Here is a 72,089-nt window from a genome sequence, read left to right on the forward strand (position 1 = left end):
CATCAAACAAACTCCGGACTTTCGTCCGGCAGTCCGGTGTTCGTGTGAGTTATTGTGAACTTACGTCAGTGATGAAGTCAGCTTGTTGACGTACTTATTTTAAGCCCAACCATGATGTTCTTCCTAAAGTGAAGCAAGTGTTTTTGAATTTACAAAGTTAACCGCGTGTTTACTGAGACCCGTGTACCCAGTGCCGAGTTGAGATTAGAACGTGTTTTTAAAAGTCCAAGGTTAACTGTGGATGCCGATCCATACCAGTATACGCTATTGGTCCGATAACGTACTCGTAATCGCACTACGCTGCGCTTGTGTCAGGAAAACAGAATGTTCAAATGTCAGTTTAGTTAGTTTGTTACAGTTGGACAGTGAGGAACATCTGGTGAAAAATGAAACATGTTTTCAAAGTAATTGTTAGCAATGTAATGGTACTATCAAGTACTCACATGGGTACTCTGTATCGACAAGTAGCCAAATGTAATACTACTGCATCCCTACATGTAACCCAATGTCTCCTAGTTCTTCATGAGACTGCTGTGTCATGAAAAATGAAATAGCACACAAAAGGAAGGTGGCGGAGAAAAACTACCTCACCGCTAAAATATATCTTTAGGAGCGGGCGTTCGTACGTGAGCGACAAAACGATAAGGAAAATCCACATCGCTCAGTAGTTTGTATCTTTGCCAGCCGAACCACAGAACGAGTGAGAGACGGATCTCAGTATACAGAAATATCTTTAATTTCATAAAAAGATTTACAAATATTTTACAAATGACACACATTGAGGAAAGGCAACAGATTTCGGCACACCCGTTGATATAGAAACAACACAAAGTTATTTTTTAAAAATACATCTCTATGAAGTCTGTAGGATCACGTTTCCCTTTTGTTTGGGCTTGATTTGTCTCTTATGTACAGTCACTGTCTCTATTTACATTGTGCTTGTTTTTTGTGGCAAACAAGGTTGTAAGTATAGCTGGGTAAAACACACACACACACACACACACACACACACACACACACACACACACACACACACACACACACACACACACACGAACACACACACACACACACACACACACACACACACACTCCTTTGGATTCCTTGCTGGTTGCGGATGGAGTCCACAGCATCGTTAGTGTTAAGGCCACATCTCCGCTGACACTTTGGCTCAAAGTCAAAGACACTTTTGGACACAGAAGTGTCTCACGGTAAAGTGCACATGAAATGTCTTTGGTTCAACAGTTATCGCCATGTTTGTCTCTCGTTAAGAGAGTGACCTTTCTGCTCAGAGAGAATATAAAAAAGAAACAAAAAACATCTTTCTCTGTGCATCTTTGGAAGCTTCCAGTTAACTTTGGCTTTCTTTTTTTTTGGCTCTTTAGCTTTTCAGCTGATTAAGGCAAGTTGTTGCGCGTTTAAAAGCGGTGAAGCCCAAAAGCGCCACCCACAGTCTCTTGTGATTCATTTTTTTCCTGGGGTAGAGTAAGATATGACGCTGTCCCGGGACGTCCAGGAGCTCAACTCCTGACTCCAGAATAAGTGCCTTTGTTGGGGAATTAAAACTAAAAAAGGTCCGGTCCCCCCTTCTCACTTCTCGTCGCTCACTGAGCAGTCCGCGGCGGAGACGTCCTGTATCTGGGAGATTTTCACCTCCTCCCCGGGGATCCCCACCTCCATGGGGATCTTCAGCTCTGCGGGGATCTTCTCCGCCGAGGAGCTGCGGCTGGACAGCTTGTCCATCTCGTCCTCCAGCTCTGAGATGCGCTCGGCGACGCAGTGGGCGGTGAGCCGGGCCTCGGGGTCGTGGTCCCAGCACTCCGTGATGGTGGCGCAGATCACCGCCACGCCCTGTCGAAGAGAGGAGGAGAGAGTGGAGGAGGTGAGATTTACCAAGTGTTTGGGTGAACATCAAGTTACACAAAACCACCTATAGTACTACTACACCAGAGCATGTTTCCTTCCTGCTAATGGAACATTTGCTGCATGACATAAAATCATGTAAGAAAAAACACACATTAGCAGCAGACTGTATGCAGTGTTGATGGTTCATATTCTACAAAGGAAGGTCCCAAGGTGACGACAGTATCCGTCAATAATAATGTTGATGAATGTGCTTTCGTCCATGTAAAAAATAAATACTATGAAAAGGGTAATTCCTAGATAAGTGATCAATAATGGTTGGTATTCCCGCTCCGGTTATTGTCTGTGTTAGTCTGACCTGATGTCTGATCCAGGTGTCGGGGATCTCGGGTCGTCCTCTGTCCCTCAGCACGCTGTCCTTCATGCTCTCCACACAGGGGTGCTCTCGCACCTTGGAGCCGTACGCTGGCTCGTAGTCCTTCACCTCTGTGGACACAACAAACAAGCAAATATCAGATTTTGAGGTGAAAACAGAAATGTAAAAAGAGGAAGACAGAGGGAGAGAAACAGGTGAATAGGAAGTGTAATAAAGAAATAAATAGTTTCATGATGTCTCCGTGGGAGGGAAAAAGATCTTTTTCTGAAAACGTCAATTCAGCTACCGCGAACAAGCAATTAGTCTAAAACCTCAGACTGTAGAGAGCTCCGACGTAACAATCCCTAGTTTCTGTTTAGATTATTTCATGTCGAGGAACAAGCAGAGGCAAAAAGAAAAAAAATAGAGAGAGAAAGGGAGATCATGACGTCGAAAACTATGAAAAATTCAAAACAAAGTTCCGGGATTGGGTCCAGACATCATGAAACCGAGCTCACAACAGCTGCAGTCTGTGTTCAGCCCCCCGAGGAGAAGGGCTCTCTGGATCCTCACCGTTGCCGTGAAACGAGACACTAGCTGCTGCACGGTCGTCCATGAAAACGATATGTAAATATCTAACAAACAGTGTAAGGGTCATGTTCTGTGTACTCTTCTCTTGTTCTTACAGGTCATACTTTTTATGTCCTGTATTTCACAAGCTGTCAAAAACAAGCTCAACGCTCGCTCAACGCTCACTCGCGGATAGCTCAACGCTCGCTCAAGTTGTCGTTTGAGACTTCAGAGGCGGGGATGAAATGGACAGCGTTATTATGAATCCTACTTAGGCGGCAACCTCCGGTTCTGAAGAGCAAAGCCATAAGGAAGTGTCTTAAAACTTGCATTCTCTCGAATGGCCATCAGGGGGCGACTCCTCTGGTTGCAAGAACCCGATTCTATGGAAGTCTATGAGAAAATGACTCTACTTCTCTCTTGATTTATTCCCTCAGTAAACATTGTAAACATAAGTTTATGGTCTCAATCTCTAATTTCAAGTCTTCTACAGCATGATGTTCATTTAGTAAATTATGGTCCATTTAGAGTCAAATAGACCATAAAGCAGAGTATGCTTTAGGGCGGGGCTACCTTGTGATTGACAGGTTGCTACCGCTACCAGAGCTGTATACGGCGTCTCTGCGTCACTAGTCGCAAAAAGCCATGTTGGCGATGGCCAAAATGTCGAATTCGAGGCTTCAAAACGGCAGTCTACAAACCGATGTGTGATGTCACGACGACTACGTACACTAATTACACACAGTCTACGTGTAGCTTTAGCTTAGCATATCATGTACGCTTGTATTTAAGACCCCGTATGAAATTCTTTCAAAATGAGGCGTTTTTTATCAAACAACTCACAGAGAAAACGTTTAAGCTTAATTAGCCAGCTAGCTAAAGCTGATCAAAGCTGCTAGCGTCAAAGTCCTTTCAGCAAAATCAACAGTCTGCTACATGAGTAGCATTTTTTTGCTACCTCTGTCTGAAATCAAGGACTCATTGAATGTAAAGCTAGATAGACGTAGCTCAGTTGCGGCTGCTAAATTCCCCTTTGTGGTGAGATTACTATCTTCTGGCTGGCCATAATCTGACTCAGCAGCTGCAAATCAATTTTGAATAACACGTGTTGTCCATGCTAATTAGCAGAATGGTATGATGGAATTCAGGAAAAGCCGCAACAGTTTCATTTAAGTGGTCTCTGCCGCTGTGTCCTCAAATACAGGAAGCGGAAAGGTTGGAGTGGAACCCCCGGACAGGAAGTTGGAGGTCTGGGATTGGGACTGTGTGCAGAGAAGCTGACTCTACAGGTCCACACTTCCTGTTTTTGACATGTGGAACTTCCCCAACCGTTTTTAGCATTTTAGAAGCGGACCCAGCCGGGCCGGGCCAGGCCGGGCCTCGTTCCCCTGGAGCTTATTTATGCCAGCTTCTCTGCTGTTTAGATCTCCTGCTGCGGAGCTGGTATAAATACCACACATTTTCCTGGACTGGATGCAGCTGAAAAACACAGAACAGCGCAGAGCGAGCTGACCTAAAAATGAGAAAGCTGGAAACAGAAATAAAAAGAGGTGGAGTGTTTCTAAACATCAAGACCGTAGCGAAAAAGGGTCCAATTTCATGCTCTGATGGTCAATTAGCCTCTTAAAGCCTGCACTTGTCCTCGTATTTCTGAGCGGCATCTGGGACACAGAGACGTGGACAGACACGGAGACTCGGTCCATACGAGAGAAGTGCCGCCTGCTTCCCTTCAGCAGCTCTGGACATTTAAAAAGCTATGAGAAGAATTCCCGTCTTTGGTTTGAGATTTCTAAAGAGACTGCAACCAGAGCCTCAGTCTCACTGTCCCCCCTTTCACTGTCTAGGGGCCCTCGGTTTAAAGGCCGGGTATATCCAATCTGAGGGCGCGGAAGGCGGTTTACGACAGTTTCCTTTGCAGATTATCTGTCTGAGACCTTTTGTGGCCTGGAGGTTAGCAGGAACCTCTGTGGCTGGAAACGCTGTCTGGGATTTGCTATCTTGAAATAAAACACAGCTCCGAAGTTTTGGCGCTCAAGAGACCCAAAACTCTCAACGGGCGTCTCAACATGAGTCTGATCCCACACCGATGGCGGGCGAACGACATCGTGGGAAGCAGAAGTGAACCTGCGTTTAGCTAATGAACCACACCCTCTGGTCAAAAGTCTTTTCTCCGTCCAAACCAAGCATTGGCCAATGTCCAGAGATAGTCTCTAGTAACAGGTTAATCTAGTTCTAACTGTGTCCAGTCCTGAAAATGACTGGTTAGAGAAGTGTCGAAGGACTCTGCTACTTCTATTCTCTTCTACATAATATACCTGAAATTTGGGTGATGAGCACTCAGTTATCGTTCGTTCTCGGTGGTGTGAAGCACAATGCCGGAGCCACAAGGCAGTTAGCCTAGCTTAGCATAAAGACTGGAAGTGGTGGAGAAAGCTTAGCTCGCTACAAAGCTGAAAAATACGCCCACCGACACGTCAGCTGTTATCAAATTATGTAACAAATACTATTTATGGTTTCAAGGTGCAGTCCTGGTTCCCTCCAGCAGTACAGCCTGGGTCGGAGGCGGAGCCGGATCTGAGTCCGTGGACGGCGGACCGGTTGCTGAAGTCTGAGCTGAAGGAGTTTCTGGTGAACCTGCATGATTTCGTCAGATTTTGCTCAGAATCAGTGACAAGCATCAACAATGACTACATAGAAATAGCCAACCTTCACACTGATGGTCTCGTCTACTTATGCAGGTCATATAGAGGCATCTGTATGAAATCTACACCATTTCATAACCAGTTAGAAGTTCCTCATAGTAACTTTAATAGGACCGCCAGCTATTTCCTCCTGCCTGCAGCCTTTATACAACGCTAAGTACCTCCTGGCTTCACACACAGAAAAGTGAACGGGATCAAATATCCCCCCCCCACGGCAAAAAAATGAATTTCTCAAAACATCAAAGTCTTCTTTGTCCTCTGAAACGTCCTCTGTCCATCAGGGTCGCCCCGATCACCCCCTTTCACCGGTCTTCTGCCAAAAAGGCCGCCTCCCTTCATGCACCACAAGCCTTTTTTTTCCGCTTGGCATGGCGCAAAACTCTTTGCCGCGCTCCGTTACCCCTCGTAACCCTGCGCCCTCCCACTGCCACGCCCTGCAGGCTAATTCAGGACACCTAAATGAAATGTTACACAGAGACACACAGAGAATGTGCTATAACCAACAACAACAACAATGCCGGTTCAGCGGTAGTATTTCTATCCACCATTCTGTCCCCTGTTGTCGGGGTGGAGGCAGAGGACGGACACACACACACACACACACACACACACACACACAGACACAAACACACACACAGATTGAGACATAAACGGGGCAAGATGAGGGCGTTTGTGCGGCACACCCCTCTCTCTCGTCCTCTGCTTCTACGTTTCTGCGTCTGAAATAAACACACACATACACACACACACACACACACGCAGACAAACACACGCTTGTTGGAATGTGACTGTCTGGTTCTAAATGTCTCAGACTGTCTAGAAAAAAAGCCCAACTAGGCGGAGGGAAGGAGGTGGACCGGAGAGAGTCCCTCTCTACTCCCAGGAGAGCAGACGGGAGGAAACACAAACGTGTTCTTTTTTTCGTGTGTACTTCAACACCAAACCTCAGGACTTCTTGTCTTGTCCAAACGGTTGTTTGAGGGTCAAGACTTGGTTTCAGATTTGAAAGATAGGTTGGGATTGGTTCCCCCTCTCCATACAAGGAGAAAGTGTAAAGTTCGTCCATACACTGATGACACATCGATTACATTACTTTCTCTGTTGTTTTTCCTTGTTTTTTTATAGCAATAAAACTAATTTAGTTCATTTATCAGCGCCCACGTTCATCAAATAAAAACTTGAGATTTGAGATTGGAGGAGTCTGCTCCGTACAGCAGTGAGAGGGAACCACGGTTTATTTCTTTTTCTGATGTGTTTTTTAGCTGAAACGGGCTACACTGCAGACTGCAGAGAGTTTAACCCTGTGACCACCACCAGCTCTCACCGCCACGATGACAACGCCAAGAAACCTGCAGGAACCTTTCAGTTTCTTGAACAGTAGTCCTGCAATTTAAATTACCAGGTGCTTCTTAGTTGAAACGCAGATAAAAGGTGTGATTCACTAGAACTTTTGTACGGAGCTGCGGCACGAGCCGGCCGATAGTGAGGCTGCCGAAACGAGCCCCGCAGACACACAGCCATCCATCGTTAAAGGCCCAGTGCTTACAGAGACTGAGCATCAGCCAATGTCTGTTCTTGTAAAAGGTCCGGTGTAGTCTCCAACACTTGCGTTGTCACAAGTTTATTCAGTGTTGGGGAAATGTCCTCACCGTAGCATCCCCATGCCACGCTGACTGAAACAATCCCTTCCATCATTTAACCTTCTGGAAACCCAAGCCGTTTCAGGGTGTTGTTTTTGCTCCCTTCATGTTTTATTCTCTGTGGCCTTGTTTTTCACTGCAATATACTGTATATCTGCACCTCTATGGAAACAGCACAATCACGGCTAGAAGTAGAGAGAACTCAAAGATGTCTTTACTGCAGTGGAACACAGTTATAACGCCATAAATCATAACAAACAGAGAAAAGTTAAATATCTTTGGTAATTTATTTTACAAAAAAGAGAAAACAATGGGATCTATATATCCAACATTGTTACCAATATTGGGAAAAATAAATTGAGGCTCCACGTGCTAGTTCCTAGGCTGAGGAGCGCAGAATTTATTGTTTTTGACAGGATTTGGTTCGTGCAAACGGTTTATTTTTGGCCAATTTTTAGATTAGACATGTAGAATGAAGTGATTTTGATACAATATCACAATTTTATGCTTAAATATGTTGTTTTTTTTCTGAGGCGATAAGTTCTATTTTTACAGTTTCTTGCTACGATAAACTGTGATTTAACGGCGATTTATATAAAAAAAGAAAGCATGCCTTTCAACCCCACCAGCTAATTTGGGGTTCAGAGGGTGAGCACGCACACACACACACACACACACACACACACACACACACACGCACACACACACACACACACACACACACACACACACAGCCAGCTGAAACAGGTACAGTATCCACTCCCGCCCTCTCCCCCTGATTTCCTGCCCAAAGAAGGGCAACAGCGGAGTTCAGATCGTCTCCCTCACATATCAGACATTCCTAAGATTCCCGCTGCAGACCTGGAGCTGAGGTCGAGGGGCAGTCCGACAGACTTGACCGTAAACCCCCCCCCCCCCCCCGCAAAAAACAGGAAAGAGTAGCCTCAATCTCCTGTCTGCTCTATGTAGGTCACGTTGTATATATGTATATTTAAGGACTCTCAGATTACAGTATGCACAATCATCATATTGCACAATCGTGTGCAATATGATGATAATTCATCCACTTCCTCTTAAGAAATGGATGAAAGTGCGTCTCTAAATTTGTGGCACAGAACAAAAGTTTTTCTTGCAGACAGTCTGGTGTCATTAGAAGTCTAAGGACATGATCTTGTGTAAGAAAAGTTGCATAACTAATGCGACCTGTATATATTTCTATGTCTTGCATACAGACCTGTCTATAGTCCATTCCAGCCATGCAGATTGGATGCCTATATTACTCATGCTTATAGTTTATCGTGTTCGTCGTAACTAAAACATTAGCAAGATTTTCCCTTCAAGATTCCTCAAAAGGTTTTTCTTTTTTTCTTGTCGGAGCAATGGACATGCCAAATAGATTCCTCTGGTGGTGTAAAATACTGACTGATGTCTCACACTCCAACCACAGACTGTATATAAGAAGTGGACTAAGTCACAGTGACGTCGGCTTGTGGACTATGGACCTTGTGGACATTTTGGATGTCACTACCTTGGCTTTTTGCAACCAGAAGTGACACAAGTGGGTGGAGCTAGATACAATCGAACGGCTTACTAAATGAACATCATGCTGTATTGAAGAAGACCAGTTGTGTACAGCGATAAACATTTCCTTTAGACGTTTCCTGCAAGGCGTGAAGGGGAGTTAATTATCAACAGAAGCACGTGCTGCCTCCACTGCTACATGCCAGGACCGCTGACATTGCTACCGGCCAATCGGATCGCCCGCTGAACTTGTTGTGATGACCCCGAAACGTATGACGCCAGTTGTTCCTGTTGAGTTATCTCAGTGGTTGACACTTCACCTCAGTAGCATCTGTTTTCGTCTCTAAGTGTGTGCTTGTGTGTTACATGACATCATACTTCCCACAGCCTGAAACATGTCATTAATGAGTATGTGTGTGTGTGTGTGTGTGTGCGTGCACTGACCTCCGACGGCTTCACACCTGGACGTCATCTCCCAAAGCACAAGGGCCATGGAGTAGATGTCGGTCTGTTTGAAGGACTCGATGTTCTCCAGGTTGAGTCGGGCCTCCAGCACCTCCGGAGCCATGTAACGCGCCGTGCCCACCTGCGGCACAGAGACACCAGCAGGGGTTAACACGCTGGTACAGACTCATGTCGCGCCGGTGAAAAATTTGTAAAACTTGCAAGACATTGGCTGTCTGGAAACCCTTGTTTCATCACCTCGAAAAAAAACATGGACTTTCTAGTAAACGGACCCAACGTGCGCCTCTCCCACCACTACTGAGATATGATCTCCTTCATGTTGCCGGTGTCGTGTCGAATACGCTCAATATGTTGACCCCCTCACTGTAATAGTGATACTTGTTACCCAGAGAGGTTGTAAGTATGTTTCTAAATAAAAACCTGTGGAGCTAACACGGCAGAGTACGCTAGCACATCATTAACTAGCGTTAGCATTTCTATGCTACGCTAGCTACTGAAGGTATACTGAGGTATACTGAAGGTGTACACATGCTGCTTTTGCCTTTTCATTTTTGGAACAGTAAATAAAGAGCCACCTCTGTGTTCTTTTATTTCATCGTGATGACGTGAAACACTGTGATCTGTAGCTTTAGCTTCTATCTGTTTAATCTGTTTTAACAGCTGAATCAGTTTGACATCCCGGATATATCCTTCAAACACATATTGTAGACCCTTCTGTCTTTTCCTTTCTGAAATTGCTTTTTCATTTTTGAAAAATAATTAAGATATTTATTCAGGGAGTGCAGTTAGTGACAGCGTGGGCTCCTTCGTAGCTCGGACAGCTTGGCAAAGTAGCGCAAGGAACAAAGTACAATATTCTGATAATCACCTTGTCATATTAATTATTACTACTGCAATACAAGTTGGATTTAGCGCCGTCAACCTGTCAGCACAGGTTGCTGATGTAGGCAGGAACATGTCATAAAAACTAATTGGATCAGACGGTTTGCATGAAATCAAAACGGTATAGAGTCGTACACCAAGCCTGTAGGAGCGTGATGTTTACTCTTGTGTGGCTGGTGGCTTAGTGACAGTAAACCTGACTCACCAACTGTCTTCATTCACGATTGGATGAGATACAAGACCCATTTTTGATGTGCGTCATCTGAGGACACGCATCAGTGACTGCAGTCAGTACAGTTGGCTTTACAACGTCAAAAATGACACTATGAACGTTTCTGTTGCGGTTTCTGAGTTCGTTTTAAAATCTTGATGGGATTTCTACACAACCAGAGGAAGGAAAAAGTCATTGTTTTGCAAGTGACAAGTAAGTCTCAAGTCTTTGCTATTAAGTCCCAAGTCAAGTTCAATAAGATCCAAGTCGAGATGAACAAATCCCAAGTCAAGTCCCAATTTAAGACCAACAAAATCTAATTTAAGAACTAAGTCAAGTCCAAACTCAAATCCAATAAATTTCAAATCCAGTCCCAAGTGAAAACCAACAAGTCACGCCCCTCCAGCTAGTGGCTTTTGTTCCACCCCTCTAAAGCAGTGATTCTCAACTGGTGGGTCACGACCCACAGAGGGTCGCGGGCCATTGCCTGGCAAAAAAACTAATAAAAAATCCTGTGCTTTTATTTTGAAGGTGATTTTTTATGCAGCGGAGTGCCGTCTATTCACACTCCTTAACGATATTTGGCGTTAATGCCTTGTAATGCTCATATCAGCAGAGGATAAACTGAAAGCTATACCTCTGTCAAATGACACTAAGTAGACAAATTGAAGACATGTTGGATGACATCAAACAACAGACCACAGCTCGAATTAAGGCAAGTGGTTATTTTGCATTACAAATGGACAGTGGTGTATAGTAACGAAGTAGAAATACTTCGTTACTGTACTTAAGTCGTTTTTTTGGATATCTGTACTTTACTTTACTATTTATATTTCTGTTGACTTTTACTTTTACTTCACTACATTTTGCAAAGAAAACTGATACTTTTACTTCGTTACTCGCTACAAAATTAAATCTATCTTTAGAAACAAAATGAATCATGAGACCAACGTCTAGGACTGTGGTGGAACAGAGACTGCAAGCAAGCAGGTTTGGCGAATCAGTGGTCCTAGCTTGCAAGTTAAATCATTGGTTAATCACGTTAATGCGCAATTGCAAACAAGTGCCCTCAAAGCCGCGGTGTTTTGATTCCCAGGATGCTACATGCTATAGCTAGCGAGCGACAACACGAGTAGAATTCCACACAGGACGGGTGGGACGAGGAGAGGTGGATGGGTCAAACAAACACTGGTGTTTCCTCCAGGAGGCCGCAGTTTGTGCCGTGCGTGAAACGAGAAGCCAATGTTGATTTATTTGTGACGTGACTTCCGTACTTAAGCAACGCCACTTCCGTAGATATTTTAACGCAAACCACGATCTTTTCCTAAACCTAACTAAGTAGTTTCATCGCCTAAACCTTCGTTGTTTCCTGTGAAGATGGAAGTTTATTTTGAAAAGACAGTATGCATGTAACAAGCGAAAACAGACTCATGTTGCTGGACTTTTGCAGGAAAAACGCACGAAAAATGAGGAGTAATATTTCGTAAGATATCAATAAAACGGGGATGAATTAATATCATTGTATAAAGAGAGTGACATGAGAAGATCAATCTCATGTCTGTAAGTTAAATCAGCTATAATCACTCTTTTAAAGTGATTAGTGACTCGTCTAAAGCATTTAAAAAAGGAATAACTTCAATAGAATCATTCTATACAATGTAGCTTCTTTACATTCTAATAGAATGTAGCTTCTTTACATAGAATGTAAAGAAGCTACATTGTATTAGAATTGTCTTTTGAAGATGAACAGGACATTTTTCAGGTTCAAGTAATAACTGGGTTGTTACTTTCGGTGCTGCTTTAGTATTGATCATGTTTTGATATTTGAGTCATTTTGTGGATGATCAGATGGAGTTATGATGGTAGCAGTCGCCTAATTGCAGATTCAGCTTGAGCAAAACCTTTATCTATTGTGTTCAAATCAGGCCCATAGGAGTTTACAAGGCAGGTGTCCTTTCTCAAAACACTGACCTGATGCATCAAGTGGATATTTGTTGCTGAACACAATATTATGCATTTGCCCTCTACATCCTCTAGTCGGAATGAGCATACTTATAAACGCACTGTTACAACTCCTTCATAGTGTCATATTGCTTTTCGGAGAATTATGATGATAAGTTCATAGTAGATGCAAAAGTATACTTATGTACAATATATTATGTTGAACATTGTTGCTCCTGGATGGATCACAGCCAACCCAATTATGTTCAACACAGCTCCATGTCCTTGGTCATGGTGCCACAGCACTTAAAAGAATCAACTTCATAATTCATAATTCTGACCCTTTGCTTTTTTATTAACAGCATTTACTTGTACTTTTACTTTCAATACTTAAGTACATTTAATATCAGAAAATTACTTTTGATACTTAAGTACAATAAATATCAGATACTTTAAGACTTTTACTCAAGTAGTATTCTAATAGGTGACTTTTACTTTTACTGGAGTCATTTTCCAGTAAGGTATCTTTACTTTTACTCAAGTATGGCTTTTGGGTACTTTATACACCACTGCAAATGGACGAATCTACAGACATAACAAACAAAGCAGTTTGACTCATTTAGGTGAAACGTGTGGGACGGGGACTTACAGGAACAATTTCTCTGCACAAGAGAGCTCCCTACACTACGACTGCAGAGGACATTTTCAGCTCAGGTTCAAACTGCACCATCTTTACATTAAATACATTTCAGAAGTTGAACATTTTCCTCGTTTGGGTCGCGGCTTGTCATTAATGGGTGATGGGATGGTGGGTCCCGCAGCCAGACCAGTTGAGAACCACTGCTCTAAAAGTTTAAAAAAAAATTTTTTTATATGAGAAGTATTACCCTGAGCCTTCCACTCAGCACTTACTGTATTCATACTAGTTTGTTGCACTTATTGTATTCCGCTTTGGATAAAAGCGTCTGCTAAATGACTGTAATGTAATGTAATGTAATATGCAATATGCAAATATTTCACATACACGATACCTGAGCACCTCAAGAAAATGCTGTAAAGAAATTGTGGTGACAGCAATTACAATTCACAATATGTCAACCCATTGGCATTTTGATGGTTGAAAAGGAAGGATAACTTTATTAATCCCCATGGTGGAAATTCATTTTTGTTTTTATTCGGGCTGAATGAAATGATTGGACGGGCTTATTACAGTCCTGCGACCGCCACAGATGTCTTCCTTTGTAAGAGCATTTGATTCATTGATTGCTGTCGGCCTTCAGAAAATTTCTACAAATATAACAAAAAAGGTTTATGAAATACCTTACCCACTCTAGCTTTAAGTTTAGTACATTCGTGGTTAAAGTTACAAAGTCGAACAAGCTCGCTGGCAGGATATGTTTGCAAAATAATAGGCGCATGCTGAACCCATTGTTTTTAGACAAAGCATTGTGCGGTTGCCCAATTTTCTTCGCAGGTTTTTCCGATCTGGACCACATGAACACACACAGAGGTTATAATTACAACCTACCAGCTGGGAATTTTTCCAGTTGTGAATGGAACACCATGTGACAGCCACAGATCATCATTTGAACATTTGAATGGATAAAACGACATCACGGAGAGCACAGGAACAAATGTAAAGAACCTGGTGGTCATGGCCAGGTTCAAATGTAAAGAACCTGGCCATGACCACCAGGTTCTTTACATTTGTTCCTGTGTTTGCATGTGCTGTAGGGTTGTACCAAATGTCAATTACTTTACTTTCTAAGCTTCCTTTGAGGTTTTCGAATGAAGCATGTCATATTTTATGACGTCATCATGACCAAACATCTGGCCGGTGGCTAGCAGTTAACGGTGCTAACGGCGCTAACGGTGCAAACAACGGCGCTAACAGTGCCGACAGAGCTAACAGTGTTTACTTGATGGGGAACCGGAGGGTGGGCGCTACGCTTCCGCTACGCTTCCGCTACGCTTCCGCTACGCTTCCGCTACGCTGCCTCTCTCCTCTTTTTATGGTCCATTTGGGTCACAAGTGCTGGTTTAATAAGTTTGTCAACTCTCTCTCACCTGTCCCTGCTGCATTTCCAGCCAGTGAGTCATATACAAGCACAGGACAAAGTCCCACTGACAGGCTGAGAAAGAGATGGAGCTGCCCTGAGAAGCTTGCGTGTCACAACAAAGCCTCTACCTCTTCGTTCATCCCTCAATTGCCTGACTGTCTCTGTCAGATGTCTTCTGTCAGCAAACAAGGTGTGTCTTATCAAAACACCCAGAGGGACTTACAGTAAAGAGGGGAAATCAAAACAAACAGAGCCAGCTCATATCTCACCAAAAAACACACAAAGCTAATTGAATGCAAACAGAGAGAGGTGCCAAAACAGCAGATCATACACTTCCTCTTTAAACCCACAGATGTAGCAACATGCTGTATGCAACGCCTTACAGAAGTACTTTAGTTTTCAACCACTGTCAGTCAAGACAGACAGCGGCCCGTCCCAGGTTACAACTTCAGAAGTGTTGCATACTTGCAAACTCATAAGAGGTGAAAAAGGTGACAAGCATTGGCCAAGACTCGACACGTCACATCAAAGATGTTTTATTGCAAAGATCACGACATCAACTTTTCTCCTCGTCTCACTCCAATCTGAGAAATGCTAAAAGAAACTCTACGGATCTGGACGATTCACGCGGATGACATATTTTGATTCAAAACGGCGAATTTTGGCGAAAAGCGACAAGTTTGCAGGTATGTGTTGATGTCATATTAGGTGGAGGGAAGTAACCAAGTACACAACTTTGCTCTTGTATTTCCATTTCCCGCTGCTTTATACTTCTACTCCACTACATTTTGGGAATTAGGGAATTATTGTACTTATTTACTACATTTAGGACAATTTGAATTACTAGTCACTTTTCAGATTATGAAAAACACATACATCCATGTTTACTGAGGTAATAAATAAATAAATAAAGTGAGAAGTAGAGTCATTTTCTCATAGACTTCTTTTTGCAACCAGAGGAGTCGCCCCCTGATGGTCATTAGGAAGAATGCAAGGTTTTCGGTTGGGTACATCCAACATGCTCTTGCTGGTGTTACCTATCGAAGTTTAAGTAGCGGAGTTGAGTACTTCTTCCACCACTGGTCATACTTGTATATGATGACTATAGACAAGTTGCAGTTGACTCTTCAGATCGTTTGGAGGACTGCAGGTAAGTCCAGTACCTTACTCAAATGTGCTCTTTGAACTAAGTCACAAAATAAAGAAGAAAAGTGATTCAAAGAGACTTTTTCTCTGACCTGCCCACTGTTGGCAAGGTCATCCACAGTCAGAGTGCTGTCCAAGCGGAGTCCCAGCCCAAAGTCACACAGGCACAACGTCAGGTCGTTCTTCACCAGGATGTTGGAGCTCTTCAGGTCTCGATGGACTATGGGCACCTTTAGGGTACGATAGAAGGATGGGGGACAAAAGTAGTTATTAAATAAATAAAAACACAATACATTATATACAAAGACATTTCACATTAACACTGCTGGCATTTATTACACTTTAGGGGATAGCCAGTAAGAATTTAGACTTTTTGTATAATTTGCTCATCATTAGGACTTATAATAAAGACTGGGCAGATGTGTTGTTTGCTGTTCCTATTTTGACAGTGTGTCGGTTATTATGATTAGTGAAGATTTTTTTCGCTCTGTCCGACCTTAGGGCGTCCACAGAGGAGGCGGTCACTGTGCAGGTGGGCGACGCCCTGGGCCAGACACATGCCCAGCACCTGCAGCTCCTCCCAGCTGATCACGTGACGCGTCAGATGCTCCTGGAGGGCAGAGGGATTTAGAACAGGTTAAGATTGTAACTTATGAATGAAAAAAGCTTTACTTCACTACATTTATCTGACAGCTTTAGTTATTAGTTACTTTACAAATTATGATTTTTGCACACAGAAAATATGACAATGTAAAAAAAAAGCTGAGATGAGAACATGTAAAACATTTTATGGGTCCAGCTGCTGCTTGGTCTTTTAGTAATGTTAACAATTGTAATGTATTCGTAATAATGATGACGTTTGGACAAAACAAACATGGTGAAGGTGTCACTTTGAGTAATTGTGACGGGCATTTCTCACTTTTTTCACTATTTCTACAAACCAAACAATCAATCGATTAATGAAGAAAATAATCAGCAGATTAATCCACAATGGAAATAACGAGCGCCACCTCAAACCACAAAACAGTAAAATCCTGTAATAATAATAATAATCTTATGAAACAAAATATAATAATATAACAGTCACAGGGTACATTTTTCTACTTTTAAGTACATTTACTTAAAGGGTACCTTCAGTATTTTTCAACCTGGGCCACATGTTCCCATGTTTTTTTCGTCTAAGTGAGTAATGGGGACAACATTTTATTAAAACTGATCCAGTATTGAGGGAGAATGCTGCAGACGTTAGCTGATTAGGGGCAACTCCTCACCGTCAATGTACAGACCGGATCGAGTGATAATAACAACCTGAGTCTGTCAGTGGCAACAACAAGCTCCTTTAGTGGACGTACATTGACGGAGAGGAGTTGCACTGAGCCATTACATGGCAGCCCGTTTAGCGGCTGGCGTCTCCGGGGCTCTCCCCAAATACTGGATTCATTTCAGAAAATGTAATGTCCCCATTACTCACTTGGACACAAAAATATAGGATAATAGGGTCCAGGTAGATAAATATAGAAGTTACCCTCTAAGTAAATGGGCTGAATACTTCCCCAACACTGCCCTAAAGTAATACTGCTCTACTCATGTTGGGTTACCTTAAAGTGGCGGACTCACCTGTAGGTTTCCTCTGTGGTGGAAGGCGGTGATGAGCCAGTACTGTTTCTCCACCCTCCTGTCCTCAGCCGTCAGGAAGTGGAGGATGTTCTCGTGCCGGAGGTCCGTATTGGAGAAGATGTCCTTCTCGTTCTTCCAGGAGGCGTACTCCTCGTAGGGGAAGATCTTCACGGCCACCGTCTCAAACTGATCCGAGGTGGTCTGCTTCAGCTTGGCCTTGTACACCTGGGCGAAGCGACCCTTTCCCACCTGGGACGGGATCAAAAGTGATGACATTGATGAGAATTTAAGTTTGTGTGGTCTAGAGCAGAACAACTCTGAAGTGCCAAGAGGTCTGTACCAGCATATCCAGCTCTATGGGCAGTGGATCGGTGTTGTGGTTGAGGTGGTTGGCGTGCGTCGAGCTGCTGTCCGACCCGTCGTCGTCCATCATGATGGCGCAGGCGTCGCTGCAGTCCAGCCCGCCGGCTTTTGGCTTGCGCTTCTTCATGCTGCTCTCCCACTCTTGGCTAATGCGTCGCCGGTAGGCTCGGTACCAGTAGAACATTCCGGCAACCACCACCCCCATCATCAGCAGGGGTAGCAGGCTCACCAGGATCACCGACACCAAGGGATCGTCCGGGGTTGGATCCACGACTGGGAAAACAAGGCAGATGATGAGATGGAGGTCTTAAGAGGTTTTTGTAACTGTGCAACACCGGGACAAAGTGGAGTGTTAGGACTGTTAACGCAGCTGCTGCCATGTAAAAGCCTTCCATTGAAGAAAGCTCATTAGTAGCGTAGCGGTAGATTGGCTTAGGTTGGTTGGGGTTAACCAGAGAAGATGGTCTAAATCTACTTTTCAGCGCTTTATTGTTGTTGGTAAATTACTTTTACACAACTGACCGGGAAAATAGCGGCAGGCGCTAACATTTTTGTGTGAATTGAAACCTCCAACACGACAACACTGTTCCAATAACACATATGGCCATTGATAAACCCATTATGTGTTTCAGACCTGGTTGATTTAGTGACGCCTGGCAGAAAGTCTGGTTTTATACTACAGCAAACACTCGCAGAGCGGCGACTTTGTCAGAAACATATCAGTCGGACCACTTTCATCTGTTCATCGGCGAAACAAATTCCCAACGACTGCTTCATATTGAAAGCTACGTCATGTTTTTGCAAGTTGAACACTTTTCATGTGAGCTAGCAGCAGTGGGAAGCTAAGCAATAAGCCAATACACCAATAAGCTCTGCGTTGTGCCAAACAACGCCCCTTAACCAACGGCCTCAAGTGGCTTATTGCTTTTAGAAAATGGTGACTACATACACCTGGCAAGGTTTCATAAAATAAACACGCAGCAGCTAAAAATGCCATAATTTATTCATAACAAAGAAATATTATTCCTCCAAGTAATGCAGTTCCTCTGCGTCATTCAGCGGAAAACAGCTTGAAGACTGGGGTCAAAAACATTTGTTGAAAGTCTCTTTTCATTCCGACAGCAATCAACAAATCGTGTCCAATCATTTCATTTGGCTCGAAATGATCGGACCGTCCATCTCATGCGCCACACTTAGCCCATCCAGTAAATTCACGCGATTCTTTTGGCGCGGTAAAGAACTGATGTACTGCGATCAAAGCTGTGTGTTGAACACCGGCTTTGAACGTGGCTCAGCCAGTCGCAATCAAGGACCGGAACTATCCGTTTTGTAATGTTTGGTTTGTGTTAGTGACTTGAAATAGCTGTGACATGTGACGTGTAGGATATCGGAAGTAAAGCGAGGCTGATATCAAATACCCTGGATCCCTCGTGCAGGTGTAGGCCATTTGACTCCATCACAATGAAAACTACTATATATTAGTAGTTTGGAACCCAAACAGCATCTGGATTCCCTTCATGTCATGTTTTATCTAGCACTCATGAAACATTCTTTGGAAGGTGGTGGTGTAAAAGCAGGTCTTTGTAGGACACACCTGATTTGTGTGCTTTGGGTTCTGCATGCAGAAGCGCACTGCAGTTTCCTCCCACTACTCATACAGAAACAGTCCAACACAAGCGAGTCCACCACAGTGAAGCTATTCTTGAGGCCTGTGCTATGAAAACAAAAAACACGCTGCTCTATGGAGATGTAAATCATGTGTTTTTCAAAGTAAAGATGAGTAAAATATATTTATAAATATAGTGTATATATATACACTATATATATATGTATCTGTATCTTTACGTTTGTGAACTCAGCAGGGGGAAGACTTTGCGCTATGTCAATAGGCCTACTGTGGACACTGCCAACAGCCTTGACAGCTTCATGAGCTATATCATTAACTACCTCCTCTGACTCTGACTGCCAGCTCGGACGAAAACGGCAGCCAACCCTCGGAGCTCCAGCGACGGGGAGAAAACAGTCGGGAGCCTGTCTGCCTCGGTTTGGCCCGGCCCCGGCCTGCTTTGGCTGGGCTCCTTTTCAAAGGGTTTCTCACTCAGTCTCTGTCGGGGAACATGACCGTCCTGAGCCAAGCCGCCACATTGGCAGGCCATGAGGAGCTCGGGACCGAGGGCTGACCGTTGACTTGCGTCTATTTTGCGTTCAGATTTTCCTCACAGTGCTCTTGAATGAGCCCTTCAAATGTTTTAGATCAACCAAGTCACAAGTATCATTAAATACATCAATAAATTAGACCGTCTTTCACTACCTCATCCAATTCATGTATTTCTTATTTTTCTCACCAAATATTTCCCATTTGATTGGTGAAAAGTATCGAAGTACATTTACTCAAGCAGTGTACCTAAGTGCAATTTTGAGGTACTTTACTTGAGTATTTTAATTGAATTATACTTTATGCTTCTACGCCACTAAATCTCAGAGGGAAATGTACTTTTTTTGTCACTACATTTATTTGACTTATATGAGTATATGAAATGCAATGCGTTGTTATACCATCCAATAGTATAAACAAATGAATACAATCAGCTCTGTTGCAGACAGCAACAATATAAAAATACACCTTGTATGTTACTGCATCAATAATAATAATCTTATATTATAATATGTAATAATGTAACAACTAAAGAGCTCATTTGGCTGAATGATGAGTACTTTTACTTATACTACAAGTACATTTTCTTGGTTATATACTTACATACATTTACTTAAGTTAGTATGGGTGAATGCAAGACTGTTACTTGTAAGAAAGTGTTTTTTAAATTGTTGATCAATACTTATTTAATTTGAAGTTAAAATATTAAAGTATCAATACTTTTACTAAAGTAAAAGATTATATAACAGCCTAATGATGCATTCAAATGGAATCAGGCAGACGGACAACACTCTGGACGGCACGGGTGATGGAAGGAAATACATTAAATCAATTAAGTCTACTATTTTTATTCTATTCTATTGTATTCTAGTAATGCATGTAGCTATAAAATGCAGCTTTCTTTTAATATGCTCAGCAAACGTAAACAACTTTTCTGCTTGCGTGAGTGAGTGAGTGAGCTATGTAACATCTGGGTCTAGATTTCGTCGCGGAGGAGGGCAAATATTTCAACCTTGGACGGCAATGGCGTCTACCGTAACCGTTGCCGATATTCTCTGCCAGCCTCACCTAATTTTACCACCCTGCTCTCGCCCACTACATGATATCCATCTTGCCGTCTACCATCTGCCTGATTCTGTGTGAATGCAGCATGATGCTCATATGCTAATGAGATGGACATGTTCTTACATGTCCAGTCCAGTGTTAAGCGTCTTGCTACAGTGTCAATGTATCGTAAAAGCAGCCACAGCATTTAGCTAGAAAGCTAGTGCTACTAAAGCTAGCAAGCTAATGCTACTTAGAAGTCTTTGATGTTTGGTATATTTGACAGTAAATCACACAGGTCTATAAAATGTGAAAAATGCCATAATTAAGTCTAAGGCCTATTTCCATGCACTTGATGACGAAGATAATGTAAGCAAGGTGTGTGGGGACTTCTAATTAGCGTAGCTAACGGATGTCTGATTGACAATGATGTTTTAACCATCCCTCTGTCTTTAAAGAAGTGATCGTCTTTGAATCCTTCATGTACGCTGTGTGATTATGCAAGGTCAAAATATTTAGTGGAATATCTTCATCTTGTGGTTGAGTGTGTGTGTGTGTGTGTGTGTGAGATTGTAAAGCAGTAAATCTCACTGAAATTGCTTTGGGCAAAGCCGCGGATGCAATGAATCAAAAACGCTGAAGATAGACTTTAAAGTGGGTTGTGAAATATGACCGGCAGACAGTCAAGACACTTCTTCTCAAATTCCACGTGTCTGTGCATGCGAGTACGCTTTAAGGTTTTTGAGGTTTAAAGTTTATTTCATGCCGTGATTAGAGTGTACGACTGTGTTCATTTGTGGTAGTTACGCAGCCGATCAGACGGTGCCAACACAAACTGGCAATAGGACTCGTGTTGCCTTTTCCAATCAGTATGCCAGCTCATGCAGTGCTCGTGGAGGTTTGACACATCATTCCAACTAATAGAGGGATCCTCGCCTCCGGCTTGCAATTACACAAGCTATGTGTGTTTCAGGATGTGAACGCTGGGATTTCAAACGATGCCATCTCTGACTCACACTCTTAAATGCTCTAACCAGTTGCTAATTACTTGGATCCTCTCGCTGTTTAGTGAATAAAAAATAATAAAAAAGGAGCAATTTTTCCGAGGAAAACGACACAGCCAGACATGATTTCATGTCCGAAACAGGTGATGGGCGGATAGATGGAAGCCATCGTAAACACTGAGGAGGTCGAAGCACACTTCGCCGTGCCAGTTCGTCTGCTGCGCCAGCAAAACAACTCCAATGAGGCTTTGAGTCTCATTATTCACATTGACTTGATCAAACATACCCACTCGAAACCATTGTGGCTTATAATCCGCAATTCTTTCTGGCGTGTGTTGTGACTTCTCCTTGCATCTTTTCCAAAGGTAATGAATCGCTGATGTTGACTCCTGGTGTCAACCAACTGTAACAGTGATATGGAGACGGATGATGTCATGTTTAGCAGCTTCATGATGTCTACAAATAGCAGCTAAGTGCTGATAAGACGCCGCTCTAGTGGAACCACGGGCGACCTTGTGGTGCTTTGATTTCTCATAAAGTCAATCATGAATTGCATGAGAATAAACGGTAAAACAAGGCTACTGTGTCTTTACACTATGAGGAAAAGTAAAGCATTTATCTGAGCCAATGTTGGATGGATTCTTCAATTAGAACATCAGCATTTAGAGCTGTGAGCACAGACTGTGTATAAGAAGTGGAAGTAGTCACTGTCATTGGTTTTCTGGCGAAGGTTTTGAAGCCTTGAGTTGTCGCCATCTTGGCTTTTTTCCCGCGCCATTTTGTTTGTTCGCAACCACAATTGACCAAAAGATAAAGCGGTGATAAAATCCAAAATATAGCGTACACCTAAACAGGTTTTTTTTTAGGTGGCTAAAATACGTTTTTCTGCTGCCCCCCCCCCCCCCCCCTTGACCTTGCCATCAGGCAGCCCTTTCCAACAGGGAAAGCCACAGGACTCCATTGACAAAATCTGTAATTTTACCTCGAGGAACACAGGAGTATACATGCAACCCCACCTCAAAAAAATCCAAACTACCCCTTTCAGTTATTTCCAAACGGCTGAATGGGCGGTTCTGCTGCCCCCTTCCACAGCTACTTCACCTTGTCGTCAGACAGCGGATTGTGATGGGGAAAGCCACAGGACTCCATTGGCAAAAGGTCGTTTTACCTCACAGAGCACGGGAGTACCCCACTTCCATAAATCTGAACTACCCCTTTCAGTTATTTCAAAGCGGCTGAGTCTGCATTTATTTTTGAAAAACCTGGACAGCACCGCCAACGGAGTTGACCTGTGAATATTTGCTGCTGGTTATAATCCATTTTGTCTCTGTGCGGCACACAAAAGGGCTCCTAGGTTCAATCTACGTTAGCATTATGTTCACACTCACTATTTACTTGTCATGATAACCATCCCCTCCCTCCAACATCTCTCCGTCTCTATCTACTTCCTCATCCCATCTCAGTGGTCTCTATTTTTCAACAGCAACAGTTGGCCTGCTTCCCTATAAAGCAGTCTGCTGTGTGACTGAATGACTGGCGCATTCCCTGACAAAGCCAAGATTCCACAGTTAAGGAGGAACTGTAAAAAAATAGGAAGACGAAAAAAACCAACTTGAAACAGCCATTTATTCCTTCATTCATCTTGTCTTCTTCCTCTTTGTCGGCTGCACCAAGAAGTGTTTCTAATTTATTCTTCTCTTTTCTTATTTTTATCTCTTCCTTATCATCATCCCAGGGCGTTGAAAATCCCCACTTGATGTCACGAGGAAGATTTCATTCATCATGAAGGATATCAAAATAAGCCATGAAACAAATTAGGGGGGGAATCAAGCGACGTCTGCCCACAAACTTGGACTGTACGAGTGAAGGAATCCATGCCGGAAATGAATTGGCTCCACCTCCGATCTCATTCCTCACATAGCGGGCCTTCAAGCATGCAGAGCTGACTTTGACGAGAGCACAGCTGTAAATGCAGCACTAAAACAAATAGCATGTTACTGTGACAAGACGGTATTTACTATCAATGCCTCCCCTTCCCACCAAAAACTATGATCACGAGCTCCGAAACACATGTGTAACTGACATTGGCTGGGAGGCGGGATCGGTCTGCTCCGAATCATCTTTACAGAATCTTAATTAGAAACAACTGCCGTGTCACAGAGGCCCAGCGCTCTCAGAGTGAGAGCACATGGATCCCATCTATATCAAAGTGCACGCACTGATAGAACATAATGCTGATTGGCTGCGACGGACATGATTTTTGAAAAATACCTAAATTCTGACCCGGCTTTGTACAAAACTGATGTAGAAGCTGAAGAGAAAAATGAGTCTCCGCTTACCCTGCTTTTGGTAAGCAAACAAAAAATATAATTCGTCGTAAATAAGTCAGGTTGTATAGAAGTCTATGAGAAAATGACTCCACTTCTCTCTTGATTCATTACCTCAGTAAACATTGTAAACATGAGTTTATGGTCTCAATCTCTAGTTTCAAGTCTTCTTCAATACAGCATGATGTTCATTTAGTAGACCATAGAGTGGAGTATGCTTTAGGGCGGGGCTACCTTGTGATTGACAGGTCGCTACTCTCCATAACTCTGCCGCATTCCATATACGGTCAATATTGTTCATTAGTTGCAAAAAAGCCAACATGACGGCCAAATCACAGAACTTGGGGCTTCAAAACGTAAGCCCACAAACCAATGGGTGACATCACGCCGACTGCGTCCACTTCCTACATACAGTCTCTGCTTGTGCCGAGCCAATGAAGCAGTTTGCTAGCTATAGCCTGAGAAAATATTTAATTCACTGTGCCGCTCAAAGCTACCGGCAACTTTTAAGGTGGAATGTTTTCTTGCATGTTACTCGATGCACAAGTTATTGTCGGGAATCAATCGACACACCTTAGATGTCAATGTGACTTTGTTTTGATAGGCTCTCTTGCATGACATGCGCTCTAGTGATGACTGGATCTTCAAGCGCTCAAAAAAAGATGTGTGAATAGCAACTGGACTTTGCTAATTGCTGAAAGTAAATTTCCTCACTTATGGTGCAAAAGTGGCGGAGCGTTGTTCCGGTGCGCTCCAGTAGCACGACACACACGCGCGTTAGTTAAGTTGGCCGTTCGTCGATGTGGCCTCTGAATATGGTCTAAGCAATCGGATCCCAAAGCGTCCTCAATGCCTCTCGGGTCCATTCATCCCTCTACTTAAAGAGTTGTCCACTGCCAGGTGTGATCTATTGCTGCTGCGGAATCACAATGTTCAGTCCCTCGTGGCGACATTTGTAGCATTTGAATGCACAAACACCCTCACTCACATAAACCGCAGGCACAAACACTATTACGAGCACATCACAAGAATGTAACGCTGGGGCAGAACAATATGAGGCATTCGTGGAGGAATAGGCCATGGCAGTTGTCCAGTAAACAAACAAGGACTTCCTGCTGCATGTGTCCTCAATGGGAGGAAGGAACCACAACCCTTACCCTCAGGGCTCTGTGGGTGTGTGTGTGTGTGTGTGTGTGTGTGTGTGTGTGTGGGTAAGAGATGCACACTGACAGACACACAGATAGATTACCTTTTACAGAAACCACTCATTTGATAGAACTACTGAATTTGAATTTAGTATGAAGTGCTTCCTTTTTTCCAGTTCATCTTGATGCTTGTTGCTTATTGATCACTGTAGGGATACTGATCTCTAGTGAGTGACAAATCCATCCAGCTGACCTCATTTCCAGAAGCTTTTGGTAGCGGAACAGTTGACATTTTTACAAGACGATTGAAGAAACATGCTGAGAGCGGTTAGTTCTGTAGGTTGACTTGAATAAACCCAACTGGCTGTGTTCATCTCGTCCTTGCTTGTCACCATTTGCTTGGGTGCTTGTCCGCTTCTACCTTTTATATATAGTTAGGTCAATTTGCTAGACGTGTAATCTCGCCTACAAAGCTCTGATTGGCTGACAACTTCTCGAGGCATCAAAAAGTCAGTTCACAAACTGCCACGTTGACTACGTCCACTTCTTATATACAGTCTATGGTCTGAAACCAGATTCGGCCCAGGTAATAATCCGCCATACACTACAAGTGGCCACTTTCTTAGGTACGCCTGTAAATATCTGATGCAATCCACTACAACAGCCCTGTTTTAAAAGGAACCTGTCAGTTGCAGAATGTCGGAGATGTCGACAGAAGAGATGTCCACCTTTCTCTTTTGGAATTCCTGATCTCGAATCCAATCCACAGGAGGCAATTTGGGGACTGAGAAGCTAGAAGGGAATGTTATTTGAAGTATCAACTCTATGCATCTAGTCTTGAGGTTATCGAGGGACTCGTAAATCAACTGATATAGTTTCTATATGGATTAACTGGTTTCAGCCATGTGAGGTTAGTTTTTTATTTCCGTTTTTGGTTGCTTTCAGGAAAAGTCTTCTTTTGGTTGTATTCGATTTGAAGACCATCCGCCGATCCTTTGTTATTTGCCTCGTTGATTGTGTTTTGTGAGAATGGAGGTTCCTTGTCAATACATAACTTCATTTTCCATCGCGGCCCAATTCCCAACAGGCCTTATATATATAAATCGTGACAGGAGCGGATTTGTGCGTAAAATGAACTGCAATTTCCTCGTCACCTTATATCATCTCGAATTGGTAAAACAACCATATATAGGAGATACGCTTTTGATAAATCACAACTTTGTTTTAGGCGTGTGTTATTGACATTTACACATGATAAATACTTTATAAATGAGACCAAATAAACGTCAGTCACTACGGAGGTGTTCTCTGTCTAGTTCACCATGTGCTGGAGATGTTTCTGATTTGAGTTAAACACAGACAGGAAACCATATGTCTGAGCTCTCCAGCGTGGCTGGTCTACACCACACACACACACACACGCACGCACACACACACACACACACACATACACACACACAGACGCTGAGACAGACACTCAACTTTTCTTCTCAGCAGCCAAACACACGGCACAGAACGCACGCAGCTGCCTGTCTTGAGGACTCCCCCGACCGGTGTTTACGTGTGATGCGAAACACCGCGTTTCCACTTCCTGTTTGAGATGACGGTGCAATATCCAGTCAATTCACACAGCACAGTAGCAAAACCACAGTGAGACCTAAGAGGACTTCTGAAACACATGCGAAACAGCTTCACACGCCGATGTACACACATGTCGGCGGTGAAAGCGAAAGAAAGCAGCAGCGATAGACCACATGGAGGAAATGTAACGGCATAGAACTGCAAACACAAGCACTTTGGTTGCTCATTTACGGCTGGAATATGAGGAAGGGTTGGAGATGTATCGTTCTGCTCAGCAAATGTTAACAGTTCTGAAACTGTACAGCTGACTGATCAGAAAACCTGCTGATTTTAGAGTTGGGCAACCAGATAGGCTAAATCGGTCAAAGTGATTTAATAGTGCCAAAACTAATAGTGGCGGAAAATTCAATAACTCCGATTACCCAGTTAAAGAACAAGTAAGATTGATCCGCTTCAGAAAAAAATCCATCTATCCAGTTCAAACCATGGTGCAACCTTCAGGTCTGAAAAGTGAAGGCAATGTGGAAACATATCTACTGACCAGCAGGGGGCGACTCCTCTGGTAACAAAAAGAAGTCTGATTGTATAGAAGTCTACGAGCGTTCATTTGTACTAAAAGACACAAAAGGAGTACTACTACTTAAAGAGTCGGCTGTTCATTTTTTCCCGATAAGTAGATTACAAAAGAGAATGTATTACGCTAGACAAAGTTAGCATCCCAATAACAGTGTTTCCCCTACCATTATATTAGGGGCGCCCCCCCCCCCCCCCCCCGAAGGTAAGTTAATTTTGTTTCATTTTATTTTCCATATAGCACCAAATCACAACAGAAGTAATTTAAGGTTACCTTTCCTATAGAACAGGTCTATACATTGTTCTTTTATTAAACAAACTAAATAGCCTTATGCAGTGGCGGCTGGCCAATAGAGGGCCATGGGGCCTGGTGGGGGACCTTGAGCAACACAACAAAAAAAAAATAATTATAATAATCATAAATTATACAAATTGTCAATATTTGTGTTTTTGAACTATGGAATGTACCCAGTAATATGTGTAAAATATGATATCTGCGCAAAATATATGCTTTTCCTGCTCGTCCTCTCCGCCTGTGTGCTCGTCTGCTCGTGCTCTCCGCCTGTGTGCACGACACGTCTCAGAACGCGCAGCTAGGGGGGCAAAATCGTCATGCTAATAACTTATTTAGCTTTTTAAAACAACGGGGACAGATCCAGCATGGACAGTTAGGGGGATGAGGAGGTAAGGAAACATGAGAACACCAGGACACACATGGAGAACTCTGTCAAGCTACATATTAGGCAAAGTGAACATCTTTTCTTCTACATAGTTGTCCTCAGTCTCATCTGCTTAAGTTGGTCATGGAAGCATCAACATTTAATTGAGATGGTAAATTAACAGTGAAAACTCATCATAGCTTAATTTAACATCAGTATTCATAATTACACTTCATGTTTACTTCTCCTGATCTTTACCTCCTATAACAAGGTCCATAGGGGCATCTCAATAAATAAACATGTTATATTATATTATGTTATGTTATATAAGTGTTATTTACTGCTTTTTTTCGTGTTGGAATAAATGTTAAATATTTAACTGCAAAGTAGTAATGCGTGTTTGATACTGAATTTCTTTTGCATTAAATCATACTGGGATGTTTGCTGAAATTTATAGGATGGCCCTACCTAGAAACTTTTCCACCAGCCGCCACTAGCCTTATGTTATTTATCTTATTTACACGACGGCATGTCATTTCTGTCTCTACATGGTCGCGTGTTTACAATTCTCCTCTGCTCTCTGTATCGTGCACGGCGGAGTTCCGCCCCGATGCGCACACACAGGTGAGCACACTCCCACCAGCGGACAGAGAGTGCGCGTCGGAAAATATGTCGCATCAACCACCTGAAAAGCAGACAACAATATCTGCGTTTTTTAAACGCTCCCATGTGGTGAAGATGGCAACACTCGCTCTCCTGCTAAGTACAGAAAAGAACCCAAGTGCTGCACGCCCTGCCCCTGACAAGCAGCTAAAGTCCAGTCACCACCGGATGACAGGTTTTGATCCAGCTTGGCTGTCAGAGGGGAAATACTCCCCTGGCTGTACAAGACTGATCTTGGTAACCAAGTAAGTAAGTAAGTAAGTAAGTAAGTAAGTAAGTAAGTAAGTAAATAAATACATACATTACAAAAATACATACATACATGCATAAATAAATAGATAAATATCAAGAGGCTCTGGAAATGTTATTCCAGAAGCCCAGAAAGGCACTGCAGTAACAAAAGCTGTAGTAGCATTAGCTGCTAACGCTAACTGCCCATGTCAGGCCTCGCTCTTCCCAAGCTTCAACCTCTTGTCCGAATACGGTATAAAAAAATCCAGAAAATGCCAAACTCGAGGCTTCTATATATATATATATTATACTATATACTTACCCAGAAGTGAAGCCAAAACAGTGAGCTGAAAGATGCTAAAATACTAATGCTAATGCTAAATGCAGAGGGCAACTGCAGAGATAATTCTCCATGATTTCATCATTAAAAGTGGCCTTAGTTCACATTAGATATAGTTGTTTTAATCCACGGTTGAAATAAATACACTGATAAGTGCAGCTTTAACTTCAGTAGAGGGAGTTCGCTTCATCGTGCACTCACCGGGGGTGAATAAGAGTTGGCTGTTACACTCGTCCTCGACCGTACAGGAGCAGATGTGTGCCATCCCGTTCGTCATGTTCTTCTCCTTCATCACGCAGATGGAGCTGTTGTAGTCGTCCAGCATTACACCGTAGAGCGGCTTGGACGGGTTGTGGCACAGGGTTTCGACGGAAAAGTCGGTCCCGTTCTTCCTCCTGCGAGACGGGCAAAGCAGAGAGGCGATTGTTCAAACTGCATCCATTAAGATTGATCTGGTTAAGTCCCATCTCAGGGATGAGGGGTTTGGCAGTCTGCTCTCGGGTACCTACCAGATGGAGACACAGACCTCGTTGCTGTCTATGCAGATGGATGTGATGGAGCAGTTGGACATGCAGGTGCCTGTACCGCTGCAGGAGGAAGGCTCCACATCACAGAACTTACAAAGCTGACTCATCGGGAAGAAAGAGGGCATACCTGCAGAACACACACACACACAAACAGAAAGTATTCATCAGATTAGCTTCATGCTTCAGGCAAGTGCTGCTCTCAAACTGAAAATACAGCAATTTTAATACCACTTCTTCAGTGCAATATTCTTGTTCTGACTTGAAGCAGAAAAAAAAGTTGAGGTTAATGAATAAATTATGCAACAATTAGTGATGGAAACATATTTATTGATGTTCTGGATCATAGACTGTATAGTGGACGTAGTCATTGTGACGTCACCCATTGGTTTGTGGACAGTCTTTTTGAAGCCTCGAGTTTGGCGCTTTCGCCATCTTGGATTTTTTTGCAAACGATAAACAGAAGTTATTATATTTGGAATGCGGACAAGTGACTTAGATAGTGTATACGTCTCTGGTAGCGGCAGCAACCTGTCAATCACAGTAGCCCCGCCCTAAAGCATACTCTGCTCTATGGTCTGTTTGACTCTAAATGGACCATCATTTACTAAATGAACATCATGCTGTATTGAAGAAGACTTGAAACTAGAGATTGAGACCATAAACTCATGTTTACAATGTTTACTGAGGTAATGAATCAAGAGAGAAGTAGAGTCATTCTCTCATAGACTTCTATACAATCTGACTTATTTTTGCAACCAGAGGAGTCGCCCCCTGCTGGTCAGTAGAGAGAATGCAAGTTTTAAGACATTTACACATTGGCTTCACTCAGCAGAACCGGAGGTTGCCGCCTGGTCTGGATGCACTGATCCGACTTTGTCAGTCCCGATACCGATACCTGGGCTTTGCGCCAATACCGATGGACTGAGATAATTTGTTTGTGTAGAGCAACATCAGGCTTGACTTAAACATCGCTTTCCTGACTTCAAACAAAATGTAAGAAATAAATACATTTGTAGAAATGTATTGGTGCATCCTGACTGCACACCAGAGGAAAGCATCAGCTGCCTGGATTCAACCAGGTAAACCACTGTGTCAACGCAGACAACCCCAACGAGGAAAACACCTCCACCGGGCTGCATTGACTGATTATATCAACCACCTCAAATGTGCTGGATGGGGCCAAAGGAAACCATTGAGCCATACAAAAATAGGCCACGGCCACACTGAACCACCAACACAGGCAACCGCAGCTGAATTAATAGGCAGCCTGTGCCAAGCTACAGCACTTTCTTACATCAAAACCACTTCGGATACATAAACCCCAAAGTCTCACAGAATCTTTTAAAAAAACACTGTGCACAAGGATTTCCTGAAAGACGCAATAAATCGTATTCATTCATGCATCAAAGAGTGTTTTCTGATCTGTCGTGTATGCTTTAGATTCAGGAAGTAAGCGATGAGTGGACAAACCTGCGAAGTTGATTCCGTGTAACAAATGATTCACAAGGTCTACGAAACAAAATGTCTAAACCGGCTAATCATAAACTTATGGCAACCCCGTTTTTCATTTACTGGATGCTCTTTTCATGTTTGACAGGCTAAAAATCTGCATTTGTATTGCATCATTTTCCTTGAGATACAGTCACATTGTGTGATACTGTCACCCTGGGCTGGTTGGAAGGCATTGCATGTGGTAGCCGCCTGGACTTGCAGCACAATCTCACCCCTATCGTTTTCCTACAGCCGCCCGCCTATGTGTCCGTGACCTGTTCAGACCTGCCCGCTCTGGCTGCAAGCCCCCTGGCCGATAGCCTAGGTAGGCCAGGCTGTGTTAGAAACCCAGGTCAGACTGGAGGTTTCAGAGCTTAAACATGCAGAAAATAAGATTTCTCCGGGTGGCTTTTGAGTTCAAGTAAGGCTGACTAAGGCCCTGTCCACATTACTCTGCTTACGTTTGGAAACATATGTTTTGCTACGTTTACACTGAGCGGCCACACTACGCCGGAGTTTTGGAGCACCCTAAACGGAGGAGTTTGAAAACACCCCCGAGGTTGGAGGTGTTTGAAAACTCCGGGGTTGCGTTTCAGTGTGGACGGTCGGAAACTGATGCGTTTAGAAAAAATGACGCGCACACCCGTGTTCGCTACTCGATTGGTTCTTAGCAGCCATGACGTCTCCTTCCCTGATTCGTCACACTCACTATCACGTGACCCGTACCCGGAAGAAAACAAACTGGGCTACCAGCGATTCATTTCAACATGGATAACGAATTTCAAGCGTTGCTTGCTTTGTTGTCTGTACTAGCAGCTGTTGTGTAGTAAAAGTCTGCATTTCTGTGGAGGAAGCAGCTGTTATTGGAGCGATTAGCGAGTGGCGTGACCAGCGGCGTCATCAGCCCAATGGAGCAGACGTCAGAAGCCACAGTTAGCGGTAAATGCAATGAAGAGCTACGAGTGAGAACAGACAACACCGAGGAAACGAGTGTGTTCTGCCCCCACATTTCTGTGTGGTAGAATGTCATTGCATTTTCATGCTCGTATTTATCCCTCCTCTCTAGTTAGTGCCTCATTGTTTTTAGATTCTAATGAGAAGACACGCTGCACTAAGGTTTTACTTCTTCCGTTTGGTAGCCTTGAGGGACATTAGTCTGTAAGTATGTCTTTATGAAGCATGAAAAGATGTACGTAGATATATTCTATTCGCTCTTTTAGTATAACATTGGTGTTGTATTAAATGCTAATCGCGGTTAGCATTTCTCCATTGGCGGTACTGTTAAAATTAGCTTAGAAGCTAGCTAGTCGGGACATGTTACATGCTGGCTATATCATGGATTGTTGTTTTGTATTCATGTATGTGTACAGGGACAGTTTGTAAAGCCATATTTCATATTGTGTTTCCACAGTTTTACAAATAAGAAAGATTCACACTAAAGTCTTGAAACTCTTCTATGGATTCCATGGTCTTTATTTCACGGATCTACTGTTAGCGATCTGCTAAGCTTTCCTGCACGAAGCAAGAGCAGAATAGAGTGAGAGACGAGTGTTGACCACATTTATGGACCCATAATCTAGTAAACATTTACGTGTAAGTGTTGATTTTAAATTAAATTTGATGTGAGAGAGAGAGCGAGAGAGAGAGACCCGCAGCGCTGTAACTGAGTCTGAAAAATAAAACTTCTAAAACTTTCCACGAACTGTCTGTTTGAGTTTATAGAGGACTATTTTAGAGGAAGATCTTAAGTATCAAACACAACCTTTCATTATTAAAGACTACTTTATTACTCTGTCATATTTTTTTAAACTAAGCAACCAATCTACTTCCTGTTTACACCGTCACGCGCATGCCCAGTGTACGTTAATGGTCACGTGCTGTCCGTCTTCGAAGGTTGCCATGTGGATGCAGATCAATTCGAAAATGATGCTGAAACGCCCGTGTGGACGGAGATCGTTTCTATTTGACAAATCTGCTTCCAAATAGAAACGGAGTAGTATGGATGTAGCCTTACAGGGTGGGTTGGAAGCTGTGTATAGTACACAGGTGTTGTGGTGCAGAAGGATCTCCTTCAGCTGAGTTTTAAAAACTCTGGTCCAGCTTCACCAAGCAGAACACCTAATTCCTTCCAGCTCAGCTCTGTACATCAGCCTTTCCTACTCTTCTGGTTGAAATAAACAGTAGCGAGCTCCTGTTGACGCCCAAGTTTGCAGCTGTTCCCCTAGCTGCTTTAACTCGATACAATGATTTGTAGAGATTTTTTTCTTCTTCAGTCTTTCTGAAAAAATGTTGGCTTTCTGGTTCCGATTTTTCTAAAATAAATGAACTAGCTAATTGCAACGCTCTGTGATTTGGAAAAATTCATTCATGAGCATCCAAAAAAATTCTGCTATCCATCACATCGCTAACACTCCTTACACTTGAGCTCTGCTCCTTATAAAATATCTATTTAGCAGATCAGCCTTCCACAAACCCACTGGGTAACGTCACGGTGACTACGTCCACCTCTTACATTAAGTAAAGGATCAAACTCCAGTCTGCACATACAGTACATCCCCCCCCCTTTCTTGCAAACAACAGCAACGGCAGCCCTCACACGTCTGAAACCCAAAACGTAGTCAAAACAACTGCACGCGCAGCAGCCCGTGCTATCGCTAAATCATTTGACACGGCAGCGATGTCTGCAGAGCCCGAGCTGTGAAACCCGACCAGTGGTCTGACTCGCATGAGTTCTCGTTGGCCTCCCACGTGTCGTCAAACTCTACGTGCTCTCCTTTGAGGCTTTCACTGCTACGGTTGTACGTCTACGTGGGCGGATGTGTGTTTGTGTGCATTAAGCACAGTTAATATACTTTCAAGACGTATTCCGTCACACGGTAAGAGTCTAGTTTGGTGACATGGCCGAGAAGCGTGAAATAGCAGGGCGCTGACACCCACGCACAACCTCAGAGACAAATAAAAAGCTGGTGATTTAGTGCAGCAAAGTGCCAGAGAGAAGGAATAAAACGTGAGTGAGGAACGGGGGTAGAGTTGCACCGTGCAGCCAGTGAGCTCAGTCAAGTCAAGTCTTTTATGGTGTCTATTAATCTTTATTATACTGTTATGCAATGCTGATTGCACGTTAAGAGCGCATCTAGCTTTTTGATTGTTGGTCGTTTTTCCTGGTAAAGGATTTGTTGCTTGGTTTTCACTCTCTCCTGCCCTTTACTGTATTTACCTTCTGTGGGAACACGTGTCTGTTAAAGTGATTTAAAGTATTTTAAAGTTTAACATTTTTAGAAACTGAACAAGAATGAGATGAGAAACGAAAAGTTAATGTTTTTGGCACGTAAATTGAGTACTTCTGTGACGGCCCTTCCGTGGTTATTCTAACCCAGGGGTCGGCAACCCGCGGCTCCGGAGCCGCATGCGGCTCTTCAGCCCCTCTGTTGCGGCTCCCTGAGGCTACATCCACACTAATACGTTTTCGTTTTAACAAACAAAAACGATCCCCGTCCACACGGCGTTTCAGCATCGTTTTCAAGATGATCTCCGTCCAGACTAAAACGCCTGAAATATCACGTGACTATTCACGTACACTGGGCATGCAGGTGGGTGCCGGTGTAAACAGGAAGTAGATTGGTTGCTTAGTTAAAAAAATACGATAGAGTAATGAAGTAGTCTTTAATAATGAAAGGTCGTGTTTGATACTTAAGATCTTCCTCTAAAATAGTCCTCTATAAACTCAAACAGACAGTTCGTGGAAAGTTTTAGAAGTTTTATTTTTCAGACTCAGTTACAGCGCTGCGGGTCTTTCTCTATCTCTCTCTCTCACATCAAATTTACTTTAAAATGAACACTTACACATAAAGGTTTACTAGATTATGGGTCCATAAATGTGGTCAACACACGTCTCTCACTCGTTCCCTCAGTTTCATTGTTGTCTGTTCTCACTCGTAGCTCTGCTGGTGTCTGAAGTCTGTCCTACTGGAGAGCAATTCATGTTTTGTTCCTTTATAGTTTCCCTTCCGGGTAAGGGTCACGTGATAGGGGCGTGACGAATCAGGGAAGGACAGTCGTGACTGCTAACAACCAATCAAGTAGTGAACACGTGATCGTTTCCAAATGTATGCATTTACGCCGTCCACACGACAAAGCAACCCCGGAGTTTTCAAACTTATCCGACCTCTGGAGCGTTTTCAAACATATCCGTATTCGGTGCTTTGAAAACTCCGGCGTAGTGTGGACGCTCAATGGCTCTTTGGATAGTAAAGGTTGCCGACCCCTGTTCTAACCCAAACGACAATCTATTCCTAAACCTAACTGAGTCATTTTGTTGCCTAAACCTAACTGAGTTTCCTGTGAAGACAGAAGTTTATTTTGATACGTAGGATACGGTGACTGGCTGGCTAATGGCCGCCGCTCTGCCCGCGCTAATACAGCGGTTACAGCTGATAAGCTGATGAATCGATGGCGCACAGCATATTCAGGAATGTATATAAAAAGCCGATTGCAGTAAATGTGTAAAATGTTTCAATTTGACACTGTTATGACTGAGAAGAAGAGACATTCATTTTTTTTCTTTGGTACTAATGGTAAACCAAGACAAAAGGAAATAACAGCGCTGTTGATCTTTGATAGTTAGAGGCCGCAGCTTTTACACCCTTAACTTTGAAATCCCACCAGATTGTGCTGGTGCGGAGAGTTAAAGTGTTACTGCGCATGAAGGTCTGTGGTGGTATGTGGGTCATTGTTCCAGCTGCAAAAGCGCTTTGACTTTCTCTTTTTTATTACGGCTGCACTTTTTCTCTGCTGCTACTCCATGTGTAGGAATTATAGTATGAAAACAACGGTGACCTCAGTGTGTCACAGGAAAGCGTGGACTGTCATTAACCATGCTCTTGATGGCTCCTGAAGGGGCTGTAATTGTTATGTGAGATTTCTTTGTGTTCCTGTTACTGCAGGAGGGAAATGGTGCTACTGCGACCTGCTTCCGTCTGACTGTCAGACCACTGAATAACATGAATAATTACCTGTGTTTCACTTTTTGGCACCAGAGAAAGTGAAGAAAAGTGTTAAAATTAAGACAAAGATGCTCCAGTAAAGAACAATAATGCTGTTTCCTAAAATGAAAACATCAAATTATACATGTGGCAAAAATTGTGTCGGGTACATATTTTGTAGCTATTTTTCTGATAGCAATATGATAAAAGAAAGAGATACAAACAGCATACCATTCACAGTATACATTTCTGGATGAACAAAATAACAAAAAAGCACCTAACCGTAACTCTAAACATCATATGTCTTTTTTTTAAATATATATAAATTATACTGTTAAAATATATTATTTCGACCCATTTTTATGTGTATTGTTAGGCGGCTGCCTCTAGTGGCCCCAGTTATTATGACGGGAGTAAAGGAGGAAGTCAGGTAGTATAAAAAGCATCAAAGTCCGCGTGGCGAGGTCAAAGGTACTATCACTTAGCAAAACGAAGTCTGTGTAGCAGGTAAAACAAATTGCTCGTTATGTGGAACGTCCCCCGTGTATTTCAGTCGTTAACTTACATCACATACGTAATGTAGGTTATTTACATTGGTAACTTAAGTCACGTAACAAACATACTTATTTGAACCTTAACGACAAGCTTTCCTAACCAAGAAGTTTTGTTGCCTGAACCTAACCAAACTGCGACCATTTCACAACGTTAACCACGTGTTTAAAACTGCAACCATTGCGTTCAGATATACGGTTGTGTTGATCTCCTGCCACTGGTAGGGGGGCGCTAATTCAGGCGGCAACCTCCGATTCTGCAGAGTGAAGTCAATATTTAAGTGTCTTAAAACTTGCATTCTCTCTACTGACCATCAGGGGGCGACTCCTCTGGTCTATTAGAAAATTACTCTACTTCTCTCTTGATTTATTACCTCAGTAAACATTGTAAACATGAGTTTATGGTCTCAATCTCTAGTTTCAAGTCTTCTTCAGTACAGCATGATGTTCATTTAGTAAATGATGGTCCATTTAGAGTCAAATATACCATAAAGCAGTGTATGCTTTAGGGCGGGCTTACTGTGATTGACAGGTCGCTGCCGCTACCATAGTCGTACACAACGTCTCTACGTCACTCTTCTGCATTCCAAATATGGTAACTTCTGTTCATTGGTTGCGAAAAAAACCAACATGGCGACAGCTTTAATCCAAGATGGTTAAGGCGAAATCGCCGATCTCGAGGCTTCAAAACGACAGTCCACAAACCAACGGGTGACGTCAAGATGACTACGTCCACTTCTTACACACAGTCTATGGTCGTACTAGAGAGGAGGAACAAACAACCTGTGTGGTCCTACGGATTAGAGGACATGTTGGAACTCTCACATGACAAGAGGTAAAGATGAACCCATTCCTGTACCGTTTGGAAGGATGAGTTGGGAAATGTGCTGCAAGTAAGATGAGAAGAATGATATCTCTGTATGGTAAATATGAAGCCAAGAAGCGGTTAGCTTAGCTTAAAAACTTATAAAAACGACAAAACATGCAGGTTCATATTTACTCGCACAGAGATGAGACATGGTTTCAATCTTCTCATCTAACTCACGGCAAGAAAGTGAATAACCATGTTTTCATTGCATTTTTTTTTACTATTCCTACAAATATTTCCTCCTGATAACATCGTCATCCTAATAATACCATCATACCCAAAGTAATCTAAACAACAACATCTATCTACTGAAACAATTCCAATCCGAACATATTTTTCTGGAGGTTACGTGAAGCAGAATTTCGCTCATCGTTAGTTAAAACTCCCTGTCATATAAAAGCAAACCGAGCACCTCGACCCATCAGCTGGAAGGCCCCCTCTATCCCCTCCCCTCTCCTCACATCCTCAGCGGGTTGGGAATCCACTGAGGATGTGAGCTCACAGTGGACGGCAGGACAGACAGGAAACTTGACAGCAGTTTATCACCCGCATACAGGAAAGGACCGCTCCGAACTGCTCAAATGGAAAAAGGGACAAATGTGCACACCAGGCAGGCGCAGCCTACTATAGGGCAGAGAGACTTCAAGGTCCTGAAAACTTCTGACTATGAGGGACGCATGAGCACTTAAGGTTTTGTAGGAACAGATTGCAATTTGTCAAATGACAGATTTCTGTATTTCAGTGGTTTAAAGTGGGAAACGCTCGGTTGGGAAAAGGATTTAGCAATATTTAAAGAACCAGGAGAATATTTGAAACCAGGAGAGACAACTGGCAAGAGGCTGCACGGTGCTAAATAACTGCCACAGCAGGGGGCCCAGCTCTCTCCCTCCGCTCCTGAAATTTATCCTCCCACCTCCGCAACTCCCTCTTAACACGACTCCCTCCGATTTGCACGTAATCCTCTCATTCCTCCCCTTTTTTAATCTCCCTCCCCTTGACTCTCTCCGGTTCCCCTCCTGTCCCTCCGCCTCCATCCTTCTTCTCTTTGACCCCGGGAGTCGGCGAAGCAAGTCGAGAGGGGAGAGCGCGAGGGGAAGTCGACTAATATGGTAAAAGAAATCCAAGGGCGGCACTTCAGTGAGGTCGAAGTGGGTGACCTCTTCCACGCACCGAGGAGCAATCTAATCCGTGTAAACACAGAGGGACTCGGGGCTTTGCGGGACGGAACTGATACTTTGGTACCAAATCAACAAATGTTTAGAAAAACGTGACGGTAGTCGTTTTTCCACAGTCCTAACGGAGCTAACAGCTGACTTTAATGGAGGTCGCATTGACTTTCGTTATGATGCGTTCAAGCTCTATTCAATAAGAATTAGGCGAAGGTAAATTGTAACGTTATCACGATGACTTATCTTTTAAAATATCCTTTTTGGCGAGAAACCTGAGGTTTAGGGAATCATGGAATTTCACCGGTATTGGAACCGCCATCTAAATGAAACACTATCTCACACAGAGAAGAGCTCTCTCTATCAAACTGCTGAATTATTCTGCATCGTCGATAACGCACATGTATATAAATCAAAGAATCCCCCACAAAACGATCTCTCTGTGTCTCAACATAACTTATTTATTCGTTTCCCCTTTCTCACACACAGCCTCCCGTTTCCCTCTCAGCCTCGGCTTTTTGATTGGCGGCTTCAGAATAGCTCGCGTCCCGCCGGTACCATCGGGGAAACAGACACGCAGGCGGTGGCCTCTGCACGGACACTGAGATTCCCTGGAAAGGAAGGAAGAAGGAACCTTCCTGCGACGGGCCAACTGAGCGGACGGTTATCGACATCAATCGAAAGCAAACACTAAAAGAAAATATTAAAAAACACACCAAAAAAACAACAGAGTCCGGCCCTGGTGTTTGGATAACCAACATGTCAAGCTGCTCGGGGTAACCGGGGGAGCGGCTTCTTGCGGGGGCCGAGGTGCTCCGGAGGAGTCACGATAACAGGGAGTGTGTTAATGTGTGGTGGTGGGCAGCATGGGGGGGGCATGTGGGTGGAAGTTTGCGTGTCTTTTTGTGTGTGTGTGTGTGTGTTGATGTCTATTTGTGACGCATACAATGCAAGCAGGACCACACAGTCTCTTCTGGTATGTGGGATTTCCAGGTTGAAAATAGGCCCAATGCACCGTGGGAGGAGGGCAGGAACAAACAGCAGAGAAAGAGAGAGAGAGAGAGGGGGGGAGGGAACGATGATGTGTGTGTTCACAGCAACCGAGGCAGAGTTGTATTTGTCATTTTCATGCTGTGTTCAATCTACCCACCTGTCACCAAATGAATAAATAAAGCGTGGGGAGGTTTCTGTGGCTGACTGAAATGGGAGGTGTTTGGTATGACAGGTGGAAAGTGTCCAAGTCTGTTAAATAGCCACTGTTAACACATGAGATGACAGTGTGGAGAGGAGGGAAAGTGGGACCGTCTGCACACACTTACAAGGAGACTAAAGAGGAGACACCCCAGGCACAGAATGTCCCCTTTTTTCATGCTCTTTGAGATGTTGGGCTATTTTTTCAGCAAACTTGTAATACAAAGAAATATTGTCTCAATGTAACTAATCAACTGTGGACGTTTCCTAGCGATATCCATTAGTTATATATATATATCTTTCACCCCATTCACCTGTAGTGTCTTCAAAATGTATGCAATTTTACAAAACATATCTTTAAAGGCCTTTTAATATGTTTTTCTCAGACGGCGAGCCAGATTCATACAACATTCTGTTACTGAAAACATGTTGAAAATGGATTTTCTATGGTTGTTGACAGTACTTTCTGATTTATGGAGAGATAAAAAGAGATATCCAACATTCCTTCTGTAAAAACCTCTAATATGTCAACAAAATGAAACAAGTTTTGGACCTGACGCTATCCAATGTTCAGGTTTCAGGTCTGGAAATGTATGCAAATAAGCACATATTAGGTAACGTAATGCAGCATTTGCATATTTAAACGTCATCAAAAGAATTGTCATAATGTAAGCTATCGACAAGTTTCATGGTGATGTCTATTAGTCAAAATGTTTACCATATTCACGTGCAGTGTCTCCTCTGAACACTATGGCAGGAGCTGAGGAACTACATTCAACACAAACTCACTCTTACTTACTTATTCTAGTGGAAATACTCCCCCCCCAAAAAAATTCAAAGATACCAAATATTTGACATTTGTATGAAAATAATGCACAACACACAGTGCATATTGACATTTTTGTAGGAAGTTCAACTGGAGAACAATATATGAAACCCAAGAGTCAGTGTCCAATGACAGGACGAATATCTTTACAAGGAAGTCATTTTGCACTTAATATTAAAATGTGATATTATTCATAGAAACAGCTTTTAAAGAGTGTCTAAATTACTGGTCAATAAATGATCATGTGTACCGAATTATAACTTGTATTAGAACCATGAGGAGAGTACTGTAGCTGGTGATATTAACTCATATTGGAAACACAGCAGGCTAACAGCTAGCTCGTGTTAAAGTACAGCGTAGCTGAGCGGTGTCTCAGCCGCGGTGTGAGTCACCTGTTGCGCCTGGCTCCTCGCGGCACCGTTTACCGGACTCATTACAACGTACAGTGCGAGTCAGGTTCAAATAGAGCGAGGCTGACGTTAGCGTGGAGCGTCGCGAGCTCATAGCGTTTTGTTAAAGTTTAGGAAAAAACACGCAACTCACCGGCAACCCCGGGCTCCAGCAGCGCAGTGAGGCAAAGGATAGATACAAGTCCCCGTAAAGATACGGTGCGGCGCGGGCCCTCCATGTCTCTGTGTCCTCCGGTCAAAAAAGGTTCTCATTCACATGGGAGGTGGAAGTACACGAGAGTCCAGCGGAGGGTTGAGTTTGACGCGTCCGCTGCGCTGCGCGCTCCACTCCGCTCAGCAGCTGGAGACTCAACTGCTGAACCATCCATACACACACACATACACACACTGCGTTGGTTACACACACACATGTCTCTCACATGAAACCGAGGGAGGGAGAGAGGGAGGACTCTCTCTCTCTCTCTCTCTCTCTCTCTCTCTCTCTCTCTCTCTCTCTCTCTCTCTCTCTCTATTTCTCGCTGTGTGTGTGGGCGTGTATAACTCATGTTGTGGGTACTCACATCTGTTTACACAGTCAGTTATGGGGACCCGCCTTCTTTTCTGGGACAGAATGCATGTCCCCATAATGCAAATTAATTTTAGGGTGAAGACATGGTTTAAGGTTCGATAAAGTCTCCTACAAATGACTCCAAGTCAATGTTAAATCATTAAATCTTAGGATGAAGACATGGTTTAAGGTTAGGTTATGTCTCCTGCAAATTAATTTAAGTCAATGTAATGTCCTCTGAAGTGATGGAAACAGTACTGTGTGTGTGTGTGTGTGTGTGTGTGTGTGTGTGTGTGTGTGTGTGTGTAATTACATATCAAAATACTGGCAATGGGAACAGTAAACAGCTCTGTATACATTTAAATAAACTCAGGGCCATGCCATGATGCCAGACGGCTTTCTGAAAGACCACAGAGCTTCTGGAGATGTTCAGAAAATGTAGACTATATCTGAACAAAGTTACAGACAGCTGAAGAAATACACTAAACATACACATAATCATTTGTTTGAAAATGATTTATTTCAAATGTTAAATACATTTTTTTCTCTAAGGTCCTTAAAGCTACTTTGTTGAAATTTCATTTTGCATTGATTTTGGCGGCCCCTGTGGACATAAGCGGTAGTGTTTCCGAGCTACCAGAGTTCCTTTGGAAAACCTCTCATTTTACTGAAGACAGTCTGCCCTGCGCAATCCTGGTTCTGGTTCTCCCGTGCCTCCCTTCCCTCCACCTGGCTCAGCCATTCGGCCTAGGTCTCCAAGTCTCCTGGCGTTGGATCCCAGCGGGGGCCGGCGGAGTAGCGAGGTCAAAGCTCTGCTCTTGACTGGAGGAGGATGGATGTCCGACTGCAGGTTGAAGACGGCAGCCAAGTCGGATCTGGGCCTGTCCACGGTAAACTGGTCGCTGCCGGAGGCCCAGCCGGAGGCCCTGACTTTCTGGTAAATCTGCATGCCATAAATCGATAAGCTATACAGAAATAGCCAATCTTCTCGCGGATAGTCTCGTTTGTTCATGGAGGTCACATAAAGGCATCCGCATCAAATTCAGTTTCACAACATGGCAGTGACCTCAGCGGTATTTGAAATGGCAGCGCAGAAGCTGAGCCCAGTGACAGAGAGATACTAAAGCTGGGTCTGCCTGACTGCTCATATGAGGCAGCAGGTCTGGGCATGCTGCTTTCTACCAACACTGGAACCGAGCCACACACTCTCTAGAGTCTCACAGCCTCCGTCGACCCCTCTCCTCAGCAGTCCTCCAAGTCCAGCTCCCTCAGGGCTCAGTCCTGTTTGTGTTTGGGTCCCACATGACAGCTGTAGTAGAATGTATTTTACAGCCTGGGACCACAAATAAACTGAGTTTGGCTTTATGTCTAAAAAAAGTGAATCCTTGTTTAATAAAGTAGGGACTAGAAGGGAAATTTTTGGGTTTACAACAAGGGACTTTTTTGTTCTGAAAATAGTATCCAACACAACAACTTGCTCGTCATGAAGTTGTAGTTAGTTCCTTGGTAACCCCTCAGGAAAGTGGACACCATAAGAGCTGCTTTGTGTAGGGTTGTCCATATCTTGGTTATGATAGCTTCCACACTTATTGCTAAGATCTGAGGTTCCATGAACTCAAGCTTCCATCTCAAATACATGTGATCACACACATTTAACCACTTGACATCCAGCCTATCCATTTTATTTCACTTCGAAGAAATACCTACCCACAACATCAGCACTTGTGTGTCAGTAACCCCGTGATATCTTTCTTAATTAAAGAAGACTTTGTTTTTAGCCTCCATGGTGAACCGAGAATAAAAAAAAAAAGTCTTAATGAATTTAAGAAAGAACACTTTCAAAAACCGCACATCTTTTTCATTTTAACTCTGATATCTAATAGGCCCGACATAATTTTTTTGAAGATTTTCTTTTTATATTTTGATTGTAATTTTCTTCTATTCTATATTCTATATTTAGGTTTCTTGCTTTTTTCAACACTTTCTTTTATTTGTAGTTTAATTTTCTTCAACTATGTTTATGCTATGCAACAATTACAATGCAACAATCTGGATTCTGATGGAATATAGAGAATATCACCGGCCTTATTCTTGAAATGGTTAAGTTAAGAGAGTGATTTAGACCAGGGGTCTTCAACGTTTTTCAGGCCAAGGACCCCCAAACTGATAGAGAGATGGAGCAGGGACCCCCGACTATATATATTGTATAAAATTGTGTTTTATATTAAATGGGCCTAGTGCCATGTATAAACACACCTCTTTATTGTGCATTCAATACTAAGCTATTCAAATAATACACAGGTTCATATATTCATGTTTTTATTTTAAACATGTGCAAGGTACAGTGAGTAGGGAGGCCGTGCCACTGCCATTTATAAACATACCTTGTCAGCTGATACCAATGCCAATATCAACATTGTCTGTCAATTGCATGATAATCATGCACACAAGTTATTCAAATTGATGTTTTAATTTTAAACATAAATGTGGAAACGAAAATGAGTGCTGGCCTATTAGTGCCACTATATGCATAAACATACCTCTTATCTTTCATACAATACTGAACTATTAAAATAATGGACAGATTCATGTTTGGAAAAAAAAAATGTAATCTTTTTTTTTTTATTGTCTAATTAACCAAATATTTCGCGGACCCCCTGTTGAAGACCTCTGATTTAGATAGTTGTTTCAAATCTGTCTGATTTCTTGTGCAGTATTTGAGAAACAAAGACCAAAATTATGATTCTTTCAAATTCTCAGTCCCCCTGAATAAAAGAACGCTGTCTGTTTTTGGGCAAGCCTTTAATTCACACCAACTTTGTATGTACAGCAAGTATACTGAAGCCTCCAAACATTATACATTCCAGTCTCAAGGACCTACAGCTGACTCTGTAACCATGAGGATGAAATACACAAATGTGAACCCAGGAATTAACCCAACAAAAGCAAATCTAAAATGCTACCACTGGAAACCACACTGGATCTCCTAATCATACCATATATTGATGAATGACACAACACTGCGCACTATGAATGTTACATAGTGCCGCCAAATATGATTTATGATAACTGCTGATGCAGGGGAGTATCTCAAACTGTAGATCAGATGGGGTCACACTGAGATCATGGGCGTTGGCGGATACATTCAAGTCCCAAATTAAGAGATATTTTGTTGATTCCCGACAGCTAGAATGATGTATAGGACGTGTCAGTGTCTGTAGGAGTGGGTGTAGTTTTTTTATCAATTATTCCAACTGTCAACACCAGCAGTCGTCCATCTCTAACAAGCCCAATGAGCTCCATACAGGACTGTGTATGCTGGTAAAAAACAGCCAACTGGCTTCATTCAACCTCATGAAACGTTCTGGAACAAGTCGTTCATGGTTGTCACGTCCCTGCTGCGTGAGACGGTTCACATCCTGGAGTCCTCTGTACCATTGTGTGAGGCGTTCTTTGCCAGGGGAGTTTCACAAATAGTGGACAATTGGACACATATGGGATGGACTTTCTGCTGCCACGTTGGCTGAGAGAGCTATTAAAAGAACATTTCGTTGTGGTTCGTGTGTTGTCTGTTTTGTTTCTTTGGCCCCAGGAGACGTATTAACAGATAAACCATGTTTTTTTAAATGTTTAGAAATAAAACAATATCTGTGGTCTTTAGTGTAGATTTGATATTTTGAAATAACTATTTATAGACATTAAAACCTGCTCCCAATTCTGTTATTTGCAAGTATTCATTATGAGCAAAAACCGTTGATGGAAAACGGTTGGCTGGATTACTTGTTTGTACACCATATCACTATGTCCATATTGTATCTGTATAACATTCACAATATCTGGTAACTATAGTTAAGACATGCTTGTATAATTGCAGTTTCAACAAATCAGCAATTCACTTTCAAATGGAGCTGTTCTTCATTTCCCTGGAGTCAACATGAACGGATAGCCAACTGGAAGCGGAATGGAACCAGAGTGTATTTCACCGGTGTGACCGTGAGTAACCCGTTACTTGGGTGTGTATTTCCCCCCAGAGTAGGGCTGTATTTCCCCGCAGTATGACTTGATACAAATTCATAAAACTAAGAAAGGTTGCCGGCAAATAACTCTACTTTTTAACCCCGGTGCTTTTGTCAAAACAGGCGACTAATTGGCCTACGTGGGAGTTACCTCCACTAAGTGTATTTCGGGTATGTTTCTGACTGTGGGTAACCCCGACCTGGGTGTGTTTCTCAGGGGTTGATTTGGTGATTTGAGGGACCTTACTGTGTTACTATCTGCGTTGATATTCAGAATTTGTGAGCAAGATTTTGGTTTGGGAAGCGTTCTGGTTTCCGTATGCAGTCTGAGTAATATTGACCTGTTGCGTTGGAGCAGGCTTTGTGAAGTCTTTGAAGTTATCTTGGATTTCTGCAACCAATAATAATAAGTGAGCCTAGTGAATGTGGTTAAGGTTGAGCACCTGCTCACAGCTGAAACTATCTCTCTCTATGGATTAACTGACGACTCTGAAAAATGGAAAACACAAGTTTGAATAGCATAGCAGAGCAGAATGAAGCTGATGAAGCCACTGATGGAAATGTCTGAACTATTGAAAATAGTCTTGGTTGTCATGACTCAAGTAGATCATTTTAACATAATTGGCTCATGACAAGCAGTCATCTTTTTAAAAAAAATGTATACCACAAGACATAAAGTCTGACCCGTTAACAACATCTGGACCTGAATTACATTTGCTATGGCTCTCTCTCCTCCCCTCTCTCTTCATATTTCCTATCACACCTTTCCTATCACCTAACCCCACCACATGTTGACAAAAGCAGCCCCAATTAAAATACAAGAAGTGACAGAGTCACCGTGAAGTCATCCATTGGCTTGTTGACTGTCGCTTTGAAGCCTTGAGTTCAGCATTTTGGCCGTCGCCATCTTGTTTTTTGTAACCAGAACTGACAGAGAGGGTGGAACTACGTACAACCGAACACTGAATAAGCCATTTTTTTTTGATGACAAAAAAGTTACAATTAACTGTCATGAAGTGAGAACACGCTGTGACAGAGTTAAAGTTGTAAGACGGAAACACGGACAACTCCCAGACCGGACAAGTTCATGGTAGCGACCTGTCAATCACAAAGTAGCCCCGCCCTAAAGCATACTCTGCCATTTGACTCTAAATGGACCATAATTTACTAAATGAACATCATGCTGTATTGAAGAAGACTTTAAACTAGAGATTGAGACCATAAACTCATGTTTACAATGTTTACTGAGGTAATAAATCAAGTGAGAAGTAGAGTCATTTTCTCATAGACTTCTATACAACCAGAGGAGTCGCCCCCTGATGGTCAGTAGAGAGAATGCAAGTTTAAGGCTTTACCTCTCCAAAACGGAGGTTGTCGCTTAGTTTCAAGGTGCATTTTTTCCTTCATCTTCTCACCGGTGCTCGGTCTGCTTAGTGTTGTTAAACTGGACCTTTAATACAGATGTTAGCAGATGTGTTAGGCGCCATGTATGTTTAATGATTTTTATTTCCCTGTCAAATCAATTCCAAAGGGAGGAGTTCCAACATGGAGATAATTCTTTGAAGGCAATGTAAAATGATGCATGCTCTCCTTTTATCAGGTTATTACGCAACAGCTCGCCAAAAGAGCTTTCAGAGCAGTTATCAGCACACTCCTTTTTTCCCCTCCAAATGTCAACACATTGAAAGGCAGCCAGTCACGGTTTTGAAGTCCTTGTTTCACGATTGACATCATGACCAGGATGCTGTCTTCTTAACTGCTGACTGAGGCAAAGTCGCTGTCCGACGGGATTCCCCAACGAAAGGCAGAGGCAATGACAACTTGGGGAGTGATTAATACAAGCATGGTCCAGTTGATCAGACGGATTAGAGTATATCATAGTGTTTGTGTTGTGTTACAGGGCATACAGGAAACCTTTACTACCGACGTCAAACTGCACTTTCCCCTTCTGTCTGAGTGAAACTTTTGGGTTCGGTTTTTTTGAGCACTTTTCTGAGGTGCTAAAGAAAAGAAGTGAGGCGAAAGTTTCGACCTGGTTGGCATGCAGCTGTGTCTGATGTGTAAAGTCCCTTTTTCTTTTTGCGCTGTTCATTATGCAGAATACACAGCAACCCACCCACTTACACTCAGTATAAACACCACAGACCAACACATGTGTCAGACATCACAGACACAACCCCTAAGTGAGTCAGATCCGCCCACTCTCGCTCTCTCTCGATTAACACACTTGCATTCCTATTGGTCGCAATCACTTGTCGCCATGACAACCTGCTCAACAAGCAAGTGATGGACTGATGTATGTTTTCAAGGCACATTGTTGCATGTTAGCAGCTAACGCAATGACGGCTGTAGTAGCAGTCCCCTCGTGGGTAGCTGAGTGTGGACACAGTGTTTAACACACTCATGTTAAATCACAGTATCAGTGGTAGTGCTTGATACTGACGGCTGACCTTTGTGCACAGAGGTATAATGCAGTGTATGTGTGTGTGTGTGTGTGTGTGTGTGTATGTGTGTGTCTGTGTGTGTGTGTGTGTGTGTGTGTGTGCCAGCTCCTGGAAGTCCAGCAGACTCCAGTATGGAATGTTGAGAACAGCTGTGGACATAAATGAAAGAATTTACACAGAAACCTAACCTCACACACACGCACACACACACACACACACACACACACACACACACACACACACACACACACACACACACACACACACACTTCAGTCTGTGCAAATATTTAAAGGGAGAATTCATCGATCCATCTATTTGCAAGTCTCTCTTTCTTGTCAGGGTCCTGGGGACGTGAGGTAAATAATGTCATATTCTAACACTCCTTCTGTCTTCTTCTTTCTCACATTTGCTCCGCCAGCGTGACCGAAGCAAGTTCTACGAGGTTAACAATGCAAGTGTGATGACAATGATTCAGAATACAAGAAGAAAAGACAGACAAACGGTTTGCACATTTCTTAATAGAAAAACTAGCCAGCAGAGGCTGCAACTGACAGGTTGTCTTCGTTATCAAGTAACCACCTGATTTCTGTGGGAACAGTAAAACCAAGAGTGCCCGATGCTAACACGACAGCCCGTATTCAAGACGGTGGATGGACTCGCATTGCCGACGGCGACGAGAGGGCCCATCAGAGAGAAGGTGAGAGACGACTTCCTCTTCCGATGTGCATATGATAGTAAAGAACTTGAAAACTTGTCGGACAAGAAAAGTACGAGCGACGCTAATCGAAACAAACGCACCTGTCGAATCCAAGAAGGTGACAAAGTCTACGCTGCTCTTCAGTTCTCTTGTCAACGGAGCAGAAAAGTCCTCATGAATGTCCAATAATAGTTTGGCCAGTTTGGAGGAGTTACCGTGAACATGCATGAGAAGAAGCATCCAGATCATGTTCTAGACACTGTTATTCTAACACATATAATATTGTCCCGTATTGTAGCAGAGTTTCACCACATATTTACACATCTTGTCCCTCTCGCAGGCAAGTCCAGCCATGCCATGCTGTCTTATTTTTTGTTTGTCTTCACCTTCTGAACAGGACAGGAAGCAGGCGGGGTTCTGAAAGAAACTGCCAAAAACAAAAAAAACTCCAAACAAATGAGAAGTCAACACGCTCAGCTTCATTCCTGTGTGTCATGATCCTGACTTTTAGATCTTGAAATAAGACTCCACGGCTCTGTTTCCACCAGCATTTCCTACAGCAGCTCACACGAACACGTGATTGTGTCGCCCTTTAATCGACACATCTTGAGGCGATTAGCATACGACACTTGGGGGGGGGGTTACGAAAGTACGTAAACTACCCGGTCTCTCTCTCGCGCGCGCACACACTGTTCCCACAGCTAATTGAAAGCAGCCGCTTACAGCGCGTTGAAATGCACACGGTGTGTGTGTGTGTGTGTCCGTCCACCTGTTGTCCCGCGGAATGAGAGAAAGCTAATGTTGCAGCACATGGCTCTGGGCTGGAACGTACGTTGAATGAGCAGGAGACCAGACAACAAGAAAGATATGAGCGAATAGATGGTCAAGTTGTTGACAGCAGCTTATCCGCATGCACCATAACCATCAATCTGCCACATCCTGTATGGCTATCTGGAGAAAACATGACGTGGTAATTGTATGTGATAACAGTAGAAGCTCATAACTTCCAAAATGGACTCTTACTAATTTCACCTGACAGTCGCCCCGGCTGCTTGTTTTTCTGTATTTCATTTTTCCCTGCCATATTTTTGCTTCTCTGTCTGTTCGCTGCGCTGTTTCAAGTCCAGCAAAGATCCATTCTCCACAAGAAACCAGAGGTCATGCATTTCACAGTGGCCCCAGTAGAAACTCAAGACCCTTTTCATCATGTCCTCACTCAGCAGTTCTTAATGCCTGGGGAAGTACCCCTCCTCCCCCGCCCTAATTCTTCGCCCACCCAGTGGTATTCTCCACCTAGAAGTGCTGAGGAAGGAGCATTGTTCAGTCGGATGACTCTCCCTACGCTCGAGAGAAATATAAAAAGTAGATTGTGCTCTGTTCAACTCTGTTTTGTAGCATCCCTGGTCATGAAGTTATTCAAATCCAAAGGATATATCCCCTTGGAAGCATGAATGTGCTCGGCGAAGTCCCTGCACATGTATAAGCATGAATATGCTCAGTTGACATCATAGCACTTGGCTTATTTGGATATTTTAATGCCTGTGTGTGAACATAACAGGAATCATCCTCTGGGGGTCATGCATATCACAGTTGAATCTTAGTCTTGGGAGTTTTGGACCAGATTTAGAATATTAACCTGATGATACAAAGTGAGTGTATGTGTGTGTGTGTGTGTGTGTGTGTGTGTGTGTGTGTGTGTGTGTGTGTGTGTGTGTGTGTGTGTGTGGGGGGGGGGGGGGGGGGGGTCTGGACCAGAGACGGTATATATTACGGTACACATCCAGAAAGACGGACATCCAAATGGAGGCAGGAAAAAACATAAATGGTCCCTACTGTGTGTGGAGCTGACAGTTTAGCTGTCACACGGTAGGAATGAGGCATCGTCATTCCAGCAGCAGAGGAAGTGGAAACGTGGAGTGCATCGGGTTCAGCGCTATCACAAGGACCACCCTGTCCCTGCTACACAACACCATTGTCCTGCTCGGAGGTGGAGGAGGATGAAGGCCAAAAGGAGCAAATACACAGTGATAGTGGAAGTGTTATTATAAGAAACCTGAACCTTTGAGTTTCCACATGTTTCTGTATCACTTCAAGGAGGCTATTTGAGGCAAACGTAGACCCGTGGCCGATGCAAAGTGACAATACATTTCAGTTCTCTTTGAGAGGGAAACGTCTGCTCGCTGTAATCCAGCAGCTGTCTCTGAAGAAACCCTCACCAGTAATCCAGGGATCACTGCGTCTTCCTCCTGGGATCTCTGTAGGATCAGAGCGAGCCAGCAGTTACCGGGTATAAGGAACTGATGCGGATGTGTCAGGATGTGTTGTTTTATGTTTTCTTAGAGACACACACAAAGAATCAACCAGAAAATGAAAATTGTATCCTTTTTAAAGCTTTAGCTTTCATTCCCATCTATAATAATGACATTCTCCACAACTTAATTGCTGATATGTAGGAACATGGCGACCTCGCAGAGAACAATCACACAGAGTTTAAACAAACTTGCAGATTAACCAAAATTATTTGGAAAAGAAAATGTAGACGAACAGAAGAAACCTAAACTGTGTTCTGTAAACATCAATCACAGTGTCATCTTTCAATTTCACCTCAAGATGAAGCACTTTAGAGAATGTGGCTGATGTGGCTTGTTTACGAGCCAACTGATTATCTGAGGGCTCATGCTCTTGTTGTTTTTTAGTTAAATTGCTCCTGTATAGGTTCTATTTTATATCTATCTTAATTATTAATATATAAACCGGGAGTGCACACAACAACTGCAAGTACGACGGATCAAAGTTGAACCAGAAAGTCCGTCTTTAAACTTTGATGGATGTTCACAACAGACAATTATGGCATTAATGTTCACCTCTTCTAGATGTGTTTGGCTGAAATGTTTACAACCTGTCACATCGTGTGACAGCTCGCGTTTCTTCTATTCAAATATCTCACCCGTTACGTCAGCAAGCACGATGTCATAATAGCCGATAGCTACCTATAAAAATAAAACCAAAGCTGTAATAAATCGTAGTTCCCTTCTAAATTAATGTCACAGATTATGTCACAAGCTGTCATACTGCGAGTATCATGCATTGAAATGGACCCCTCACCTCAATGATCCAGCTTCTGATGTGATGATGTCACAACACAACAAATACTATACTGTTAATCCTGAGTTTCTCCCATTACTGGCTACCTCACTCATCCTGTAACTGGACCTTTGAGTAACAGATTAGCACTCTAAGCAGGTTTTTAAGGAACTCAAACAACATGGGTTAAAACAGATCACTGCAGGGGTGAAGTGGGTAATGGAGGCCCTTGTCCTTAAGATTTATTATTATCCTTTAAAAACATTTTTATTTTTTATTTTTTATAGTATTGGACTAAATGTAATTATGAAATTCTTTGAATGTTTTGTAAATTAGCCGATTATATCACGTAATGTCGTAGTGACGAGGCACCTGGTGGTTTAGTTAGGAGGATATTTTACAGTACGGCTCTGAACTTCAGGCCTTTTTTTCACGGTTTGTTGTTGTTTCTTTACAGGTGCGTTTTCACCAAAGATATCGCCTTTATACTGCGCTGTACATGGCACGTAAAGAAGCCAACATGCCGAAGATGGCAGTAATTTAAAATGTCAAAATGACAAAGGCTACATGCTGTGCAGCGCTGTACCGCATGTCAGATTTTTACATTCAAATCTTCTGTTGGAGTTTTTCGAATGGAGCTTCATCGTCATATTTGATGATTTGAATCACCCTAAAAAAGGCGAAATATGATTTTGTGTTATAGTGGTTGTACAAATGTGCAATCTGTTTGATTGCGGCTAGAATAATATGAATACAGGTGCCAGCGTCTGTGTGCGGCAAGCCGGAGAGCAAAGATATTTCACTAGATAAAGTTTTTTTGTGAATTTTGGAAATTACTGTATCTTTTTTTCAATAAGCGTTTTGACTTTTGGACCGAGACAATTACAGAGACGTGGACCGACCCACTCGCTGTGTGTGTGTGTGTGTTTGTGTGTGTGAGAGAGATGGGGGCTGGACTATGCACACAATGCAAGTTATTATTAATAATAATTTGAACGCCAACGTCATGAATGAAGCTTCAAACTGTTCTGTACAGCCCTAATGCTGTGCGGCTGTGGGTGGCCTCGTGCTATTGTTCGACGAAACTCTTTCCGCTTGGGGACCGACACACACGGTTCAGGGCCGGTGATGATGATAAACCGTCCATGGGTTGAGACACTGGTTAAGGCTTTTTCTTGTCATGGGTAGAGAGAGACAGGAAAGAGAGACTAATGCGCAGCAACAGACTCTGGGTTTGAGCCCGGGACACTGAGGTTCCCTGGAGGGTTTGTACTTTTCCTAATAATTCCTCGGCCCTGTGACCCTGTGTTGTCATCCAGCGACCGGCCCGTTCAGATATTAGTCCCCCAATGATTAATAGCAGCCAGGCTGTCCTTATCTCAGTAACATATGCCTGAGTCCAGGAGTAATGAGGGCATGGGAACAAACAACAGCTGATAAAGAGTGGGCGGAGAAGCATGCAGAGCGCGCACGTGTGCGTTTGCGATCGTGCTCGTCAGCGTCGAAGGCGAGCGTTTCATTCTTCAAGGAGTCGTCCGGCCCCCGCAAGACAGGAATGTGCCGCGCTGCACATAGCATCGACTCGCTCTCTCGCTCTCTCTCTCTCTCTTACACATGAACATCTTCACTGTCACATGGCGCGTTAATAACCCACAAAGCCATTTACAGGTCTTGTACATTTACAGGACTTGTGTGCAAAGTTCAGAAGCAATGTTGTTAATAAATCACCTCTGAACACGCTAGAACAAGTGTGTGTTTGTGTGTGTTTTTACTTAACAACAGGAGGGAGTGACTTAAGGAAATGGTGACACAAGCGAATCATTTTTTACTGTAAAACTTGTAATAGAAATAGCGTTATCTTGTTTAAATAATCATATTAGGCCTTTCTTCTTTTCGGTTCTTACCGCGTTTCCTCTTCTACTTTATCTCAACACAATCTCGGTTTTCCTGGCACGGACGCAGGAAAGACAGCGGCAACAGCGTGAGGGGTTTTTGGGAAAGGCCGTGGGGAGGGCAGGGCGTTTTATTTGGATGGACAATTCAGAGTAATTAGTGCCAAAACACTACATCACTCGTGACAAATGGGGAGCGACAGGAGCTGGAGTTTGGATGCAAAGTGAAGGGCTGTTATCATTAAGTGTAATGGATTGAAATTGCGGCGAATTTTGCACGGCTTGTCTAAACAGTTTTTTTGCTCACTTCAGGGAAAGAGGCGGGTGGAGGTTGAAGGTGAGGGTGAGGAGTGAGAGAGGAGAGGTCTGCAGAAAGGAATTACACATATATTTTTCGATCCTGTTTGAATTGTGCCATGAATTACACTTTTATTCTTCAGTTTAAAAGATAATTTGGCACGTCAAGAAAGTCGCACTTTGTCACGAACTTCACCGTGGCTAGCTAACTAGCTACAGTAGGTAACTTGCTATACTAGCTAAACGCATCAGGTAAGATAACATTACCTTTGTGCATGTTGTGCTAGCTAGCTAACTTAGTGTGTAGTCTTTCTAATGAATCTTCTAAGAATCTCACGATATCATCAAAAGGAGCGATTTATCAATCTTTAATACTGTGTTTTCCTGGTAATCTTCCCCGCATAGGTACAATACAGGACTTAAGAGTGAGAATACAATGTTTCCCAGCAGACAGTTATGTTTGACAATAAAGTCAAACTGAAATATTAGGCAATTCCTCGTCTGGGCTCCATGTGAGATTCTGATAATGATTACAGTCGTGACTCTGGTTGTTAGTTTTATTTTGTAAACTCCAGTCCAGGATTATTAAGCTTGCTGGAATGTGTCGACACAGTCTCTCCGACCAGATGTTGAGTTTCATCTTCAGGACACAACCGAGAAGACATGAATGAACTCTGACACTGCCGGGGAAATGATGGCGGGATTACTGTAAGAGCGCATTGTTTTTGTTCTTGTGCAAGTCTGATAAATGAGAGTCAGTGTTGCTGCCTGGACTCCTCCTGTCTCTCTGGAGCCCTTTCCTGTAACCCTTCCTAACTTGGTTTGGCCGCTGTGTGCTTTTTGACTCCCTTCATACCTCCTCCTTCTCCTCCTCCTCCCCAGCTGAAGAGGCTGTCTGACTGTGGGTCTGTGGTGTACCTCAGACATCAGATGTCACGGCTCAGCTTTGCTTTCAGAGGTTTGGCCTCTCACCTCTGCTGTTTTTGAGTCCTGACGGGAGGGAAATGCAGGACTGGCCACAGTGCTTCAGGCTTCACGTTGAAAATAAACATAAACTAATAAACATGCTTGCACATGTGAAAAACACCTCCCCAGTTGATTACTTGCATTAAGACAATATTGTATTGTATTACATGTTTTCTGAAATATGCAAATTAGTCATTCCATTATCCAAACCGCTTATCCTATTCAGGGTCACTGGAGCCGATCCCAGCTGACATTAGGTACACCCTGGACAGGTCGCCAGTTTATCGCAGGGCACATATAGAGACAAACATTCACACCTACGGGCAATTTCGAGTCTCCAAATAACCTAAGCTGCATGTCTTTGAACTGTAGGAGGAAGCCGGAGAGAACCCACGGACCACCAGAAGGACCACCCGGGATTGGGGATCGAACCCGGGCCCCTCTTGCTGTGAGGTGACAGTGCCAGCCACTACACCACCGTGCAGCCCGAAGTTAGCCATTCTCTTTTTAAATATGTACTTATTTGTATACATTTGTTTTCTGAAATATGCAATTGAGGCATTATGCAATGCTAACTTTTGGTTAACTTTGGAGAAATCTACAGACGCAAATAGACGCAAGTAGTAAAATAAACAAATAAATGTGTATTCTTGATGTTTTCTTTCCATAGTCTGAAAGAAGACATAGAAAATAGCCCAAAATCTCAAAATTGCCCAGTGCATGAAAAAACAATGTTTTGGCCACGTGTGACCAACATGGTCCTGGCTCTAGTTATCCCTTTAAAAAACAAACTGATGTGTCCTGCAGCTGTAAGCAGTGGCTCACTTAAGAACCAAGGGATCATAAACAGAAGGCAATGCTAATCAATACACACAGCAGATATTTTGACTGGACAGAGCAGGAAAAGTACAGGTGTTACTATTGACATTACTATCCCGTTTTTTGCCCTCATTCCGGAAAAGACAGTATTCCTACTCATCTGTTTACATGGCAAAAGAAAAAGAATATTCCACTAATATACCCGTTTACATGCAGCAGTGGATATTCCAATTAACGTAAAACGACCCCGTGACCCGCTATAATTAACTTAATTTTCTTTTCCCCCTACTCTTACCAGCATCATCTGGTCCTTTTGAGGAGCTCGCAGCATTCTCATAACCAGGGCCACTGAATCCCAAGGAGAAGCCATTCTCGGCTGTTTGACAGGGTATCGATAACCTCACATCTCGCTTATACCATCAAAATATGGAAAAGTGAGACGGCAGGAATTTTGCTTCTTTGTGTCAAAATATGTCTTTTTCAAAGTGTTCCACCGGTGGTGGACTTGTTGGACCCGGCGAACGCAGCCTCCCTCTTTCATTCCTCCAACAACCTTCTTGAAAAGGTTCGGCGTTGCGATATTTGCGCATTTCAAAAAACTTCTTCCAATCCAGGTCCTTGACAATCTTTAAAAGGTGTGTTTCTCTTTCCGACTAGAAATGTGAGCTTTTCTTTTGGGCACGCATCTCTACTCCATCCTTGCAAACTAGTTGGTTTGTGTTCAACGCACAGAGCTGGTCTTAAACTGGAAAGAGGCCGTGTGTCGCAAAGTGCCGAAAGAACCCCCCCATTGAGACGCATTCTGAATGCATTCTGAAACAAATAGCATTTCAACTCTACTAATTTACAGTCATCTGTTATAAAAGAAATAAGTAATTTACATCAAACAATCATTTAGAAATAATTACTTTACACATCCATCGTCAGACTTGGAGATTGAAGCTAAAAAATTAGTATTACACTTTTTTTGTCACGTTTGGAGGGCGAGATTTTTTGACACTTTTTTTTTGAATGCTGTACAATCGCTGCATTCAGTACAGAGGTGTCGGGAGTCAGGGTTATGGAAGTGCAACCGCACCACTTGTAAAACGCTTCCTCTCATTTCTCAAGCTGGCAGGACGGGAGTGCTCTGTGCTGAAGCTGGCAAAACCATCACTCTCTCACACACACACACACACACACACACACACACACACACACACACAGAGAGACAGAAAAGACATCTGCTCAAACACTCTCCACACGGTGCTGAGTGAAAACCAAGAGATGGTTTGATCTCAGAGAAATACGGGAAGAGAGAAAATCCAGATACTTAAAGTGTAAATCTGAAGGGAAGGAAAGACGGATTAAGAAGGAGAATAAGGAGGCCTAAAGAGGAGTTGCTGGTACGGAATAATCACCAGAGAGACATCACGATAGGAAGCTTTTTATGGTGACACGCTGCACTGACGTGGCCGCATGTTGCACATGTTTTTTATGTTTTGTTTTTTAAACAATCCGAGGGTGGAAGCAGGGGCTCATCAGTCAGCAGAACATGATCTGCGCGCGGTGCCGCCCTGTGATTTCCCCCCGAACTGCTGTCGCTGTTAATCTACTTCCTAACCTCTGCAGTTCTGCAGCCAGAACAAAAAGCCCCTGAGAGGGGGGGAGGGGAGGAGGGGAGGCAGGAGACGAGTTCTCACGCTGCCTTTGAATTTGGTGGGATTCAATTGTCATAATTTGGCTTTCATTTCTTTTTCTCCGTAATTGACGGGGGGTTTTCAGTTTGCCTTTAACTTTTTTCCCGCCATTTCTTTCATTTTTTTCCAGAGGATTCTTTGCGCCACAGATCAGAGGAGTTACACCACAGCGGATGGCTCGTGCAGACAGTCGGTTAACAGGCTTTTCTTATGAGCACGCAGACGTAAACATTGGCAGATTCTCTAGAGGGAGGTCTGTTTAGTTTCTCCAAAACAAGAGTGACGACGCACGTGTCTTTGCTGCATTGTAAACATACTTATAATCTGCTTGTATAATCACAGTTATAAGCACTCATAATTACCCCATAAAGCTTAATGATAACACACTATAAAGCATTGTATAATACGTTTTCAGGTCAAGTGTCATAATACTTCCTGGTTTCTAGTCACTCTGGATCATAGTGTATGATAATTCCCATAATGTTATATACAATTCCCATAATGTAATAAATTATTTATAACAATAATCTTTACAAAGCATTATAATCACTGGAGTACTCAATTTTTGACCTGGTAATCAAAAAAATGTTTCAATGTTTTGTGTTGTTTTTGCATCGATTAAATCATTTTTTTATACTTGAGCAAACAATGACGACCTATAGTGACTACAACTAGCTTGTAATGTATCACATCTGCCTAAACCTTTAGGAAATGCACTACTTTGTTGCTCAAAGCACCCAATGACTATTTGGAATAATCATATTATAATTCATTACAGCAGTGATTAAAATGAATTATAAAAATATTATAATGTATTACAACTATGAGAATTATAATACATATATTTTTAAAAAATACAAGAGGTGGGCTTCATAGAAAGAGCTGTTCATGAATCCATATGAAACATGCTATTTTGGGGTCCATCAATGTCTTTTTGGTGGTTTAACCTGTTTTCCTTTTCTCTTATTTTATGGTGTTTTCATCTAAATTATTATTATTAAATCGCAATCTCTTGTTGCTCGTCACTGTATACATCTTCGTCACAAACACATTGAGCTTGCTGTAAATTAGCGTGTGCCTTGCCTTGGACCTGTCTGTATTATTATTTCTTTTTCCAACCTGCCTTTAAAGATAAAGCTGGTGTTACTTCATATTTGAGTAGTCGTCAACAAATGCATGGATCGACAAGAAGGTTGATTTTAGACGTTTCTGCAAAACCCCAATTATTGTACATCCAGTGAGTATATTTAAAAAAATTCTTTCTTTACACAACATCTGCACAAGTCAACTATGTCACTGCCGTCATCGGCTGGATTACAAACAACGGTGAGACTTCATATAGGGAGGAAATCAACAATGCTCAAAGAACAGCCTACTAAACGTCAGTGAAACCAAGGAGCTGATTGTTGATTTTAGAACAAAAGGAGGTGAAGACACACACTCCTGTCTTCATCAATGGAGCTGAGGTGGAGCAAGTTAAGAGCTTTGAGGAAGATAACAATTCCTGTGCACGGCCCAGGACAGGAGGGCTCCTCAGCGGGTGATTCAAACTGCCCAGAACATCATTGATACCATATACTGAGCATCAGTGATATTGGTGACAAGCAGTGCCTGCAAACAGCCCAATGGATTTTAAAAGACAATTTGCATCCAGTCACAGCCTACTAACCTGATGCCGTCTGGAAAGAAATACTCAAGTATTAGCCGCCGTACCACCAGACTTCAGAGCAGAGCATTTCGTTGTGCCAACCTGTTGTTCAATGACGATACAATAACCTTGTAAAAACCTTGTAAAAGTAAGGTGGAGATTGTGGTTAAGATATGCAACTATTATTATTAGCAAACTCTGGTTCTCTTGTGGCAAAATCAGAAGCTCTACACATCCATCAAATACCAGAACCCCTTCACCATTAACATGATACTGGGCCGCATGATGAACAAACTATTGCTAACAATGTGTCTGTCTCTTCCCTAGCCTGTCTTGTGTGTACTATTGGATCACCAACTAATAGGAATGAGCAGTAACTAATAATTAACTGCACGATTGTATCGGCATGATATTGGATTACATGTTTCCTGTTGTATCTTTAAGGTGTTTGAGTTTGCTTGAAATAACCAGCTGTCAGATCCTGAGAAGAGGAAGTGAACCACAGACATGGTCAATCTACGTTCTGAACCCACATGAAAAGAAAGCCTTTCGAAACAGGATGATCGACTTCTGTATTAGGGGCTTAAGACCTTTAGAGTTTACTCAAGACGTAGATACAGTATAAATACAGGCTTTTAATAACAAGAGCTCGTGCTCAGGAATCATGCTCATATGATGAGATGTCATGGTCATATGTCCAAAAAGATATATCAGAAATGAGAAGCTGATGATTCATGTCAGCAAAAAGATCTGTTAGTTAATCACAAGGTGATGTACATGGGTCTAAACATATTTTAGGGACACTATTTTAAGGATGAAAGAGCTTGTCGTCTGAGTCTAAGTGTCTCAGAGTAGGTGATCCGCCACAACCGGCCAACGATTCTCAGGGTGACACTTTTGGTCCAACTCGGGTGGCAACCTCTGGTTCTGAAAAGTGAGGCCAATGCTGAAGTTCCTTTAATTAATTAAACTTACATTCTTTCTAATGGCCATCAGAGGGCGACTCCGCTGGAAGCATGAAGAAGTCAGATTGTATAGACGTCTATGAGGAAATAACTCTAATTCTCACTTGATTCATTAGGTCAGTAAACATTGTAAACATGAGTTTATGTTCTCAAACGCCAGTTTAAAAAAACTGTAGTGCACAAACCAATGGGTGAGATCTTGTTGACTATGTCCACTTCTTATTTACAGTCTATGGTCCTACTTTTAGACTAAGAGTAAAAACATTTGATAAACTTTCTGAACTAAGGACATCTCTCCTATCTCGGCAGTTTTGACAAAAACAGAGTTATTTCTTTGACTGCAGAAGACAACACATGTTGTCTCTGCAGAAGAGATGTCCTCACAACACTTTTTGTAAGGGGACACTGTAGCTGTATAACAGTGATGATTCTGTCAGATCCAACAGTTTTCGACAGTCATAAATCAAATTTTGATTGTGGTTACAGCGCCTCAAGACAATGACGTAGTTATCGTGACATCACCCATTGGTTTGTGGACTGCCGTTTGAAGTTTGAAGTTTGTTGATTTGGCCGTCGCCATCTTGGATTAAGGGTGTCGCCATGTTGTGTTTTTGGCAACCAATGAACGGAAGTTACTATATTTGGAATGTGGAGGAGTGAAGTAGAGACGACTCAATCTGACTTCTATTCAATCTGACTTTTTACAACCAGAGGAGTTGCCCCCTGATGGCCAGTAGAGACAATGCAAGTTCTTCACTTAGCAGAACCGGAGGTTGCCGCCTGGAATCTCCCAACACTGGGTGACATTAACGCAGGCAAGAAGCAGCCCTATAGAGTAGCACGGGGATGACGTGTTTTTGTCGGCCGACCAGGAAGTTAGGATCACACTGGTTCCCCTCGACAAAAATACAGTGGGATTTTTTGCCATTGGATTTTGTATTATTATAGAAAACAAGCTCTGTGGCAAGAGATTTTTGAAGCGTGAATGCAATGGACAGAAAGAAAAAGCTAACATTAAGCTATAAACAAACTACGCCACGGCCACATGTCACCAACGCTAAGCTAGTGTTTGGTGTGAACCACAGACCTTATTTCAGGCATCTAACCTACCCCCCCCCCCCACAAAAAAACCAAATCATTGACTTTGACATGACGGAACCGGAAGTGCAAAAATGCTGACTTTAGAACTCATTCATTCAGCTCTCTATCATAGGTTTTTTAAAAATTATGTAATTGTATCAGGATGATTACATCATTTAAAGCAGCTGTCGAATTAAGCAACTATTCAAATTTTAGTTTAGGTCTACATTAACTTATATAAGTCAGACGAGTTGCTTGCCAATGCTTACTTGAAAACTGCTGTATAAATGGTGTATTGATAAATATTATGAGATTTTTACTTTTTTCCCTTTCTAATCTTGGTAATTTAAGTAATTTGTCCATCGTAGCCTGTTGTGAAACAGCTGATCAGCAAACACAGATAATTATGCCCATTGACCTACATTTCTCTTTTTGATGGAGCTGGAAAGTAAGGTAACAGAAATGATTAACCTTGAAGTAAAAACTCCCCAACTATATTATGATATTCTTTTGTTTTGCTTTTTGTTTAAAAAAAACAAACACTCAAAGGGCAAGAGGCAGGATGTCTCCATGGAGGCATTTTGCCCAACACTTCTCCCGAAAAGGGAAAAAGAAGGTTGGAAGAGGGACGGAGGGAGAGGAAGCAGTGAGGAAGCACTTGAAAGAATTCAGCCTGGGAGAAGTGACAGAGGCCCTGCATGGGACATGAGAAACAAAAGGGGGGGAAAAAAACAGAGAAATGAAGGGGAGTGAAGTGGATATCATTTTGTCTGTTATATCATCGCAATCCCGCATTCGCCTTGCATGGTTTCTCTACACTCGACCTGCCAGATTGCCGCGGCGGAAGGGCCCTCCCAACAGGAAGGAGATCATTTACTTCTCCAGCTGACCGACGCTATAGTAGTGGTGGCTGTGGGTAGTGTTTGTTTTGGGTGGATCTGCTCTCCCTAATGAAAACCCAGTGGGCTGGAAAGTCCGTCCAGAGAGGCAGTGATGTCGTCAGTGGTGATCGGTATGGGTGGACTTCTTTCGAAAATGCTAATGAAGGAAATGGGTGATATATTTGTGAACAGTCAAGACTTTTCTTGAAGAGAAAAAGGAAATAATACCGTCTTTCGCTTACTTTATCCTGTTTCTCATGTCCAGTACTGTGCCTCGGTGCATTTTGGTGTGTGCATACATGTACCTCCTCACATGCTCCCATTGTAGTTTCTGCAAAACAGATGGTGTGCATTTTTGTCGAACGGTCCTAGTTGTGTTTGTCTGTTCTGGGCTGGTCACTTTTGGTCAAGTATTGTATGGAGTTGTCATGTGTTGCTAAGTGTCTGTGAATGCAGACATTTGTGTGTGTGTGTGTGTGTGTGTGTGTGTTTGTGTGCGTGAGAGGGAGACAAACATAGTTAAAGCGAAACAGTGAGCCCACATGTCCATAATTCAGCAGAATGATGATGATGGGGGGGGGGGGGTTTGCTCTTTGATTGAATGACTTCTAACCAGTGTTGCGACCCGTCAAGCGTTTTACACTCGCACTTCTCGCGCAACAGATACGCTTCATGTCGACTGTTCAACGCTTTCTCTGGACAGAAACTGTCGGTCCTTCTTTGTGTTTGGCTCCGTTAGCCGTTAGCTGTGTTAGCAAACACACTGCAGGACTCTACTGCCCACCAGCTGCTAACAGCTACCTAGCTTCCTCTGAAGATGCGCTTCAGTTCGTCAGCTGCTAAGCGATGATTGTACTTAAATTCATGTATGAAATTGTCTTCGCTAGGCATGCAAGTCAAGAGATGGACAATTTGTAATCCGCAACGGGGAAAAAAGTGTCCAAACTAAAGCAGTTTTGGTTTATGACTTGTGGCCCCTAGCGGATGGTTAAGAGTAGCGAGGAGTCAGCAGTCAATGATGTGTAAATGAGTAAAAATATGTTTTCAAAAAGTTTAATTCCCCACCAACTACAAGAGGTCTTTGAGCATGCAGTCACAAATGAGCACACAAAATATTGAGCTCATGGGTTCCAGCAGTATGCGCTATTAGCTGTGGACAGACAGACACACTCACGCACGTATACACACAGCTGAATACATAATCTCCTGGTGAAGGTAGCGAGTAACACAACGGCTAATATATTAAATATTTCTAAAGTGAAGTATAAACCTAGTAGAACCTTGACGTCCTATGGAAGTAGCCAGCTAGTACCTCCATTAATACTGTGGATCTGCATTAACCTACTATTCTACACACATGGAACCAACAACCTGATTGTCTTGAGTGTCAACCAGCTTTAGCCACTTTCTTTCTGTCTGTGCATTTGATTTATTGCTTGATTTCCTTTATTAGATGTATGGCAACCCATGAATTGCCGTGTATTATTTTGTGTATATTTGTATATTATTTCGTTTCCTAAAGCATTTCTCTGCATTAGAATAACTATTTCAACAACTCAGATGTTCCTCTGTATTTTTGAAAGACACCATACAGTAACCTTTCCTTACACTGTATGTCTGCACACTGTAAAACACGGCTCAGTCAGTCCCTCTGGTCCTGCCGACCGAGAGGCTCCATCTCCTCCGGCAGCGAGCCGTGGCCGTGGCCAAAGGCTTAGTGGAGATCAAACACGCGCTATAACCCGAAAAGACAAACCAAAGCTCAATTAGCCCTGTGTACATAACTATCAGCTGACTGCAATCACACTACAAGGGATTGTTGGCCGAGGAAGACGGAACCAGACTGGATTAACACGACTCTTCTCTTCTCCTCCTATTGATTTACAACCATGAGCACTACAGCACTGTGAATGTTGGAATTTATATTTAGAAAGTATCTAATGTGGCTGCAATCAAGGCGAGGTTTAAGAGATTTAAGCTATACAATTATAAAAAAGAGTGTTGGATCAAAGTGAGTAAAATCAAATCATGTCTCTGTTGTAGAAATAACTCTAAAGACATTAGCATAACTGCTACAGTTTAATTTCTGTCAGCCTTTGTTGATTTAACTAATGCAGTTTGCTCTGGTTGTACCAATTAGCATTACATTAAATCCCTATTGGTGCATTATTCTGCCATAGAGTGACTCAAACCAACCCTGTCGCCCACAAAGTGACGTTCCCACATCTAAACTGCTCTCTCATTTACGTTTCAAGGGAAATTTATTTCCTCCAGGATTTGTTTGCAGTTTTAAACATGTGGTTGGCGTTGTGGATTGAAGCAAAACAACACAAAAATGTAACAAAAACAACTTGGTAAGGGTTAGCAAAAAACATCATAGTTTCACTTAAAATAAATATGTAGGTTACTTTTACAGATGTAAATTTAAACAAGTCAAGGTTGACTTTTGGTTTCACGCAGGACTAAAACAGGAGTCTCCTGGGTGAAAGTCCTGTGTTTGTTTGATCCACCCATCCATCCATAACTCTTCCCTATGTGGACTTCGGCGGACTATGATTAAACAGACTATGATCAGAAACTTATTCGTGATGCGTCAAAAAAAGAAGGGAGAAGATGTGTTTCTTACGATATTGACAATGCTGTTTCATTTTATGGGAACGTCATTTTTAGGACCACGTTCAGGGTTGCAGGGACTGGAGCCTGTACATAGATCACCAGTCTGCTGTCAAACAGAAATAGACAACCAATAGTCGACAACATTTATTTAACCTAACCTGCTTCTCAACAGACCCAACTATCCCATGGATTCACACCCTGAACTGCCACTGTCCAATCCCTCATTTTTAACTATTACTGCAATTGTGTTTCTTTCACTTCCTCTTCCAATTTCTTGTTGTTTTCTCATTTAGCTCGAGGGGGGAGCATGTTTAGCTAATACCAATGGCAGAGCTATTGGTTAGAACTTTCTAATACCGTTCATTGGACCGACTTACATTGATTCAGTTTCTTGATTTATGAAGAACAAACAAGAATGAATCACTGAAACGACAAGTATACAACTTCTTTACACATTTCTAGTTTGTGAACCTAGTTTCAGGAGGTCTTCATCAAACGACAGAGCTAACACGGAGAAAAAAGCGATACACAGTCCACTCAGCAGGTCCTCTGAGAACCGCTGTGGTGGTACGTTAAACATTTCTGTTGGCTCAGACACAGGGTGCTTTTCTGTGTAGACACGGTTTCCTCCCTCTTCGGCACGTGTTTTTTGGCTTGCTGAAGTTATGCGATCTCTGTGATTTACACGCATAAATTGCACGGCAACACTTGGCCTGTTTTGCAACACTGTGTTCTCATACTAATAGACCGCATATTGACTTGCTGCAATAAAAAAGAGAATCAATCACGAAATAAAGCACAACGAGAATGTGTTTTTTCTGTGGCGGTAAGGTCAGTGCATACAACAGATTCTCACTCCCAACTCCTCAAATACCAACGTCTGGTCAGTGACACTTGACACTCGAACTATGATGCTGTAGGTTCCCCTCTTGCGTCGGTTTTGGACGTGTCGGGGACGCCGTGTCAAGTTTCCGCTGAATGTCTTTTCAAAATAAACTTCCAATGTTCGTTAACTTCTTTTTTAAGGTTGACTTGGTTAGGTTGAAGCACCAAAACTACTCTAAAAGAGAGTTCGTATGTTTGTGACATGAAGCTTAGTGCAAGTTCAGTCAAGTCAGGAATACTTTTTTTACACTCTCATTCATTCACAAGTCTCTCTCTCTCCCTCTCTCTCTCTCTCTCTCTCTCTCTCTGTCTTCCATTCTATCGGCTGACTATAGGCGTTCATTTTTAACTTAACCAACCAGATTCTGCCACGATCTCCCCAAGCCAATCACATCGTTGCTGTCAAATTTTAAAACTGTTTTCGTCTGTTGTCATTGCAGTACGGCCCTTCTCCAGCCCATTCACCTCCAGTCTCCGCCATGACCAGTGCCCAGTCCAGCTCCTCATCCCATCATTGGATCTTCAGCGGCTCCCTTCACCACCACCACCAGGGTCTAGAGTCTGTTTAATATATGTGACGATGGAGTCCAATCGCCAAATCCTCATCCCTATTCATCTTCTCATGCGTGTGTAATAAATATTTTTTCCACTCTATATGAAGCTTCTTCTGATTCAAGTATGCCTAGCATGCTTTGTTATGTAACTTGTGTACTAACTAATATCGCGTACGTAAGTTACGTAAAAAAAGTAAGGTAAAATAAGTCAATGGTGACTTTGCTTCACACGGGACATGAACAGCAGCCTCCTGTGTGTTTGACCAAACTATCCAACCCAGCCTTCTCCCTACTCAGACTGTCTCGCTGGTTAAACTACGTCAGTTGCCCTGAGCGTCTAATAATGGCGCTGATGGGTTGACATTGGCGTTAGTTGAAAGACGCTGAAGGGCCATTGGCCAAGCGTCGGTATTTGGCTCGTTGGGAGTGAGAATGGGTCGGAGCAAAACACTGTGAAGTATGGTAACATTGGCAGAGATGGACTCTTCATGTCATGATTTAATGATTATGATGTTGGAGGGAATGAGGGATCAGAGCCTCAGGGTTTGGGATGTGATTGAACAGTGATGGGTGGGACCTAATAATTGGAGCAGGGGATTAGTCATCATCATGCTGGGGTTGGGCAGAGGCCTCTAGGCGCGATGTGGTGATGATTTGGACATTTTTCCATGGATCCATTTCGGAGCAATGGGTGGTACTTAAAGTCATTGTCAAGAGTTGGAAAAGGGACAATGTATCGACACACTCGGAGTTGAATATTACAGCAAAAGTAGTTCCACATCATTTGAGAAAAATAGGTGTGACTGTTGCTCAGTATGATGCTCTGCACATGCTGCTAATTCCAGACTGAAGTCACTATTAGCTAATGCTGTCCTTTTGTTTTCCTCATCATTTATTGTCATAGGGTCGTCATGGTGACTTCTGCCCTCTCTCCATCAAGCCTCACACTGTGCTCCTCATACAGCAGGGGTTTTCAGTCCGTCACTGTCTTTGTGATACAAGTTTCACATCATTTAATTTTCTTATTCTGTCATTGATCTGCAAAGTAAACCCAAAATTCAAATGTTTGGATTTTGGATTATATTTATTTAATTTTCAGATACATTTTCAATATACATGAATGAATAACCATATAACATAAAACGCACATTTAACACAACCATTGAAAAAAATGACTAGTGAATTTAAAACCATAAAAGTATTGTTACACCTATTTCCACTCTTATTCGAATACAAGTACATATAGTTTTGCTTTCTCGACAAATACAGATTCAAATACTGGGCTCCCGACAATGTACAAGGAACATCTTGGGCTCTAAGAATGTTGTTACGAGGAAATATGTCCTGAACTCTCTCAAAAAAGAAAAAAATCTAAATAGGAAACATTTAATTGATGAGGAACACAGGAAATATCTTAGCGGGGGCCTTTGTCTGCGTTACTTTTCATCTTTTTCTGCAGACAAAAGGGGTGTGTATATATTAAAACATAAAAATCTGCCGTTTACCGTTACAGCCTCATACACAGATACTGACGGAACAGTTGTGTCGGTTAAAGGGGTGAAAATGTTTTGTTCGGAAATGGTTTTGCTCCTAATGCTCAAGATGAGGAATTATTTGCTATACCATTTAGTCAACTTGCTGAGATGGTCTGCTCCAAAAACATGATGGGATTTTTAATTGTCATTTATGACCCATATTGGATAGGTTTCCACCCCAAAATACTCAATCCAAACATTCAAGGGCAGTCACAAACATTACTAAGGAATTTGAGCCACTGGAAGTGTGGAGGCATTTAAATCATACACATTTCATGCTCTTCCCCATTCATCAGTGTCACATATCCACTTCATATTCCTACTAAGATGTTTAACCCACACGATAGAGCCTTCAGATATAGGCCATATTGCTTTCAGATCATGTGCCTGTTACCATGTTAATGCAAACCCCTTTCAGACCAAACACAAAGTTCTTTGTGAAAATAAATCGCATCTCAACTAAATAAATGTAACTCCAGTCTCTATGGACCTATACACACCGACCCCGAAACTTTTGTATTTTGCACTGCTGGTCTTTCAATTTTTGATTTCTGCAAATTTCGGATGATGATTAAAACACGCCGATCAAAAAAATAGTGACTTTTGCTCAGAGATATCAATGTCATAATTCGGTTCATACCGTAACACAACAAAATGCTTTTTCATATACAAGCCGAGAGAGAAAAAAGAGCGGGAAGCTGAACAAATTGAAATAAAAAAGGAAACAGAACAAAACGATTATACAACAAAATCAGATGGTGTTTTAATTATATTTGATTAACAAAGACTGTTTGAAGATGGCAACGAAGGAATACCCCATACAATCTTTTATTTTCAGATATACAGGACGAGAATAATCACATTAACGATCAATTCCTCTTCAACAATTTAACTATTCCACAATTATCAGTTGACTGAAATAATCTATTGGAATGCCCCATTTCTCTAAAGATTAACAGATTTCCAGAAGAGTTTTCTTTATACGTTTTGAAAGACAAGATGTTAGCCAGATGAAGATAAGTGGACCCAAACACAGGATACTGACAAGAGGGGAGGTAGAGCGGGGGTGGAATTACTGGAGAGGTGATGAGCTGATTGATGGCAGGTGTGCAGGTGAACAGGGATCCAGGTTGACGGCAGGACAGGAACCACACACACACACACAGACCAACAGGGGACATGGCAGGAGAGAGAAACACAAGGGAAACACAAGGGAACTGTACTGAGGCATGACACAAGATTAAGAAATTGTTACTTCGAGTTTTCAATAAATCTATTGAAGATTCAAAACTCCCAAAATCCTTGTATCTGGGTAATATAACGCTAATGCATCCGCCAATCAGTCTTCCTTGAGTCAACACGAAAATATTAGGTTCTGCAATACAAGATTGCAGAATGTAATGCTTTTTTTTGGATGCTTTTAATGGTTTTATGTGAATCACTTTGAATTGCCTTGTTGTTGAAATGTGCTATACAAATAAACTTGCCTTGCCTTAACATAGGTTATTATCTCAAACATTGTTGTATGTCTGGACGCTGAAGTGGGGTTTGATGGAATTGAACAGGAATACATGTTTATAAAATTTAAAGTTGGCTTTCGATCCAGTTTCTTGAGGTTGTTTTTTCCTTTTATTTAAGCCTCCGTCTTGACAAATGTCTTGTGTCAGCACACTTTAAACTAACAAGAGGTACGGCCCTAGGAAGTCCGCTCTCCCCACTCCTGTTCGCCCTGGCTATAGAGCCATTCGAATGAGCTATTCGCAACCCTGTCTCCTACAAGACGGCCTTCCCTTTCAACTAAACTGCAGCCTCAATTAGTATTTTCTCACAGATTACGGTCGCATATTGAACAAGTGGTTAACATTGTCAATTGATACAAAACAAAACAAAGAAAACACAACAAAACCACTTGGTCATCATGGCTCGACTTAAAATGACTATGTTTGTTACATTTTTGAAACATAAATTTCAAGGGGACAGGGCTGCTATTCGACAAAATCTGATTATTAAATGAACAATACCAGGGACAAAACAACACACAATGTAACATACCCGATTAATTCAGTACCAGCTCTGATATATTGCGTTAAAGAATTTTGACTTGTATCTGGGTATAAAGATCGTTTGACTTCCTTTTTTTTAATGACTGTAGAATTAGATTGTATGGACTCAAAGGTGAAATGGCGCCTCCTATGTGTTTGCAGCATCCTACAGATCTGTGTGCAGATCTTAAAGTGTGTACCTTTAAGTCACATTTCATGTGGGGCTTTTACTTGGTATTGCTACTTGTACAAACTACTTTTACTTTACATTTAGCAAAGAATCTGAATACTTTTTCCACCCCACACACACACACACACACACACACACACACACACACTTACACACTCAAACAGAGCATGTGACAGTACTAACGCACAGGCACTGGAAGTGTTAGCAGATGTCTTCAATTAATGATTACCAATCGAGACCCAGAAGCGAACGCACACGCGCATGTTTGCAGTTCAGGAAAGGAATCCCTAAAGGAGCAACGACCTCTCCCCAAAGATGATTTAAATTCGGAGGGTTTCTCGGAACGAAGTGTCCCTGAGAGGTTGGAAGAGCACTCGCAGTAAGCTCATGACATCCGTTCTGCGGAGTTATGCCTCTCGATAGACTTTGCAGAGGAGCAGTGAGTACTACTCGCTTACTCCTACATACCAACAAAGTCACCTGCTGCTTTAGTGCTCACTGCGTTGCGTCTGTGGCTGGATTAGTTCAGACAACCACAATCCAGGAGCAAACCCACATGGGTGCACGTGTACACTCACACAGCTTGGTGTCCTTAGGTTTTCCTGTCTTGTTCTTTAAATCAACAGACAGCTGTTGTGTAGACTGTAGACTAGAGTGTGTTGTGGCTTTACTCATCCACTGGTCATCATCATGCTGTCTGGGTGTCCTCTGCAGACAAACACTGTTATTAGAGGCCGCACCTCCCGTGAACTTGTGGTTGACTCTTTGAGTTCCTGAGAAGTTCATGCTGTCTGCGGACGGAACATCAGCAGCTTCAATCTCTGTGCAAAGTGACAATTTAGTACCCTGGCATTCCAGCGTTGAGTTTTATTTTTGGTTTCATATTCTGACCTTTATATCAAATATAGAGCCCTCGGTAACTCAGCTCCTTGTGTATGTATAAACATAAGATTGGGAGTCTGATGGTCTCGTAGCTAACATGTCTTTGACTCCTCAAAGGTACATTCAAGTTGACTGTATTACAACTTGAGTCTTACTTTCATAGTTTTAGTCATCACTCTTATCAGTAATAATAACCCTGTTCTCATAGCAAAGATCTGAGTACACAGCAACATTGCTAAAAGCAAGCTTGAAGGAGCAAGACAACTTACGATAAACAACAGCTGGCAACCTCCGGTTGTGAAAAGTGGAGCCAATGAGGAAGTGCCTTAAAGTTGCAGTCCCTCTAGTGTCCAGCAGGGGGCGACTCCTCTGGTTGTATAGAAGTCTATGAGAAAATGACTCTACTCACTTGATTTATTACCTCAGTAAACATTGTAAACATGAGTTTATGGTCTCAATCTCTAGTTTCAAGTCTTCTTCAATACAGCATGATGTTCATTTAGTAAATGATGGTCCATTTAGAGTCAAATAAAGCAGAGTCAAATAAACCATAAAGCAGGGCATAAAGCAAGCTACAGGGTCGTATATCACAGCGTCACTCCTCAATCCAATCACCACCCAGTCACCCAATGAACAAACTGATGGCTTCTATCCGACAACAGTACAGTGGTAGTTAAAAGATACACGTATAGCTTTGTACAGTATAGTATTTGTACAATACCTCAGTGTTCACCTAGGCAGTCTCCTGTGTGGTACCCCTCCTCCTCTACGTAGGAAACATGGCCACCGTTTAGTGTAAGAAGTGTCCAAAGTTACAGCCTCAACTTTTTGACCGTAATGAGTGCACCATCCGAGTAATCATACTGCACCATATTTTGCCATACTTCTCCGATATCTACTCAAAATAGCAGGTAAAAAGTATTCAATTTGCATAAACGCTGTAATAGTTTATTGTCCAAGCAGTTAGCATACAAACACATTCAACGTACTTACCAGTAAGTAAAACTAGAAATTACAACTAAATTAGCAGAAACCAACTAAATGTTTTTCCAAAAGTTTAAAACTTCTCGTTTGTTTCTTTGTTTTCAAAGATCTCCCTGGAGCCGTCTCACCACTGTGGGCCCCATTCCCCACTTCCTACCCCCTACTTCCGGCGCCCTTGCTCGTACCACACCTGTCGTCTTCAGTTGTATCTACAACTACACACCTGTAAAGTTCTGTGACTTAATCTTGCAAGGTAGCAACGCCATCACAACGACAAAGACGGACAGACATGTAACACCGCATGGTGCTCAAAA

General features: G+C 42.6%; 1 protein-coding gene across 1 annotated transcript; it reads right to left on the reverse strand.

Annotated features, from left to right (window-relative positions):
* Positions 1-837: 837 nt before the first annotated feature.
* On the reverse strand, positions 838-41,341 carry LOC142955147 (TGF-beta receptor type-2-like). Its single transcript, XM_076096533.1, has 10 exons — positions 41,205-41,341; positions 29,569-29,713; positions 29,261-29,454; positions 17,315-17,610; positions 16,975-17,223; positions 15,854-15,967; positions 15,450-15,587; positions 9,097-9,238; positions 2,223-2,350; positions 838-1,852 (listed from the first exon to the last, which is right to left on the reverse strand). The coding sequence occupies exons 1-10, from the start codon at positions 41,287-41,289 to the stop codon at positions 1,592-1,594; spliced, it is 1,752 nt and encodes a 583-aa protein (XP_075952648.1). The 5' UTR covers positions 41,290-41,341; the 3' UTR covers positions 838-1,591.
* Between the last annotated feature and the right edge of the window lie 30,748 nt (positions 41,342-72,089).

The sequence above is a fragment of the Anarhichas minor genome, unplaced genomic scaffold (assembly GCF_050575085.1).
Source record: "Anarhichas minor isolate MPS153535 unplaced genomic scaffold, ASM5057508v1 ptg000022l, whole genome shotgun sequence".
NCBI classification, from domain to species: Eukaryota; Metazoa; Chordata; class Actinopteri; order Perciformes; family Anarhichadidae; genus Anarhichas; species Anarhichas minor.

Excerpts from the sequence above, each read along its gene's own strand:
- LOC142955147 (XM_076096533.1), bottom strand. The coding sequence starts at position 41,289 with ATGGAGGGCCCGCGCCGCACCGTATCTTTACGGGGACTTGTATCTATC. Across the intron at positions 29,714-41,204 it reads GCTGGAGCCCGGGGTTGCCG|GTATGCCCTCTTTCTTCCCG; the intron begins GTGAGTTGCGTG and ends TGTGTTCTGCAG. Across the intron at positions 9,239-15,449 it reads ACCTTGCCAACAGTGGGCAG|GTGGGCACGGCGCGTTACAT; the intron begins GTCAGAGAAAAA and ends TCTGTGCCGCAG.